The sequence below is a fragment of the Lathyrus oleraceus genome, chromosome 5 (genome assembly GCF_024323335.1).
Source record: "Lathyrus oleraceus cultivar Zhongwan6 chromosome 5, CAAS_Psat_ZW6_1.0, whole genome shotgun sequence".
Classification (NCBI taxonomy): domain Eukaryota; kingdom Viridiplantae; phylum Streptophyta; class Magnoliopsida; order Fabales; family Fabaceae; genus Lathyrus; species Lathyrus oleraceus.
In genome coordinates this window covers 478,386,600-478,458,688 of record NC_066583.1, presented here as the reverse complement: position 1 = coordinate 478,458,688, position 72,089 = coordinate 478,386,600, and the positions used below count along the sequence as shown (strand labels likewise).

The following is a 72,089-nucleotide window of genomic DNA, read 5'->3' as shown; positions in this document are numbered from 1 at the left end:
ATCTCGTTGGAAAATAGGTCAATCTGGTTGTAATTACTGATTGAATGTGCGTTTAATCATCTCTTCAATCATACAAGATTAGCATAGAAAACGCAATCACACAATACATAACGTTCAGATTGAATGTTCTGTATACAGATGTCATGACATCGGGTTTGACATCTCAGTAAAATCCTGCATATTCACATTTTAAACATCCTGCAAGTACATGTTATCTTATGTCAAGACAACACTTGTGACAACTTGTGAACACTCTAGGTTTTACCAAAATTGCTTCCAACACATAGAACCAACAAACTCCCCCTTTGGCAAATTTTGTCTAAAACATACATTAGTCCATTTGTTCACAAGAGTACAATAAAACATATCAGTAGTTTAGCAGCAGAAGTAATAAACCACACATTTACTAGTTATAATAGCAACTAGTAAACACACATTAAACACATATATGTGCTTCTTCTCCCCCTAAGTCTGTTCAACACAGACATCTCCTTCAACAACACCTGTAACATCCATCACCCCATCTGACATCACAAAACATCCTTTTCAACATCATTTGTCATCTGTTTAGCATAGCTACTTCATAGCACATATTAATGCTACTTCATAGCACATATTAACTACAGCTCTCCTTTAGCTATTTCTCCCCCTTTTTAGTCAAAATAGACCAAAGAGACCAATGAGACAAAATAAATGTCTATTAGTCAAAGAGGTTGTCACATAGAATGTTAAAACATATTGTCAGGTGTTACAGAACCACAAATATACACAGCTATATAAGCTGAGATAAAAAGAATCCAGAGAAATCACAAAGAACCCAAGAAATTACATCAAGGCATCAAAATAAGACTGCAAAAAAAAACTTCAAACATCAAGGCATCTAGAACAGCACATCATCATAACAGGGGAACAATCTTCACAAACACTCAGTCAGAGGAGCTAGCATCTTCATCAGCTTCAGACCCAGAACTACCACTTGATTTATCTTGAGATTCAGACCTCTCACTAGAGGTGTGGGCTTTTGTTTCCTTGGCTTGACCAACATTATCTCTATCTCCTTGCTCCAAGCTATTAATCAGAATCTCCAAAGCTTCTTTCCTAGATTTAGCCGCCCTTATCCCAGTCTCCAATTCCTTATAGGTCTCTTTCAGTTCAGCAATCAGTCCACCTTGAGAGGGTGGCTTCTTCACAGCAGATGTCATGACAATGTCATTGACATGACTGCCTTCAAATAATTTGTAATAAACTGACAAGGGAGGTTTTCTTCTACTAGGGATATCACTTGTTCTCAGAATTCCAGGTTGCTGGCTCAGGATTATCCCACAAATTATTGAGGGAAAAGCTATGGGCAGCTTCACTGCATTTGTGGAAGCATGTTTGACAATTTGTTCAAACATGAATCTTCCATAATCAAAATTAAGCTTGGTTCCAATAGCAAATATGAGCCTTCCAAGAGCATTTGAGATTGTAGAGAGGTGATTTGTTGGTACCCAGTTTGCTGACCCTATCTTGTGCAAGATAGCATATTTCACAGTTAGTTTTCCAGCAGAGAGATGCTTCTTGCTTGGCCACTCCTTGACCTGTCCAACAGTTATTTCCCTACAGACCTTATTGTCTGTGGCCTCTAGTTCACCAGCACCTTCTGTTCCTCTTCCTAGGAACTTATTAATCACAGTAGGAGAAAACTTCACACACTTTCCTCTAACAAACACCTTACAAAACTCTTTGATGTTCTTGTCAGCAATGTCCTCAGGGATGTTCACCACAAATTCTTTAACAAGACCTTCAAAACACTGAGATAACCCACTAACAGTTTTCATTAATCCAGCAGACTTAATCAGGTCCATTACCTCCTTAACCTCCACAACATCCTTTCCCAGTTCTCTTTCCACAACCACTCTCCTTTGGATTACAAATTTCCACTTGTTGCACCATCTTCAAGATGGAAGGAAATGTTATCCAAGTGTACAGCAGCAACCTTAGCAGGGGATTTTCTAACAGTTGACTTTTTGACAGGAGAGATGTCAGGGGCATTGTCTTCAACATCTTCCTCTGAATCAGAACTTTCTCTTACTTTTCTCTTCTTTACCTCCACTTTACTCCAAGACTTTGAAGGACCTACAGCAGTAACCTTCTTACCAGTTTTGGTTGTCATCATCTCAGCCACAGACCTACCCTTTTTGGTCTTCATCCTCTTAGCAACACTTGGCTTCAAGTGATGAAGCAAGCTATCATCTTCATCATTTGAGCTCTCATATTCCAAGTTGATCACCTTCTTAGTAGAGTCATACTTCTTAGATTGAGAAGCATCTACAGATTTCTTACTAGGCAAGGTTTTCCCTAAAGAGCATAGTCCCTCAGCAGCTATATCTTTTTCAGACCTAGATGACTCATCATCTTTCTCATTGTGAGCTTCAACCTTAGGAGAGGGGTCCCTTCTTGATAGAGGATTAGAAACTCCCTTTACTAAGTGTCCTTCATTAAGGATCCTCGTGACAAGATTTCTAATGACACGATCAGTATGATGCATGTCATCCTTAGAGGTAGGGTTATCAGAACTGTTACCTTGAGTATGTCCTGCAGTGGAGGATGGACCAGGAGCATCACCTGGGATGACTGATAGGGGAATCATTTGCAAAATGTCTTCATTAAGAAAATCCATAGAGGGTGTTCTAGCTTTGTACGCAGGTTTGGTGTTTTTAGAACTAGAAGGTGAAGGATGTTGTGACATCTTATTGAGTTTGTGAAAGGATTTTTGTTTCCCTAGCAGAGAAGGTCGATGAAGTTTGAGGAAGGTGGAAATGTTTGAGCTGAGGTTGCGTGTGAAAATGCTATAGATGGAAGTTCCAATACTAGGTAATGATTTACCATAAATGAGGCACTCAGGTTGTCACAGTACAATGTCATGACATCTTGCATGACATTATATTCAGTTAGCATCTGTTTCATCCAAACCAGTTGAGAACAACTACTTCCAGCTGCTATGTATTCAGCTTCAGCAGTGGACAAGGACACACAATTTTGTTTCTTACTAAACCATGATATTAAGTTGTTCCCCAAGAAGAAACATCCTCCTGATGTACTTTTCCTATCATCAGCACTTCCAGCCCAATCAGCATCATAGTATCCAGTCAGCATAGATCCAGATCCATGAGTATACAACATCCCATAGTCACTGGTGCCATTGACATATTTCAGTATCCTTTTCACTTGGTTTATGTGACTGACTTTTGGTTCATCTTGATATCTAGCATAAACACCTACATCAAAAGCAATGTCAGGTATGCTTGTTGTGAGATATAGCAGACTTCCTATCATGCTTCTGTAGAGACTTTGATCTACACTAACACCATTTTCATCTTTGGAGACTTTCAGATGTGTAGGAGCAGGTGTCCTTTTATGACTTGCATTCTCCATGCCAAACTTCTTAACAATGTTTTTGGCATATTTGCTTTGATATAGAAAGATAGAATCTTCCATCTGCTTGACTTGTAGCCCAAGAAAATATGTCAGCTCTCCAACAAGGCACATTTCAAATCCAGACTGGATTTGTTTAACAAAATGTTCGACCATCTGATCTGACATCCCACCAAACACAATATCATCCACATATAATTGAGCCACCATGAGTTTTCCTCCTTCATTCTTAACAAATAGGGTCTTGTCAATGCCTCCCTTCATGTATCCATTGTTAGTGAGGAACATTGTGAGTCTATCATACCAAGCCATAGGAGCTTGTTTCAAACCATAAAGGGCTTTCCTCAACTTGTACACATGCTTTGGAAGATTTGGATCTGTAAATCCTTTAGGTTGTTCAACATATACTTCCTCATTTAAGTAGCCATTCAAGAAGGCACTTTTAACATCCATTTGGAACAGTTTAAACTTCAGAATACATGCCACTCCAAGCAATAGTCTAATGGACTCAAGGCGAGCTACATGGGCAAATGTTTCATCAAAGTCAACTCCTTCAACTTGAGTGTATCCTTGTGCTACTAATCTTGCTTTATTTTTAGTAACCACCCCTTGTTCATCCGATTTATTCTTGTACACCCACTTTGTTCCAATGACATTTATTCCTTCAGGTCTTGGAACCAGTTCCCATACTTCATTTCTCTTGAATTGGCCTAACTCTTCCTGCATGGCATTGATCTAGAACTCATTAGTCAAGGCTTCCTTGACATTCCTAGACTCAATCTTGGACACAAAACAGCCATGTGAGATCACTTCCTTTGATCTAGTTGTGACCCCTTTATCTGGGTCTCCTATAATGAGATCTTTAGGATGATCTTTCTGAATTCTGATAGAGGGTCCCTTACTAATTTTGTCAGCTTCAGGTTCAGCTTGAGTGGGTTCACTCTCATTACTTTTGTCTGGGAAATCAGCAGGGATGTCTCAACATCGTCTGTGACATCAGTCTGCTGATCATCAACCACAACATTGATAGATTCCATCATTAATTTTGTTCTGGAATTAAAGACTCTAAATGCTCTGCTGTTTGTTGAGTAGCCCAGAAATATTCCTTCATCACTCTTGGGATCCATCTTCCTTATTTGTTCACGATCAGACAAGATATAACATTTACTACCAAACACATAGAAGTATTTGACTGTAGGTCTCCTCCCTTTCCAGACTTCATATAAAGTAGTAGGAGTCCCTTTCTTCAAGGTTACTCTGTTGTGAACATAACAGGTTGTGCTCATAGCTTCAGCCCAGAAGTGGTAGGGCAATTTCTTAGCATGAATCATAGCTCTGGCTGATTCTTGGAGAGTTCTATTTTTCCTTTCTACCACACCATTTTGCTGAGGAGTAATGGGAGATGAAAACTCATGACTAATTCCTTCTGATGCACAGAATCCAACAAATTTGCTGTTCTCAAATTCCTTCCCATGATCACTTCTGATTTTGATAACCTGACTTTCTTTTTCTCTTTGAAGTCTTAGACAAAGATCTTTGAAGACTTCAAATACATCAGATTTTTCTCTTATAAAATTGACCCAGGTGTATCTGGAGAAGTCATCCACCACTACATAAGCATACTTCTTCCCACCAAGACTTCCCACCTGCATGGGTCCCATCAAGTCATATGGAGAAGTTCCAGCACTCTGGAAGTGGTGTCATGTCTAAGCTTCTGATGTGACATCTTTGTCTGTTTTCAATCTGACACTCCCCATAAACTCTTCCTTCATCAATCTTCAAGTTGGGAATTCCTCTAACATCTTCAACAAATATAATCCTCTTCATTACTTTAAGATGCAGATGCCTCAATCTTTGATGCCATATCTTCACTTCTTCTTCTTTGGCTAGAGTACACATTGACGAATAACCAGTTTCTTGAGAACTCCACATATAGCAGTTGTCCTTAGACCTGACTCCTTTCATGATCACTTCAATTTCTTTATTAGTAATCAGACATTTAGTTTTTGTGAAGTTTACAGTTAGACCTTGGTCACATAGTTGACTGATGCTTATTAGGTTTGCAGTCAGTCCCTTAACAAGTAGGACATTGTCAAGGTTAGGGACTCCAGGGAAGTTAAGCTTACCAATCCCCTTGATTTCACCCTTTGCTCCATCACAAAAGGTTACATAGCTGGTAGCATGAGGATGCAGGCCAGTTAGCAGGTTTTTGTTTCCAGTCATGTGTCTGGAGCACCCACTGTCGAAATACCAGTCTTCTTTGGCTGAAACTCTAAAGGAAGTGTGAGCTATCAGGTTTGTAACACTAGTCCTAGGAACCCATTGTTTTCTGTTGACAGGTATGTGATGTTTGGGTCTAGGTTGATGATGAGAAGGACTAGGATAGCCATACAACTTATAGCATAATGGTTTTATGTGGCCAAATTTTCCACAGTAATGACATCTCCATCTTTGATGTTTCCCTTTTTGTTGTCTTCCTTTATGATGTTGAGACATATGATGTGACATCTTTGGTTTTCTACCAGAGTGACTGCACTCAAGTTTGGATTTTGGTTTGCTACCAGTGTGACTGCACTCAGGTTTGGATTCATTGAACCCAATGCCAGACTTGTCTCCTGCCATTTGTCCAGTCTGGAGAATTTTGTCTAAGGTGTCAGATCCTTTGTTTAGCATTCTGACATACTTTGTCATCTCATCCAGTTTGGAATTCAAGAACACTGCTTCAGTCTTTAACTTAGAGATGGTTTCCAAGTGTTCTACCTTCTCATTCTCCAGTTGTGTTATCACTTTCTTCTGACTTTCAAATTGTTGACACACTTTTTCACTTCTGTGACATAACTTTCTGTAGGTAGTGGCTAACTCATCAAAGGTTACTTCATCATCACTTGAGTCTTCATCAGAACCCCATCTTCCAGTCAAGGAAGTCACAAGATTTGCAGACTCTTCTATTTCACTTTCATGAGACCAAGTAGCAGCAAGACTCTTCTTCTGTTTCTTGAGGTAGGTTCCACGTTCAGCTCTAATGTGTCCATACCCATCACATTCATGGCACTGGACTCCTTTTCCTTCTTTGGACTTTTCATCAGATCTTGTTCTTCATCCAGCATTATTAGACTTACTGATGTCATATGAGATGTTCTTGACATTAGACTTGGACCTTACATCCATCTTTTTCAGAAATTTGTTGAACTGTCTTCCTAGTAATGCTACATCATTTGCCAGATCTTCATCAGTATCTTGACCACTTTCTTCCTCTTTCTCTTCAGTGTTTGACATGAAGGCTATGCTTTTGACTTTATTTTTAGATCCATCACACATTCCCATCTCAAATGTTTGGAGGGATCCAATTATCTCATCAACTCTCATATTGGAAATGTATTGAGACTCTTCTATGGTTGTCACTTTCATGGCAAATCTCTTAGGAAGTGACCTGAGTATTTTCCTCACTAGTTTTTCATCTGACATCTTCTCACCCAAGGCTCCTGAGGCATTAGCAATTTCAAGGATATTCATATGAAATTCATGAATATTTTTATCTTCTTTCATCCTTAAATTTTCAAACTTTGTAGTGAGCAGCTGCAGTCTAGACATCTTCACTCTAGAGGTGTCTTCATGAGTGGTTTTGAGAATGTTCCAAGCATCTTTAGCCACCTCACAGTTGTTTACCAATCTGAAGATGTTCTTATCTACTCCATTGAATATAGCATTCAATGCTTTAGAGTTCCCAAGGGCTAAATCGTCCTCCTCCTTGGTTCATTGTTCCTCAGCCTTCTTATCAGTTGTAGCTTCTCCTTCCTTAGTAATAACTGGATGTTCCCAGCCTGTTAAAATAGCCTTCCAAGCCTTATTATCTAAAGATTTTAGGAAGGCTACCATTCGAGGTTTCCAGTAGTCATAGTTGGATCCATCCAGAATAGGTGGTCTGTGAACAGATCCTCCGTCTCTATCCATAGTACCAGAAAGTAACGTCCCTAGATCTCACCCAGAACCAGAGCAGGATGTCTGCTCTGATACCAATTGAAATTCTGGCATCAGATATGAGACGTCGAAGGTAATGTCACGACACTAATATCTGAACAATACAAACAAGATAAAAGATAAAGAACAGTAATGCAAGAGACACAAGCAATTGTTAACCCAGTTCGGTGCAAACTCACCTACGTCTGAGGGCTACCAAGCCAGGAAAGAAATCCACTAAACAGAATCAGTTCAAAGACTCTCAGTAAACAACTTCAAGTTACAGTCTTTTCACCTAATCTCTACCCGTGTGACTTCTACCTAAGAACTCTTAGATATGAGATCCTACTCACTCCCCCTCAATCACAGCAGTGATATAAAATAAGAATTACAATGAAAAGAAGACATTCTTCAAAGACACATACTTGATCTTGCTTAAAAGCTTCAATCAAGTAAACACACACTCATGCTTCAAAGCTTTGAGTGGACAAATTACAACTCAAAAATCAGTCCAATTCAATCATCTATGGATGAATGAATGGCTTACAATACATACAACCATATAAGACTCAAACCCTTATTCTCTCTCAATATTTCATTCGTTATTTCTTGTGTATAAACCCAGGTTTTCCATGTCCTTTATATAGAAGCATTTGGCTGGGCTTGGACATCATAAAACCCTAAAACTATTTTCCATTCATATCTTTTCATGACAGTTGATTATATCTCGTTGGAAAATAGGTCAATCTTGTTGCAATTACTGATTGAATGCGCGTTTAATCATCTCTTCAATCATACATAGATTAGCATAAAAAACGCAATCACACAATATATAACATTCAAACTGAATGTTCTGTATACAGATGTCATGACATCGAGTCTGACATCTCAATAAAATCCTGCATATTCACATTTTAAACATCCTGCAGGTACATGTTATCTTATGTCAAGACAACACTTATGACAACTTGTGAACACTCTAGGTTTTACCAAAATTGCTGCCAACACATATAACCAACATGTCCCAAATATCGTGTCTGACACCTGTCCTAAGAATATGTCATCTGTCATAAATCAGTTGTACATGTTCCCATACATTTGATCAAATGTTTGTCCCTTCCCGAACATAATTTCAAAGTTGTTATGCTTCGGAGATCAAGATTTCAAATTCAACCTCTTAAGGACAAGAAATTGTGTCAAGTAACATTTAGTGGAATCGCTAATGTTCTCAGTCAAACAAATCTCTTCGATTATGGTGTTTATCATGAAGCCTTATCAAGCCTCATCACATAGAAGAATTTAAGTCATAGATGAACTTTTAAATCAATTATGAATCAAGGGATCATGAAGCTTCAGAGTTTGTGAAAGAGAGTAATTTTTAAAGCTTTAAAGATTCATATCTAAGTGATCAGAGCCTTTTTTTGTTGTTGTTTGTTCACCAGTTTGGCACTTTCATTTATATCTTAAAGCATAGAGTTTGGTTTATTAGTGGAGTTGTAATTCAACATTCAATATTTTGTTTATTGAGTTGATCACTTGGGACTAGTGATTGAGAGAAATTGTTTATTAAAGTATGTCACTTGGGATTAGTGATTAAAAGAAAGTGAGAGAGATTCTCATATTTAGGGGAAATTCTAAATAGAAATTCATTAGGATTAGGAAGAGTCATTGAACAACATGGGTTGTTGTTTCTATAAGAATAATTATACTAATTTAAAATAATGGATTTTCTTTCTTAGGTTGGAAGCCCCCTAGACGTAGGTGAGATTGAACCAAACTGGGTTAATAATTATGTATGTTATTTATTTCTTTAATTGTTATTTGTTCTCTATCTTGTAAACTGGTTTTTTTGTATATAATGTCCCAGACATCGTGTCTGATACCTATCCCTAGAATATGTCATTTGTCATAAACTAGTTGTACATGTTGTCCCAAACATTTGTCCCTGCCTAAACAGAATTTCAAAGTTGTTATGCTTTGGAGATCAAGATGTCAAATTCAATATCTTAAGGATAATAACTGATGTCAAGTAATATTAGGTAGAATCTCTAATGATCTTAGTCCAGCAAATCTCTCTGATTAAAGTGTTTATCATGAAGTCTTAGCAAGCCTCATAACATAGAAGAAGTCAAGTCCTATATGAAGTTTTGAATCAATGATAAATTAGAGGATCATGAAACTTTAGAGTTTATGAAAGAGAGTAAGTGTAAATGCTTTCTTGGTCCATGTCTAAGTGATTAAAGTGTTGTAAAAGATATTATAGTAGTTATTAAACTACTAAAGCAATACACACACTCACCTTAAAGTGCTTTTAACCTCTCTATTTAATGAAACTCCTTAAAAAACTTAGAGGTGGAATTTATAAAGGGTGTTCCTAAACATTCAAGAGGCTTATATACATTGCCTAATCAATTAAGGCACTTAGTCAATTGATTAGAGCAAAGTTTAAAGCTTCCTACCTAATTAAGAACTTTTATAATCGATAAGAATACTAGTTGTTGTAAGGTTTCCATTTTGGGAATTAGGGTTTCCAATTTTATAAAGCCTATAATTGATTATGCTAGGCATAATTGATTATGAGCATTAAGAAACCCATGGACAATTTTCCTTTGTTAGCCTAATTTATCTTCTATAAATAGAGGGATCACCTCACTTTCGAACTACAGTAGAAAATGTGTTTTTACACTCTTTGTTACATTCTACTCCTTTTCTTCTCATATCTTTCATTTCACTAATATTGCCTTAGTGATTTAAGTGTGAAAATATCAGTGAGGTTTTTAGTTTGTATTTTCGTGCAAGGATAGTATTGTAATTTGCATAGGATATTTTTTATCTCTTGTAAAATATTTTTTGTGAGAAGTCGTTGTTTGGTTTGTGAGCTTAGCCAGTAAAAGCTCTCGTTTTGTTTGAAAGATTGTTTGTTAAAATATTTGTTTGGTTTGTGAGTTTTTCTGATATAAAAGCTCTTATTTGGTTTGTGAGATTGTCCATTAAAATCTTCATTTGGTTCATGAGTTTCGCCTGGTATAAAAACTCTTATTTGATTTTTGATATTGTCCATTAAAACCTCTATTTGGTTCATGAATTGCGCCTAGTGTAAAAGATCTCATTAGGTTTGAGATTAGCCTGGTATAAAATCTCGTATTTGGTGTGGATGTAACTAGCATAAACTCCAAGTTTGAGTGTAAAAGGTTAGTAAGCATGACCTGTGAAAAACTCACACATTTTGTAGAAAATCTCAAGAAGAAATTATTTGAGAGATGATTAGGTCAAGTGGTTAGGTCAAACCTCTATAAATCGTTGGTGCAGTCTTCTTATCCCTTATCTCTATTTATTTCCGTTGTTTTCTTATTTCCAATGAACTCAAATATGTTTTTTTCTTATTTTAATATATTTATTAATTATGTTGCTTACTCTTTACAAAAAAATTGTTTTATCAAAGATTTTTTAATTGAACATTATTTTTCGAAGCAACACATGATGAAAATTAATAAAGTTATAAATAAATCTAATTTTCTTAAAGCAAATGATTTTTAAATTGAAATTTTTATTAAAGCGAATGATTTTTAAATGTGGGATTTTATAATCAAATGTATGTTTATTCCTAATTTTTTTTTATAATAAAGTAGTAAATAAATCTAATTTTCTTTGAACTAAATAGGATAGAAGAAAATTAAAAATCGGTGTTAAAGCCTAAAGAGTACCTTTATGTTTTGAATTGTATTTCTACCAAGGATTTATGACACTCGATTCATGGTGATTTTTCTAAAATTGATGAAGAGAGAATGAGCATATGATTTCTGGAAGATGAAACAGCTCATGAACATGAAATTCATATTAATAGATTATGTTCAAGCATTAGGATCCTTGGAAGTTATGTTAAAAGTTTTTTAAACAAAATATATTACGTTTTCGTCTCCATGCAGTCTTTGTCTTCGACATGCTTCCACATGTCCTCAAATAACTTATCTTATCCACTTACACCTCATTCAACTGTTTGAAAAATAAACATTTTGGATAATTATAAATTTCACTAAGTTCCAAAACTAATAAACTCTTTGATCTCTAACAGATTGTAATTCGACTAAAGGTCATATTAGTTCTCAACAAATCAAATTCGTCGAAATCTTCGTGATCGTAAAAAATAAATCAATTATCACATGAAACCTATAACATCTTTATAATTAATGTTTGTATCAAAAATCTATAGTAACAATTATACACACTAAAAAAAAAGTTAAGAGAGAATGAAAAACATTGAAAATTCCAGTGGATACGGTTTATTCAGCTTATGACTAATTAAATCAATGTTGTATAAACTCTTACAACTTGTTTTATACATTTTATTAATTTTATACTCTCTCCATTTTTTTATAAATTGTTTTAGAAAAAAAATAATATTTATTTAATTTTAATGATTGTTTAGGTAAATAATAACTAAAAATATTATTGTAAAAGTTATAATTAAAGCTCTTTCATTATTAAAAAATATGAAGTAAATAGATAAAACAATTCTGAAAATGCAAAGTAAATAGGAAAGTAATAATACTAATAATTATAAACAACAATAAATATCCTGTTTTATTTTTCAGTAACATCTACAATGAATAATTAAATACACAAATAAACACTGTAAAAATCTCTCTCACTAAATATTAATAAGAATCGTGTGTCGAGAAAATAAAATAGTGTTTCTCTCAGTTCTTGAAGATGGCTAGTATTGACAGCACAATTGAAGCTCCGATCATAGCCACAGAATTTGTAACAGTTCCGGCAGCTCCGACATCAGGGCCGGGTGCTGGAGCCAACGCGGGACTGAGATCTTGAGCGGAGGCAACGGCGGCGAAAACAACGACGAAAAGGATGGAAAAGATGTTGACAGTGGTAGCTGATGATGCCATTGTAGAATTTCTTAACAGAGAAGAAGAAAAAGCGGAATTGAAAAAACAGTGGAAATGTGAATTTAGGAGAAGTTTCTGTGTTGAAGAGAATGTGATTTATGGTGATGGAAGAGAGTGGAAAGTATTTATAGCTGGATTGGGGAAGGAGCGTGGGATCCACAAAAACGTGGACAGCTGGAAATGAGAAACAGCTGTGTAGGTGTTGTTAACGTATGAATGGTTGTCTTGTCTGGTTGGTGCCGTTACTTAGTTGTTTCTTTACGTTACTTAGTTGTGTACTATGCTTTTCGGTGTTGTTAGGTAAACAACTCATGTTGATGGGTAAAGTAAAGGTATTTTAATCGCTTTTTCCTTGAAGAATTCAAGTTGTCAACATGACACATGTGAGTCACACAATAAAAACAAGACCTACATTACATTCAGTCTCGAAGTTTATTTAACAGTTCAAAGTTTGTCGATTTTTTTAGTGGGATACAAAAAGTTTGATGATATTTCTTTGAAAATTGACCATAACCAATGATGCTGATTATTTAATTTTACTTTCCTAATATTAATGTTAAATAGTAATATTAATGTTATAAAGTGTGTGTCAAAATAGAGGATGCCCCCACAAGGTCCAAAAGATTTCATGTGATTAGGGGTGACAAAATTAGTGTGATAAAATGGATCCGGTTTGAAGGGAATATTCTATTTTGCCAACATTTTTTTACGAAATAATTCAAGATTATTTTCTTATTCTAAAGGAGTGAGGAAAGGAGATCCTTTATCTTGCTTATTCTTTTGTATTTTTGAAAAGACACGTCGGCAATTATCTATGTTGACTAATTAGGGTAAGTTAACATGCATATCTGTTAGTAAGACAATCAATTCTAGCCACATTTTTTAGATGACCTTATGATATTTTACAAAGCTATCAGGAAAAATACTCAAGTCATTAACCATCTCCTTTCAAGAATATGGTCAGAATTCTGGTCAACACACCAGTCCAACTAAATATAAGCTTTACGGTGGAATTACTTATGGATCTAGGATGAGGCACATTGTAGATATGTTAGGATTCACTATGGGACAAACACCATTTAACTATCTTGGAGTTCCTATATTCAAAGGAAAATATTAAACTCATCATCTCCAAATCATAATAGATAGAGTATTGGTCAAGGTAGCTATATGGAAGGGACACCTTCTTTCTATGCTAGGTGGGGTTCAATTGGTCCAATCATACAAGACACAATAGTCTTGGGTTTTATGAAGGACCGATAAATCTTCTTAACAAACTAGACTCTTTCATTACAAAAATTGTGTGGTAGGTATCATAGACAGTAGAAAGTTGATTACTACATTTTAGAAGAAAACATGATCCTTTCCACCTGATATGCCATTAGTGACTAGGAAATTAATGCATCATGGTATTGCAACAGAAGAAAACCTGAACAAAAGGGAACGCATATAATTTTAAGGTGCTCTCTATGCAATCATAATGTAGAAATTGCATACCACTTATTTCTTATATGCAGATACACTTTACTTTTTTGGCATTAGATAAAGTGATTTTTTTGGCATGAACACTGATAGAACTAATTATGAAAGCTTATTCAAACTTGTTGGTAGAAGTTAGAGCACTCAAATTTAGAATCTGCTCATGACTCTCATCATGATAATTCTTTAGAAAACTTGACACACAAGAAATGATATCATGCTTCAAAATGGTAACATTGACTTTGATAGAGACAATGTTAAATAGTTGGTATATATGATATCTACTTCTTTTAAGGGGCACATTTACTCTTCAATTCAAGAGTTTACAATTATTAAATGCTATGACATCAAATATCGACCTCCTCCCACACCTAGAATCATACAAGTTAATTAGTATTTTCCTAGTCATAATTGGATTAAGTATAATATGGATGGAGCTTCAAGAGGAATCCTGCAATATCAACTTCTGGTGGCATATTTAGAAATAACTTAGGAACATTCTTGAGAGCTTTCTCGGTTGGAGTTTCCACCTCCTTTCTAACTGAGTTGCATGGAATCATGTTTGCTATCAAATATACTAAAAGAAAGAATTGGAGAAATCTTTAGCTTGAAACTAACTCGGTGTTGGTCATTCATGCATTTTCTAATTTGAATATTTTCCCTTGGAATCTTTTAAGTAAATGGAAGAATACTTTACGCAAAATACGCTTCTTTAAATTCAATATATCTCACATTTTCAAAGAGGAAAATACATGTGGAGATAGATTAGTCAATGCCAATTTTTTCTCTTATTTTACTCTATTATGCTTTAACTCATTAACACTATGAACATTACTAAAAACAAATTATACTTTCTCTTATTTAGGAATAAATTAGGTTATTTTATTGCTTCATGATGTTGACATACGATAAAGTAAGATTACTTGCATGAACAATTAGGGCATGTGTGTATTTTAGAAACCTATAGGTATTGAATATGATTGTTGACATATGCATGCAACTTACTCGAGAAAATAGTGCACCTAGATGCTAATTTGTATCAATGTTACAACATATAAATGGATTTTTCAAATGTATGAATTTTGTCATATTATCTAACATAGTGCATTTCATATATCTTTTTTGATGAATGTTTCAAATGGCTTTAGAAAGATCAACAATCGGAAGAAAATGACAAAGCTCAGGCATCAGATTATCGTCATACCATACGATGAGCATATGTTCAAAAGCTACATCCATGAGAAAATCTATACATACTTGGAAGGAAGAAATATGATACAAGAAAGAAAATTGAGTTGGAGGATTCAATAGAATATTTCAATGTGGTACAAGAAATAAACACACGAGGTTTGGGTGTTTTGGAAACACCTAATGAAGTTGTCAACCTTTACATGGTGAGATAATTTTATACAAACGCCAAACCTAGAGAAGAAATACCATTGGAGAAGGTTTCTTGGGTACGGAGTCAGCGTGACACATTCGGCAGAGATGTCATTCATTCTTATATAGAAGATAAATATGTGGAACACTTAATAAGGTTGGACCCATTTGTAGTGTATCTAGCAAAAGGAAATTGGGATTAGGATGAGATAGTTGATACAAGATGGAATTTCTATCTATTTCAAGAAACCTGATATGACCATCCAAGCTCAAATATGGATGGCCTTCCTTCTTCACAATGTTACTTCTTTTAGCGATACCTCCTCTACAGTGTTGAAAATTGCGCAATTGTTATGGTACATCGTGAAAGGCAAGTAAGTGGACATAGAAAAGGTATTCTCAAACAAAATTTGGGAGATTGTAGATTCATCGAAAAAGACATGCCATTGTGCAGACACTTTGGTGTATATATCCTTGATAACCATCATATTCAAAAAATATCAAAACTTGATAGTACTTTTATTGCACGATATTTTACAGGCCATGGAGAGAAGATGCCTCCATCGGCACCAGAACCCTTTGTTGCACCTACTAAGCACCGATATAGAGCAACTGATTTTTATAGCATGAATCTTTCTATGACAGATTATTTCTCATATTGTTGGGATATTAATGAGGCATACCACAGAGGTATGTTATCTATTAATGATTCATTGAACAATTTGCATTTGTGAATGCAAGAACCACAAGTTCCATTTACGCCATTAGCTATTCAAGATTAATTCATCAACTACAATGGACTACTAATAGGTCATTCGATTATGAGTGGGGAAATGGTGATTCAATTGGGAGTGGAATAACAGGTAAGTATGCATAAGCTAATGATAATGAAGAAGAAGAGGAAGGTGATGAAGAAAGGGATAATTAAGTGACAAGTGGTGAGAGTGATGACTAGACCAGTGATGCATATGTTAAATCATTATGAACTTTTTATTGTTCTGTCATTTTAATTTCATTATTTGCTGAACAATTTATGTTAATTTATGTTGTTTTTTTATTTAGTATGATTACTAACAATGTCCATGCACAGTGGACTTGGGTGTCTTGTTCATTTCGTACTAATTACACGAGCACACCCAAGTTTCCAACCTATTTTGAATATTTTAATGATAATTAAATGTCTCCCTTGAAATTTGATGTGTATATGATAAGAAAACTGAACAATAAAAAAGGTACGGGTGTTGTAGCAAAGAGCTCGCTGGGAGAGCCACATAGTGCACCTAGCGCATTCTGGAGCAAAATGGGGCTAAGTAAAAAATCCCTGAGGATTTTGCGCTAAACGATAAATCCTTACATAACCACTCCTTGTCTATTTCATCACGATAATCATTTGTTGCATGAGGTTGAAAGCAATGGATATTTTAAAACATATACTTAAAACATATACTTGTGAAATTTTCATGATTTATACTTTGTTCAAAAATAAATAAATTTTTGAAAAATTACCTTTCAAAAAGGTTTGTATACAGATCGTTCAAATGATGATCTAAACAAAAAAAATGCATGGAATCACAAAAAGGTTAATAACAAAATTTCAAAGAATAGAAGGCATGAAAAATATTTTATTCTCTTTAAATGTTTCATTCATGATTAATGTTCTGACAATCTGTGAAATACAACATGATTATGAATTATTTTCTTTATTCAAAGTTTGATTTTTTTACTGTCTAGAAAAAACATCTTGATATAAGTCAAGAATCATAAGCCCAGGGACGAAGCCAGAAATTTTGAGTAGTGGGGTCAATATAAATATAACATTTCATTTTCAAAAATATAAATACAAATTATAATTGTTCTCTACGATTTTTCATGTTCTGAAAATGTTGAATGATTTTCTCATTTCAACATCAACAAAAATATCTATCTCAATGTAAGTAACTAAGCAATCATTTAACCAATCATCACCCATGCGATTTCGCATTCGATTCTTGATAATATTTATAGCAGAGAAAGTTATTTCAACTGTTGTAGTTGTCACAAGTAATATCATAGATAACTTTAAAAGCAAATATACCAACGGGTACACAACATGTTTTTTGGTCTCTACAAGCTTGATAGAAAGATCACTAATCCCCTCTAATTCTGAAAATTCACTGTCAGAGCATACATCTAAGAAATAGTTTTCAAGCTGACAATCTAGTGTCAATAATTCAACTTGAGAAAACTCTGAAGGATAAAATTGAGCTAAACGAATCAACCTTTACTCATCAAATGCAGAAAATGAATCTCTTGGACTTAAACAAGCTACACAAAGGAGCAACTTGGTATTCACTTCTGTAAAACGATTGTCCAACTCTTGAAGTTGTCGATCAATCACTTCATAAAACAATCCAACATGAAAATGGTGTAAACTAGATACTTTCTCCATTTTTTTCTTTGAATTTTTTTGTGCCGGTTGAAAAGTGTCATCCATATTTGAAATGTCAATATCATTATGCTCACAAAATAATGAAACATCATTCAACAAAGAATCTTAACCATTATCTCTTAAGCTTGTAGCCTTATTTTGGACACTTTTACTAACTTCATAGCATTTACAATATCTTGATCACTTCTTTGTAATGCTTGAGATAAATCATGTGTAATTCCTAAAACTATTTTCATCAAGTGCGAGATGAAAATAAATTCAAAATATTGCATATAATTCATCAACATTAGTGTTTCACCTTTTTTATCTAAATCTGTTCCATATTCCTTAACCATTTCTAGCACATCAATCATAGAAGAGAATAGAGAAACTATACTAAGTAATGTACCATAATTTGAGCTCCATCTTATTTCACTCGCCTTCTTAATTGTCATTTCTTGATTCAAGCCACGCCCACTAGATATTTCTCCATGTTCCAATGCTTGTTTCACCTTTGTAGCTTGACTTTCACGAAGAATATATCTGCGCTTACATGATGCTCCAACAACATTATACAAATTAGCAACCAAATTAAAAAATAAAGCAATTTTAGAATGTTTTTTTGCCAATGTCACAAGAGCTAATTGGAATTGATGGGCAAAACAATGAATAAAAAATGCAGAATAATTCTCTTTTAAAATCAAGCTTTTTAGACCATTGTATTCATCCTGCATATTACTTGCTCCGTCATAGCCTTGTCCACGTATCCTTGACAAACTTAATCCATATTTTGCAAATAATGACTCAAAACCCGGTTTCAATGTTAGAACACTAGTATTTGAAACATGAACAACACTAAGAAAACGCTCAATACTTTTCCTTCATTATTTACATAACAAATAACCACAACCATTTCCTCTTTCACTAATATATCGTGAGATTCATCAATTAAAATAGCAAATAAATCATCTCCAAGATCATCAAGTATAACTTGAGTAGTGATCGTTGCAGCAACTTTAACAATATCCTTTTGAATATCAAGAGATGTTAACTTAAGATTTCCACGACAATTTTTCCAAACTTTATAAATATCTTCATTATGGTTAACAAGAAAATTCATAAGTTCAAGAAAATTCCCCTTATTTATTGATGAAATTGACTCATCACTACCATGAAAAGCTAAACCTTGTGCCAATACATTTCGAATGCAATCAATTATACATGTCAAATGACTTCGATAATCCTCATTAACTTGATTGGATTGTTTATACAAGACACCTTCAATGTGTTGCTTTTGTTTCGTTAGAGTTTGATAATTTCTCCATGTTTGATTATGAGAGTTATTTACATCTCCAAGATGAACTCGAAACCTTTCACTTTTTTTCTAATTTGTAAAGCCTTATGTAATAAAGGCATCACCGCAACTGTTAGACGGTGTGGCTAGTGATCGAGAGGGGGGGTGAATAGATCACCTCTTTGAAAATAAACGGATTTAAAATGTTATCAGAGTTATTGAAACTTAGCGGAAAATTCCAGTCCCGAATCGACTTCCGTCTATTCTGAACCGCTACTAGAAAACCGGACACGCGAATTTATTGCTGGATTTGAATTAGAACGACAGAGATTATTAACACCAGAATCTTATCAAATTGAATGCTCTTATCACTAAATCCTAATTCCAATGAATAAAACTCAGCAGACAGTTTTGTCAAACAATTGGTGTGTATGTGATCAATGATGAACAATGGTGGACTTTAGTTAAAGAAGTTTTCTTGCCACTATTGTATCGCGAAAAATACAGCCACAACACACTAACTGAAATTACAAAACTGTTGAAAACGTAAAGAGAGATAAGGAAAGAATACGATACGCAGAGATTTGGTAAGGAAGTTCCCCACTGTCGTCCTCGCGTGTGGGTATGTCTCCCTCTCAATTTCAAATGAAATTGAGAACTGTAATTATCAATAATGTCGAATTCGTTGATACAAGGTTACAATACACAGACAAAATTCTAAACCCCAGGAACTTCTTCTTGTATCAAACCTCCACTTGATCTGAGCTCGATCAAGAATTTTCTGCAAGAAATTGCAAACAATTCACCGGTTCCACGACCTGTTTGCGAAATCACCCGATTTCCAAACCCTACGCTACGGCTGAATCTGTTCTGCAAACGTGACTAACAAACCCGCAAGAACACTCCAGTTCTTGAAGGACAAACTGTTTGGCTTTTCCTCGAAACCCCCTTCAACCTTCAACTCAGCTAGATCCTCGATCGTTCCACTGAACACCTCAGCTAGATCCTTGATCGTACCACTGAACGTTATCTCGTTGATCCTTTAATCCAAAGAACAAGAATGATTATGTGTTGATGTTCTTGAAGAAAAGAGATTGAGAAGATGAAGAAGATGAAGTCTCTTTCAGGTTTCTAACTGCTCAAAAACAATTGCTGCTACACACTCCTTTGATCTTGTGTTCAACTGTTTTTCTGTTCTGAATTCGTACCTTGCACTGCTGTCACAATACTTCTTATATATGAAAGACAGAAGTTGTTAGTAGACAAAGCAGACTTATGCATTGATACAAAAGGTTATGCATCGATGCATACTGTAACTTTGATTAATTTTAGAGAATTAATGTAAGCATGTATCGATGCAAAGCTCGTATGTATCGATACATAGAGCATTTTAACTAAGCATGTATCGATACAAGACTCGTATGGATCGCTACATAGAGCATTTTAACTGGCCATGTATCGATACAAGACTCGTATGGATCGATACATACTGAAGCAAAAACGTTTTGTAATTTACAACAAATTTATGGATCGATGCATATGAACATGTATTGATACATACTGACACAAAATAGTTTTTATGAGTTCTTTTAAGAGATGTATCAATGTGGATCTTTATGTATAGACATGAAACAATAGTATAGGCTAAAAACACAAATGAATCATGTAAAATAATGCACAACCAACAATTAGACAATGATCACACAATTTGCTATCATTCAAAACTTATTCAAAGTAAAGAATTTGCTCACAGCAACCTTTATGTTCTTTAATATGTGACCTCATAAGATAACAACATAAATAATATGTAGTATCCTCACTTTGACTATATTCCAACTAACTATCATATTTTAAATACCAATCCGAATTAAACTTACGAAAGGTATCTCCAAATTTTCTTTGTGGAAAAATACTTTCTTTTGGTTGACAAAGACCCTTTTGCAAATAATATATTCTAATTTCATCTTTATCACTTGGATGATAATCTGACATTTTTGGCCTTAAACCGGGATCGTTAGGAAGTTTTTCCAATTCAAACTCCAAAAATCTTTTTTTCATGGGAGGACCCAGTTTAGGGTTGCGACGTTCATTAGGTGTTTGAGGATTAGGAGTTGATGATTGCTCCGTTGATTTTCGTTTGAAATATTTTTCCATTGCTTATTACTAAAAACAAAACAAAAAATCACAATTAAAATCATATTGAGAAAATTCGTAATAATACTATAAAATTGATACAAACACAACAATTTCAAACAAACACTACAAAACTCTAAAAATAATTTTTCTACCATTAACACAATCTCAAACTCAATAAGGTAATAATATATTTTTTTTACTCTTATTACAATAATAAAAATAAATTATAAAGATTAAAGATTAAAATTAAAAAATTTACCTTTTAAAAGGTCAACAATGGAGAAGAAGCTAGTAATAGAGAGACACTTTGTATAGAGAGAAAAATGAGTGAGAGAAAGAGGAATACGAAAAGTGGTTTGTTTTTATTTGGAAAGAGTAAAAGAAAATTAATAGGAATATGAAAAGAAATAGGAGTTAAATTTTTTAATTTTATTTAAAAAATTTATTTTATTTTAAATGCAGATGGATGTGTGATACTCCGTATCATTTTATTAAATGGGGTCATTATTAAGTTTCTTCATAATTTTTAGTATATTAAATATATTAATGAATGATGAATGTGGTGGGGGCATGGGCCCACCCTTTCTTACTAATACATATGTCCCTGCATAAGCCTACCCAAGCAAGATGTGTGAAACCTCATGTTTTACATAAATAATGAGAGTAGACATGCATAATAACTGTGTAGATTTTACATCAGTCTTGCTATTACTTGATATGTTTCAAAGTCATGGATATGTTCAATGATATAAAAAGTCTACCTTGTGAGGGTGTGAATCCTTTGACAAACCTCTTTGAGCCTTAAAATATTTTTTTTTCTTTTCAAGTGTTATAATCCTTAGCCGACTTAAAAGAAAAACAATGTTCTCCATCTTATCTTAAGGATATGAGAGCGCGTAAAAGCAAAGGTATTTTAGAATCAAAAGTTGGGGAGAAAAAGAAAAAGGACATGTTTGGAAAAAGAAAATTTTAGTATTAATGTGATGAAAGAAAAAGAAAATGCTTTCTGCCATAAACAATTCAAAAATCAAAATTCAAGCATACAAAAGAAAAAAAACACCAAAAGAAAATGGTTGTAAGAAAGTGAACGTAAAAAAGGAGAAATTTGGAAAGAAATGATTTTCTCTCTCTTATATTTAGCCTTTTGAATCCAAAGAAAAATCAACAATTTTGTAAGCCCGGCCACATTACAACCAAAAGAAAGACCTTAGTGATCCATGACTAATGATATAGTTAGTGATACTACTTAGATGAAATGTATAATATTTTTATAGTTCATGCATTGTTGATCGGAAAAATAGCAAGTGTACTATTTTCACCGATGTAGTAATAGGGAGTTTATTTCCCAGTATCGATCTCGAGGATTGCGTAGGAATTACTTATTTCAATTCGATTCTATTCAAACAAAAAGATAATGGTTGGTTTGTTTTGGAATTGCGAATAGTGACACGAAGATAGTAAAAATAACTGATTAAGATAAAAGATGCTAGGGTAAGTGGTTGAGTTAGCCCGTTATGAATTTATCCCGATTTCCTTAATGCCTATGATACATTCAATCACCTAACCTCAGAATGTTCTTACTTAAGTCCTTAAGTGAGAAACTATTAAACTACCAATTCTTACTCAAATGTCCATTCAATTAATCATTGGTTTTAATCATACAATATATCAAGGTTTACGGTAATTTATGAAAGTTACTAGTCCTAGATGATGCATTCATAAACCCAATTGTGTGAAAACCCTACCAATCACAGTCCTGTAATTGGAAGTCATAGATTAATTTGTATTTGTCCGATACAAAAGCATAATAACATCACACAATTAAATTGAAAGACATAACATAGTAATCAAGGAATCATTGGTTCACATTCATAACATACGATAACATCAGGACCACCCCCTAGCATCAGGGGGTTTAGCCTCTCATAGTACTTAAAGAATTCATAAAGTAAAGATTAGACATTACAAAGAATTAGGAGAATTTGATCTTCAATGGTGGCTACCGTTGAATCTCGCCGTCTTCGAATCCGTTGTATTCGCTATCTTCTCCACTGTAATGCTTTCGTTCGTCTGTCAAAAGGTCCCTTTTTTCTTCTCTTCCAAGCCTTCTTATAGTTTCATATGCCTCCTCTCTAAGCAAAAGGTCCATACTGCCCTTAATGATCAGAATCGGTTCACAAGGAAAAATTAGGTTTTCCAAGCTGCGTGCAATCAACACGGCTGTGTGTGTACACACGGGCGCCCGTGTTTTTTCTCCTGCATTAATTAATTTCAGCATTTGTTACAGTAGCAACAACACGGGCCGTGTCCCTACACACGGGTGCCCGTGTAGATGCACTGTTTTAATCAACACGGCTGTGTGTGTACACACGGGTGCCCGTGTTGATCCCTGTTTTCTGCTTCATCTTTTTCTCTGCTTGACCAACAACACGGCCGTGTGGTGGCACACGGGTGGCCGTGTTGACCTGCTGTTCTGTCATATTTTCGTCCTTCAGAGTGTCCCGAACTTCACCATTCTTGCTTTTTAAACCTGGAACAATGACACTACCCAAACGAAGCATAAACAAGGTCTTTTTGACTTAAACTCGTAATCGAATGTAATGTAATACCAAACCAACAAAACTTGATACTTGACTCAAATGCAACTAAAAACAAACATAAATCTTACCAAGGTGATGAAAATATGTCGGATTACCGTCGGGAATTCAATGGAAATGGTGAGCAATCACAACCCCAAACTTGTCTCATTGCTTGTCCTCAAGTGATGTATTGAGTCCAAACAAAGGTCACCCTCGAATTTGCTTTCCACAATGCAACCTAGTCTTTCACCATTCGTGTTCCACTTTTCCAATCGAGTTTCAGGTCTCTCCGATTCAGGAAGTTTACCACATTCCATATCCGAAACCTCTTCACCTGCAAGCTTTTCACACACTCACAATATCTCTCGGGGTTAGGTGTGTACACTCACAGCACAGTATACAGTATCAGACTCTTAACTTTGAACACATTCTAATGTCATTACCACAGCAGATTTCACACACTTTTTGAGGTCTTTTTAGGTTGTAACGGGGCTTGGGTACGGTGGGATAAACAAAAAAAATTGGGTAACAAAGGGTTTTGAACTCGGTAATCATATTGTGCACTTTTTCTTTTCTTTTTTTTTTCTTTTTTTTTTTTTCTCGAGCCTTTCATATCTCTAAGGTCTCGGCAAGTGCATTTTTCTTTCCTTATTATTTTTTTTATTTATTTATTTATAAATGACATACATACTGTTTTTCTTTTTGTATGATCTCATTTTATGCACTTGCCTTCCCTTTCAAAATTTCCACCCCAAACTTATTTTCATTGCACATCTTGCAATTCACACAATCATACCGAGTTATGACACAAAAGGGAATGGATAATAAAAAGTTAACATGGATTTATGAGGAATAATGCTTGACGTTAGCATGGGGTTTACAATGAACAAATGGCTAAGGCTCAACGGGGTTTTACGAAGGGAAACATGCATATAGGGATGGCTAGAAAGGCCCTGGCTACACAAACAACTTGCCTCAGTGTGTGTTATCATGCTGTGACGTGTCAACAGAACATACGCAAAATCAGAGTGATAAAGTTATACCTGGCTGACCTCTCATGTTGATGTTTCGTGTTTGGCTTTTTGTGACCTCACCATGTTGGTTAGCTTGCAAGCTCTGAAGTCTCTTCGTGTTATGTGGTTCTTTCCTGACTTGGTCTTTCCATACCGCTCTCTTGGTCTAGTGTCACCAAATTGTGTCCGACTTTACCTTCTCATGGTTGCATCAACTTCCGGGGTGCCATATCAGAATAAGTATGAGGGGTGTCATTCATCCACTACCATTGATCCCGGATTCGTCCAACCATTTCTCATCACTCTGTACACACAAGTAAACAACGAAAACAAACAAAAACAAAAGCGATGGAAATAAAACATGAAAGGAAAACCCTCCCACACCTGAACTAAACATTGACCTCAATGTTTAAATCCAGATACTAAGGGGACTCACAGCGACTACTGTTGGTTTAATGCACTTGTGTAAGTTCCTTCCACTTGGAGGTGTTTGTGACTTTGCCCTTTTAATTCTCCTCCTCCCCTACACAAAATTTTAGCACACCAAAAATAAAAACGAAATAAATTAGAAATCAAACGCGTGGGTTGCCTCCCACGAAGCGCTTCGTTTAACGTCGCATGGCTCGACGGTTCATTTCCCTTATCATGGGGGGTATTTCAGGTTCAAAACCTTGTTGCACCTCTTGTCCACAACACGGAAATTGTCTCTTTTATCAGTATGGACTCCTTTGTACCACGATTCCTTTTTAACTATCCTTCCAGTGTTAGGAATCTTTCCATTTCGGGTGGCTACTGGCAGTGGTGAGCCTTTGATAGTATTCAATGTCTTGATTAAGCCTACTTGATACTGAGATTTTGTATTTTCTTCCATCTCCTGATTTTCAATAGCATTCAATGTTATTTCCTTGTTGTGAACTTTCAAGGTTAGCGTGCACTCATCCATGTCGAGCTTGCATCGACTCGTCTTCATGAAAGGTCGACCCAGAATAATGGTTGCCTCATTGTCTTCAGGTATGTCTAGGATTACAAAATCAACTGGGAAAGTCAAGTCCGCTATTGTTACCAGCACATCTGCAGCTATACCATATGCATCTTTCCTTGAGTGATCCGCAAACTTCAGATTGGTCTTTATATCACTAATATTTTTAATACCCAACCTGTGATAGACCGATAATGGCATCAGATTCACACTGGCTCCCGAATCTATTAGTACCTTTTTGAAGGTTCTTTCTTTGATTGTGCACGGTACTGTGACGGTTCCTGGATCCTTTTGTTTGTTAGGAATGTTCTGCTCCAGGGAGTTTGCATTATATTGTTCCTTACCAGATACCTGTTCTTCAGTGGTTGGTTTCTTTTCAGCCATTACCTCTTCCACGAATTTCTTGTACATGGGCATCCTTTCAAGTGCTTCAAACAAAGTCATATGACCCTCAATCCTTTTAAACATTTTTATGAATTTCTCGAAGTCTGACTCACTAGGTTCCTTCTTTGTCACTCTCTGAGGGTAGGGCAACTTAATCACCGGTTTAGTTCCTTTTGTAGTTTCTTCTTTAGTCGGCTCGCTCGGTGATATAATTTTTTTCTTCTTAGCAACCTCTTTCTCTGTCGTCGTGACAATGTTAACATTCTCCTGACCTCTTGGATTTTGAACTGTTTCACTAGGTAGGGAACCTGGTGTTCTAGAACTTGACAGTTGTTGTGCTATCTGCCCCAGCTGAACTTCGAGATTCCTTAGGGAGGCGGTGGTGTTTTTCTGATTGTTTCTAGTCTCTTCTTCAAATTGCATATTTTGAGCTGCCATCTTTTCAATTGCAATCTCCCAATCTGCCTTCTGAGGTACCTGTTGTTGCTGCTGCTGATATTGATTTTGATATTGACCTTGTGCCTGCTGTTGCACGTTCCCTCTTTGATCTTTCCATGCAAAGTTGGGATGATTTTTCCACCCCGGATTGTATGTGTTGGAGTAGGGATTGTTCTGCTTTAAAAATTTTATTTCTTCAATCTGTTGCGGTGTTGCAAAACAATGAACAGTATTGTGTGGTCCACTACAAATTTCACAAATCATGGTCGGAACCGGCTGAACTTGAGCAACAGTCTGGGTACCTAAATTCATAGCTTTTAATCTCCTTTCAACCTCAGCAGCAATCTGGTCTTCCATTTTCACTACCTGATTTGCTAATTTCAAGTCAATTTTTCCCTCCGGCTGATTTACAGTACGGTCATACAATTCCAAATGCTCATTTGCTGCAATAGCTTCGATGATTTTTTTGATACCGGTTGCTGTAGAAAAATTAGACGAGCCACCAGCAGCTGTATCAATGAGTTGTTTAGTTTTCATCTTCAGCCCATTTACAAAATTCTGCATTTGTTCAGTTTCATCCAGATTATGTGTAGGACATGCAACTAAACATCTTTTGAATCTTTTGTAGGCATCTCCAAGTGTCTCTCCTTCTTTCTGTTTAAAATTCACAATGTCATACCTCTTACGGATATACACAGAAGCAGGAAAATACTCATTCAAGAATGCTGTTTCCATTTGTTGCCATGTAGTAATGCTTCCTGCAGGTAGGGCATAGAACCATTCCTCGGCGTCCTCAGATAACGTGAAGGGAAACATGACCAATCTCTTTGCCTCTTCAGAATGCCCATCAATTTTCAGTGATGTAGTCATAGTCAGAAACCTCTGCAGATGCTTGTTTGCATCCTCATTGATCTTTCCTGCAAAAGGTTTGCTTTCTAACTGGCGGATAGTAGACGGGTGTAACTGGAAGTGAGCAACATTAACAGGTTGATTCACAATGGTCAACCGCACTGCTGGATTATTCTGTCTGCCATAGTCACCTAAAAGTCTCTCCGGTGGAGGTGGGTCTGCAGCCATGTTTACAGTGTCTGGATGGGAATCTGTGTTTGACTCAGATTTTTCGGAGTGAACGGAAGCTGGTGTTCTCGGTGTGGCCGGTTCTTCGCTGTCAGAGTTTGCCAGTTTCTTTCTTCTAGCTTCTCTGAGCTTTGCCCGCAATGTTCTCTCTGGTTCTGCGTCAAAATGAAAATCAGCTGAGGACTTACCTCGCATAAACAAGTTAGACAAAGATTAAAATTGAATAACAAAATTGTCACAGATAAAATTTTGGTTGGCGAGCAACAAAATTTCGATAGAATAAAAATTAAAATATGTAGTTTGGCAATCCCCGGCAACGGCGCCAAAAACTTGATCGGAAAAATAGCAAGTGTACTATTTTCACCGATGTAGTAATAGGGAGTTTATTTCCCAGTATCGATCTCGAGGATTGCGTAGGAATTACTTATTTCAATTCGATTCTATTCAAACAAAAAGATAATGGTTGGTTTGTTTTGGAATTGCGAATAGTGACACGAAGATAGTAAAAATAACTGATTAAGATAAAAGATGCTAGGGTAAGTGGTTGAGTTAGCCCGTTATGAATTTATCCCGATTTCCTTAATGCCTATGATACATTCAATCACCTAACCTCAGAATGTTCTTACTTAAGTCCTTAAGTGAGAAACTATTAAACTACCAATTCTTACTCAAATGTCCATTCAATTAATCATTGGTTTTAATCATACAATATATCAAGGTTTACGGTAATTTATGAAAGTTACTAGTCCTAGATGATGCATTCATAAACCCAATTGTGTGAAAACCCTACCAATCACAGTCCTGTAATTGGAAGTCATAGATTAATTTGTATTTGTCCGATACAAAAGCATAATAACATCACACAATTAAATTGAAAGACATAACATAGTAATCAAGGAATCATTGGTTCACATTCATAACATACGATAACATCAGGACCACCCCCTAGCATCAGGGGGTTTAGCCTCTCATAGTACTTAAAGAATTCATAAAGTAAAGATTAGACATTACAAAGAATTAGGAGAATTTGATCTTCAATGGTGGCTACCGTTGAATCTCGCCGTCTTCGAATCCGTTGTATTCGCTATCTTCTCCACTGTAATGCTTTCGTTCGTCTGTCAAAAGGTCCCTTTTTTCTTCTCTTCCAAGCCTTCTTATAGTTTCATATGCCTCCTCTCTAAGCAAAAGGTCCATACTGCCCTTAATGATCAGAATCGGTTCACAAGGAAAAATTAGGTTTTCCAAGCTGCGTGCAATCAACACGGCCGTGTGTGTACACACGGGCGCCCGTGTTTTTTCTCCTGCATTAATTAATTTCAGCATTTGTTACAGTAGCAACAACACGGGCCGTGTCCCTACACACGGGTGCCCGTGTAGATGCACTGTTTTAATCAACACGGCCGTGTGTGTACACACGGGTGCCCGTGTTGATCCCTGTTTTCTGCTTCATCTTTTTCTCTGCTTGACCAACAACACGGCCGTGTGGTGGCACACGGGTGGCCGTGTTGACCTGCTGTTCTGTCATATTTTCGTCCTTCAGAGTGTCCCGAACTTCACCATTCTTGCTTTTTAAACCTGGAACAATGACACTACCCAAACGAAGCATAAACAAGGTCTTTTTGACTTAAACTCGTAATCGAATGTAATGTAATACCAAACCAACAAAACTTGATACTTGACTCAAATGCAACTAAAAACAAACATAAATCTTACCAAGGTGATGAAAATATGTCGGATTACCGTCGGGAATTCAATGGAAATGGTGAGCGATCAATTGTCTAAGTATGAGGGAAACACTAACCATTGAGAGATACTCAGTGAGACCATGATTCTGATAAATGATTAACTGTTAATTTATACATGTTTTAAGATATTATTTTGGTCTAGTCAATTATTATCTTTATACTATGATTTATGGATAGTCATGATAATGATTATGAACTTGAAGTTAAAAGAATAAAATGCCATAAAAACAATTTCAAAATTCTTGACCTGAGTTAGTAAGCCTTTCAGAAAAACATGCATTCAAAAGATTTATAAACCATTTTAAATGAGTTTTTTAGGACAAACAAAAAGATAAGTTTGAGAGAGTTGTTAAGTGTTAAATTTACGTAAAATAGGTAGCAACGTATTAACTTTTTTTTGAGAAATCAATATAAAAACCTTGATTTATCTATAAAAAGTAATATAACATTTGTTTTAACTTTCCTAGCATGTATTAATTAAAAAAGAGTAAAAAGGAATGGAAAACCACAATTCAATACAAAAGGACCAAGCTAGAGCAAGTCCCTGCAAATCAAGGCTCTTTGGCCAGGATCATAGGTGTGTCCCAGAAAGTGCAGGAGGCTAGATGGCACTTCAAGGCTAAAGAACTTCATGGTAAAGAAAGAGTTTGTGTGTTAAGCGCAAGGGAGGTGCATAAAGCGAAGCAAGGCGACTAGGGCCACATGTCATCATTTCTTAACTTAGAAGAAAGAAGGCACGCTAAGCAAAAGGTTATGTGTCCAATGAAGCATGGCAGTTAGGGCAATCTAGCATTGCTTAACATGAAAGATAGCAGACTCACTAGTCAAAGGGATGGCGGGCCTAGGGAAGGCTCTGATACGCATCTATAAATAAAAGTCTCCAGTTCATTGAAAAAGGAGTTTCAATGGCGTGATGTAGTAGAAAATTAGAGTAGTTTCACCTTGGTCTACAATAGGATAATAAGAGAGGGAGATTGAAGGTGGAAGCGTTGCTCAAGTGACAGAGCAGATAAACTTCCAAACTCGTCTTTGTAGTATTACTAGTATAACTATGATGAGTAAGCGTGTCTAAAAATCTCTTTGTTGGGGGGTTAGATGTAGTCATTATATTCATGTATTAAATAGATTGTGTTGTTTTATGTTAGTTTACTCACGCTTTAATATTGACGACTCTTTAGTTTTAATGTTTGTTTTAGATTTGCTACCTAAAACTTGTTTTTATGGTGTGACTTGACATTCTAAAGGTGGTTGTCATTACTACATTTAATTTATCATCTATTGGATACTAATGCCTAGACATAAGATTATGTTCAATATTCGCACGTACTGTAGTACGGTTGGTGTAGAGTTTTGTTCCTTTATAATTGTTGGAAGTTAATGCTTTGTGTTGGTTAATAGACTGAGATATTGGGTATTAGGTAATGCCCTGATTTCATGGTGCTGAGACCGATAAGAGATATGAATGAGAGCAACAGGTGGTAATACTAATAGCTAAGTATAGGATCATATTACTAACCTATGGTTATGCATGATAAATACGTAATGACAAAACCTACCCCTAACAAGTTTTCCTAGTGTTAACACTAAAATCTCCATTTTACTTTCTGTCATTTATTTTATGTCATTTACTTTCATGCATCAAAACAACTATAAAATCCTTCTCTACTTAACCTCTTAAATTTTTTTAAATGGTCTTTAAAACTACCGGTCTCAATGCATATGATAATTAGACTCTTGTGCTCGCAAGAGCTACCCCATGTAATTTTTTTTCTAGAAAATTTGGGATATTGTTCTTTATTTAGTGTATCATTGTCAAAACCATCTTTTACTTATTTCTTCTAATTATAATACTTTACTTTTTCCGATTATTAAATTTGAAAAATAAGATTTGACATCTCAATTCTTCCATATTGATGTATATAGGATAGCAGCTATGTGGCGAAAAGGATGAATGACAATTCTTCCATATTAAGAAAAAATACATGAAACTTTAAGTTTCTTTGATGCGATGTTCTATTTTCTTGATTTTGTGTTTAAATTTAAGATTTCATAATGGGACTCTTTGAGAACCAACAACATCAGCGTCAACAAACTCTTAAAAGAAAATTGAGGGCTTCTTAGTCAAAACCTTCAACAATAATCATATTGAGCAATGAAAAAAATTTCAAAATCAAGAGAACCTCATGGCTGGCTACTAGAAAGTATAATCATTTAGAAACTCGTCACTAGCTAAAGAGATTGCTAAGGTATTTACGACCTCTTCTGTATAGGCGATTCTAACTTGATGATATGAACATTACCAAAGTTTCTTAGTAAGGACCTCGTTAAGATCGCAATCATGTTCACCACCACAAAGGTAGCTTGGGGAGGACCAGCAGGTGGCAATGTGACTTGGGAACTGGAGAGCCAGATGAGGGAGTCTTATCCGGAGTTGTTCGCTTGAGGTATGTTTTCGAGGACGAAAACTCTTTTAGTGGGGGAGAGTTGTAACACCCCGATGATAATATGTATTTATTTAAATTAAATTAATAATATGTTTATTAATTTAATTAGAATATTTGAATTATTATTATTATTATTTTGGAATAATAATTATTGGGATAATTATTTAGTGGAATAATATTATTGGAGTATATAAGTTGGAATAATAAAAAGTCCCAATTTTTTTGGAAAAAGGTTTTCACGTGAAAAGGAAAAAGAGACAGAACGTGGAAAAGGGCAAAAAGAGAACCAGAGAACAAGGGTTGAAGGGAGGAGAAGCTTGGAGCTCGGAAGCTGCCGGATTAACTCAGGTAAGGGGGGGTTTATCATCAACTAACGGGTATTATGGGATGATATGTACTGGGTAGTAATAGACCATTTGTTTTACCTCTGATTGGATGATATATGCTGAATTGTGAAACTTTTGAGATGAACGAAAATTTGATCATAATTGACGAAATTCGTAGGAATTTGAGATGGAGAGGTTAGCAAATTGTGAAAATCGAAAGTGTATGATTAGTGATAGATGATAGGAATGCATTGTGTGTAAAATTTGGACTGTAGAAGGTTGAATTGGGTAGATCTCGTAGCAGAGAAAGCCATTGCAGATCTGTGAGCTCTGGTTTCTGGTCATACGCGTATGGCACTAGGCAATACGCGTATGAGATGTTGGTACGCGTATGGGGGGAAGCCTTACGCGTATGGGAGAGAAAGATGACATTTTGAACGTAAATTGGTCTCTGGTGGTACGCGTAATGGGGTATTGTTACGCGTAGCATACGCGTATGAGACAGGTGATACGCGTATGAGTTGGGCGAGGAAATGCGCCATACGCGTATGAGAGTGGGCATTACGCGTATGGGATTGGCCAGTTTTGGGCAATACGCGTATGGAAGAGGCAATACGCGTATGGGCAGAATGGAGATTTTCTGTGTTGTTGTTGTGCAGTTTTTGACTGTTTAGACTGAGTGATGTGACTTAGCTGAGATATGATGTTGTAGGGATCATTTCCCATTGTTTTGAGTAGCATAGGTATTAGTAGAGTGTGCTAATACTATGATTGATTTTATGGCATGATATGATATGCTTTCGTGATAAATGTGTTGATGATATGTGATGGTATGCATGATGCTGTGAATGTATCAGTTATGTATGCATTGTGAATAGACTGTTTTGTGGCTTAGAGTGTGAGCATGTGTCTATTCTTGAATTGTTGTTGATGTTGCATTTGCTAGGTGATTAGCTTGCACATTGTGGCCCATTTGGGGTGGTAGCTAATTCCCATGGTGAGGAATTAGTGAGTTAGTCATTATTGGACTGTTGTTGATTGTTTGCATGCTAGGTGATTAGCGTGCATTTCATGGCCCATTTGGGGTGGTAGCTAATTCCCATGGTGAGGAATTAGTGAGTGAGTCACTATGTCTCAAATGAGTGGGACTAGTGAGCTTGGTAGCCGTGCCTGGATTTGGACGGTGAGGTTGAACTATATGTTCACAAATAGTCGGTACCGCATGCATAGAGTCTCATTGCATAATGAATGTGTGGCATATGATATGATTGGATGTATTCCAGTATCATATGTGTGTTGTGTGTTGTGTTGTTAATGATTGAATATGATGGAGAATTGTACTGTTGAGTATGATGTTTGAATGGATATTACTGTTGCTGAATGCGTAGTCTAATTAGGGTGAATTAATGTGTTAATTACTTGGCATTACATGTTGTTCTATAATGCTTATTATATTGATTGAGGAACTCACCCTTACGCCTATTTTTCAGGTAACGAGAAATGAGTTGAGTAGAAGCTTATGCTTGGAGTCTAGAGTAGTTTCTTATGGGTCATGCTCTGATAGATGTAACATCGGGGAGGGGATGTTTTAATTAAATTGATATTGGTTGTTGAATGATTTACATGTATTGTGTTACATGTTTTACATTGAGTTGAATTATTCCGCTGCGAATTATGCAAAAGAATCTTATTTTGATTTAAATAAATGAGCATGACAGGATATTTTGATAAATGAAGTGAAATGATTGTGTGACACCCTTCGGGGCATAATTACTCTGATGAATATATGTGTATTTTAATTATAATAATTTGGGGTATTTAGAAGGGTGTTACATTAGTGGTATCAGAGCATAGTCGGTCGTGTTGAGTCGTAGTTATTCTGTTCCCCTGTACGGGATAGGTGTTGTGTAACCCTATCAGTACTTATTTGTTTTAGTTGTTTGGGTTTTCAGAATAGAGATGGCTGGAAGGGGTAGAGATGATGCTGCGATTGCTGAGGCTCTGGGTATGCTAGCTGGAGTACTTGGAGGAAATCCGAATGTTATGGGAATGGGAGCTGCTCGTCAGTTGAGTGAGTTCCAGAAGAACAATCCTCCAATGTTCAAGGGAGCATACGATCCAGATGGTGCTCAGAAGTGGTTGAAGGAGATTGAGAGGATCTTCAGAGTAACTGAGTGTGCTGATAACCAGAAGGTCAGGTTCGGTACACATATGCTGTCAGAGGAAGCTGATGATTGGTGGGTTGCTACCCGCACTGAGTTGGAAACTGCTGGAGATGCTGAGATTTCTTGGGCTGTGTTCAGAGAGAGATTTCTGAGGAAGTATTTTCCCGAGGATGTCAGAGGGAAGAAGGAGATAGAGTTCTTGGAATTGAAGCAGGGTAACAGGTCCGTTACGGAGTATGCTGCTAAGTTCACAGAACTGTCGAAGTATTATACTCCCTATGCTGAGGCTGCTGGGGAATTTTCAAAGTGTGTGAAGTTTGAGAACGGGTTGCGTCCCGAGATCAAGCAGGCTATTGGATATCAAAGGATTAGAGTGTTTTCTGATTTGGTTGACTGTTGCAGGATTTTTGAACAGGATTCCAAAGCCAGAGCAGAGAGCTATCAGCAGAGGGTTGATAGGAAGGGTAAGAATCAGGTTGATCGTGGGAAACCGTATGCAGCTGGCAAAGGTTTCCAGAGGCAGAGTGGGATGAAGAGGCCTAGTGGGGGAGACTCTAGTGCTCCTGTTAAGTGTTACAGATGTGGTCAGGCTGGACACCGTATCCATGAGTGTACCAGTAATGAGAAGAAGTGTTTCAAATGTGGAAAAGGTGGTCATTTGGCTGCAGATTGCCGGTTGAAGACTGTGACTTGCTTCAACTGTGGAGAGGCGGGTCATATCAGTCCACAGTGCCCTAAGCCGAAGAAAGAGAATCAGTCAGGAGGCAAGGTTTTTGCTTTATCAGGTTCTGAGACTTTTGCAGATGATCGTTTGATCCGAGGTACGTGTTATATTAATGGCTTTCCTCTTGTAGCTATTATTGACACAGGTGCGACTCATTCTTTTATATCCTTGGATTGTGCTGTGAAACTTAAGTTAGAGATATCTGAGATGCTTGGTAGTATGGTGATTGATACTCCTGCGAAGGGTTCAGTGACTACTACTTCTGTTTGTCTAAGTTGTCCCTTGAGTATTTTTGGTAGAGACTTTGGGATAGACCTTGTGTGTCTTCCATTAGTGCAGATTGATGTTATCTTGGGAATGAACTGGTTGGTGTTTAACCGAGTTTCTATTAACTGTTTTGATAAGACTGTGATTTTTCCTGAGATTGAGGAAGGAAAGAGTTTATTTCTATCTGCAAGACAGGTGAATGAGGAAGTGGCAGATGGGGCAGAGTTGTTTATGCTGTTAGCGACTTTGGAGGCTAAAGATAAACTGGTGATTGGTGATCTAGCAGTGGTGTGTGATTTTCCTGATGTGTTTCCGGAAGAGGTGAATGAATTGCCACCAGAGCGTGAAGTTGAGTTCTCGATTGATTTGGTACCTGGTACTAGACCGATATCGATGGCTCCGTACCGTATGTCTGCTGTTGAGTTAACTGAATTGAAGAGTCAGTTGGAAGATCTGTTGGATAAGAAGTTTATTCGTCCGAGTGTGTCACCGTGGGGTGCACCAGTGTTGTTGGTTAAAAAGAAAGAAGGTACTATGAGGTTGTGTGTGGACTACAGGCAACTGAATAAAGTGACGATCAAGAATCGGTATCCTTTACCGAGGATTGATGATTTGATGGATCAGTTGGTTGGTGCAAGTGTGTTCAGCAAGATAGACTTGAGATCTGGGTATCATCAGATACGTGTGAAAACTGAGGATATTCAGAAGACTGCTTTCTGAACAAGGTATGGACATTATGAGTATTCTGTAATGCCTTTCGGTGTGACTAATGCACCTGGAGTATTTATGGAGTATATGAATAGGATTTTCCATCCGTACCTAGATCAGTTTGTGGTGGTGTTTATTGATGACATTTTGGTGTATTCGAAATCTGAAGAAGAGCATGCTGAGCATTTGAGAGTGGTTTTAGGAGTTTTACGAGAAAAGAAGTTATTTGCTAAACTGTCAAAGTGTGAATTTTGGTTAGAAGAGGTTAGTTTTCTTGGTCATGTGATTTCAAGAGGTGGTGTTGCTGTTGATCCTTCTAAGATAGAAGCGGTATCTAAGTGGGAAGCCCCGAAGTCAGTTTCTGAGATAAGAAGTTTTCTTGGACTTGCAGGTTACTATAGGAAGTTTATTGAGGGATTCTCTAAGTTGGCGTTACCGTTGACAATGTTGACCAGAAAGGGGCAAGCGTTTGTTTGGGACTCAAAATGTGAAGAAGGTTTCCAAGAGTTAAAGAGAAGGTTGACTACTGCTCCTATTCTGATATTACCGAGTTCGTCGGAACCATTTGAGGTTTACTGTGATGCTTCATTGTTGGGTTTAGGTGGTGTGTTGATGCAGAATAAGCAGGTTATAGCTTATGCTTCGAGACAACTAAGGGTTCATGAGAGGAACTATCCGACGCATGATTTGGAGTTGACAGCTGTGGTATTTGTTCTGAAGTTGTGGAGGCATTATTTGTATGGATCAAGATTTGAAGTTTTCAGTGACCATAAGAGTTTAAAGTATTTGTTTGATCAGAAAGAGCTGAATATGAGACAGAGGAGATGGTTAGAGTTTCTGAAGGATTATGATTTTGGTTTGAATTACCATCCGGGTAAAGCAAACGTGGTGGCTGATGCATTGAGTCGAAAATCATTGCATATGTCTATGTTAATGGTTAAGGAATTGGATTTAATTGAGCAGTTTAGAGACTTGAGTTTGGTGTGTGAGAGTACTCACAATAGTGTTAAATTGGGAATGTTGAGATTAACAAGTGGCATTCTGGAGGAGATCAGAGAAGGTCAGAGATCTGATATGCTTTTGGTTGATAAGTTGACTTTAGTGAATCAAAGTCAAGGTGGTGAATTCAGAGTTGATGAGAATGGTGTTTTGAGATTTGGTGACCGGGTGTGTATTCCGGATGTTGCCGAGCTTAAGAAGAGTATTCTTGAAGAAGGACATCGTAGTGGCTTGAGTATTCATCCTGGAGCTACGAAGATGTATCAGGATTTGAAAAGGTTATTTTGGTGGCCGGGAATGAAAAGAGAAATTGCAAGTTTTGTGTATTCCTGTTTGACTTGTCAGAAGTCGAAGATTGAGCATCAGAAGCCGTCTGGGCTAATGCAACCGTTGGCTATTCCAGAGTGGAAGTGGGATAGTATCAGTATGGATTTTGTTTCTGGTTTGCCGAGGACCAGTAAGAATTTTGAGGCTATTTGGGTGATTGTTGATAGATTGACGAAGTCGGCTCATTTCATTCCGATCAGAATGGATTATCCGTTAGAGAGGCTAGCCGAGTTGTATATTGAGAAGATTGTAAGTTTGCATGGTATTCCGTCGAGTATTGTTTCGGACAGAGATCCTAGATTTACATCGAAGTTTTGGGAAGGTTTGCAGAAGGCTTTGGGAACTAAGCTGAGATTGAGTTCTGCATATCATCCGCAGACTGATGGTCAGACGGAGAGGACGATTCAGTCATTAGAGGATCTTTTGAGAGCGTGTGTTTTGGAAAAGGGAGGTGCTTGGGATGGTTATTTGCCTTTGATTGAGTTTACCTACAACAATAGTTTTCATTCGAGTATTGGTATGGCACCGTTTGAAGCTTTGTATGGTAGGAGATGTCGGACACCTTTATGTTGGCATGAGTCCGGTGAGAGTGCTGTGGTTGGACCGGAGATTGTTCAACAAACTACGGAAAAGATTAAGATGATTCAGGAGAAGATGAGGATTGCTCAGAGTCGTCAGAAAAGTTATCATGACAAGAGAAGGAAGTCACTTGAGTTTCAAGAGGGAGACCATGTGTTTCTTCGTGTTACTCCGATAACTGGTGTTGGTCGGGCTTTGAAGTCGAAGAAGTTGACACCTCGATTTATTGGTCCTTATCAGATTTTGGAGAGGATAGGAGAGGTAGCCTATCGTATCGCTTTACCGCCGTCGCTTGCGAATTTGCATGATGTCTTTCATGTGTCTCAGTTGAGGAGGTACATTCATGATCCGTCGCATGTGGTCCAAGTAGATGATGTACAGGTGAGAGATAACCTGACTGTTGAAACATCACCTATGAGGATCGAGGATCGAGAGTTGAAGCAATTGCGGGGTAAAGAGATTGCCTTGGTGAAGGTAGCTTGGGGAGGACCAGCAGGTGGCAATGTGACTTGGGAACTGGAGAGCCAGATGAGGGAGTCTTATCCGGAGTTGTTCGCTTGAGGTATGTTTTCGAGGACGAAAACTCTTTTAGTGGGGGAGAGTTGTAACACCCCGATGATAATATGTATTTATTTAAATTAAATTAATAATATGTTTATTAATTTAATTAGAATATTTGAATTATTATTATTATTATTTTGGAATAATAATTATTGGGATAATTATTTAGTGGAATAATATTATTGGAGTATATAAGTTGGAATAATAAAAAGTCCCAATTTTTTTGGAAAAAGGTTTTCACGTGAAAAGGAAAAAGAGACAGAACGTGGAAAAGGGCAAAAAGAGAACCAGAGAACAAGGGTTGAAGGGAGGAGAAGCTTGGAGCTCGGAAGCTGCCGGATTAACTCAGGTAAGGGGGGGTTTATCATCAACTAACGGGTATTATGGGATGATATGTACTGGGTAGTAATAGACCATTTGTTTTACCTCTGATTGGATGATATATGCTGAATTGTGAAACTTTTGAGATGAACGAAAATTTGATCATAATTGACGAAATTCGTAGGAATTTGAGATGGAGAGGTTAGCAAATTGTGAAAATCGAAAGTGTATGATTAGTGATAGATGATAGGAATGCATTGTGTGTAAAATTTGGACTGTAGAAGGTTGAATTGGGTAGATCTCGTAGCAGAGAAAGCCATTGCAGATCTGTGAGCTCTGGTTTCTGGTCATACGCGTATGGCACTAGGCAATACGCGTATGAGATGTTGGTACGCGTATGGGGGGAAGCCTTACGCGTATGGGAGAGAAAGATGACATTTTGAACGTAAATTGGTCTCTGGTGGTACGCGTAATGGGGTATTGTTACGCGTAGCATACGCGTATGAGACAGGTGATACGCGTATGAGTTGGGCGAGGAAATGCGCCATACGCGTATGAGAGTGGGCATTACGCGTATGGGATTGGCCAGTTTTGGGCAATACGCGTATGGAAGAGGCAATACGCGTATGGGCAGAATGGAGATTTTCTGTGTTGTTGTTGTGCAGTTTTTGACTGTTTAGACTGAGTGATGTGACTTAGCTGAGATATGATGTTGTAGGGATCATTTCCCATTGTTTTGAGTAGCATAGGTATTAGTAGAGTGTGCTAATACTATGATTGATTTTATGGCATGATATGATATGCTTTCGTGATAAATGTGTTGATGATATGTGATGGTATGCATGATGCTGTGAATGTATCAGTTATGTATGCATTGTGAATAGACTGTTTTGTGGCTTAGAGTGTGAGCATGTGTCTATTCTTGAATTGTTGTTGATGTTGCATTTGCTAGGTGATTAGCTTGCACATTGTGGCCCATTTGGGGTGGTAGCTAATTCCCATGGTGAGGAATTAGTGAGTTAGTCATTATTGGACTGTTGTTGATTGTTTGCATGCTAGGTGATTAGCGTGCATTTCATGGCCCATTTGGGGTGGTAGCTAATTCCCATGGTGAGGAATTAGTGAGTGAGTCACTATGTCTCAAATGAGTGGGACTAGTGAGCTTGGTAGCCGTGCCTGGATTTGGACGGTGAGGTTGAACTATATGTTCACAAATAGTCGGTACCGCATGCATAGAGTCTCATTGCATAATGAATGTGTGGCATATGATATGATTGGATGTATTCCAGTATCATATGTGTGTTGTGTGTTGTGTTGTTAATGATTGAATATGATGGAGAATTGTACTGTTGAGTATGATGTTTGAATGGATATTACTGTTGCTGAATGCGTAGTCTAATTAGGGTGAATTAATGTGTTAATTACTTGGCATTACATGTTGTTCTATAATGCTTATTATATTGATTGAGGAACTCACCCTTACGCCTATTTTTCAGGTAACGAGAAATGAGTTGAGTAGAAGCTTATGCTTGGAGTCTAGAGTAGTTTCTTATGGGTCATGCTCTGATAGATGTAACATCGGGGAGGGGATGTTTTAATTAAATTGATATTGGTTGTTGAATGATTTACATGTATTGTGTTACATGTTTTACATTGAGTTGAATTATTCCGCTGCGAATTATGCAAAAGAATCTTATTTTGATTTAAATAAATGAGCATGACAGGATATTTTGATAAATGAAGTGAAATGATTGTGTGACACCCTTCGGGGCATAATTACTCTGATGAATATATGTGTATTTTAATTATAATAATTTGGGGTATTTAGAAGGGTGTTACAGACAGCGCTTTTGCCTAAAGCGCTGTCTAAGCCCCCCCCTTAGACAGCGCTTTTGCCTAAAGCGCTTTCTAATCCCCCCCTTAGACAGCGCTTTTTACAAAAGCGCTGTCTAAGGTATACGAAATTTTTTGAAGCTTTTGTTTTAAACCACATTTTTTCCAGGTTTATAAACCAGAATTTCTACCTGTTTTCAACCAGATTTTGACAGACAATTATCACATTTTATATATGCCATTTTGGCCTTTTTTCTACCAATTTTTGGCTAACAAATATATATATATATACCAATTCAAACCAATTTTGCCTTAAATGTATCAAAATATATACAAATTTATGTACACATTTACAAGTCATAACATATACTACAAATGTACACATTAATTACACAAATTTATGAACAAACATTAAGCTTTATCATGAATTGACACCACTCCTCTTTGATTTCGTCCACTTGATCCTTTGTATAAAATGCACACTTGAATTCCATCATCAGTCCAGTACTTCCATACATCACCGAAGTGCCCTGGTCTCTCCTCCCAAGGTCCAACTGAAGCTTTCCATCGAAATGCATTTCTTAAAGCCTCGCCTTCGACAAAACAACCACCTGATGCAATGTAGTGTAAATCAGCATTGCAAAAAGTTATTTGATCGGTAATTCGATTGCTTATACACAAATGAGAAGAGTGAACTGGAATACAAGATTACTAAATAATGCTTATTTTAAACTACGATATATACCGAAGAATTAAAGGTACAAATCATAGATTTTTTTTTAATTCTTTATGCTTCATTAATAAATAAATATAAGAAACATGCCAAATCACAGTTCCAAACACATAGAAAGTAATTTGATGAAGATCATTTTATGCATACCTGGAAATCTGATAAAACTTGGTTTCATATCTAGCAGCATTTGAAAAAGATCACTTCGGAAACCATGTCCCTGCGCCAAGTCAATGACAAATATCTCATTAATAGGGTGAGAGGAGAAAAATACAGTATTACTAACATTGGCATCAGATATCAAAATTTATATAAATGTTATCGCAATTTCAGGATGTAGGCTAAATTGAAGTTGGTCCAACCATATCAGACACTTGGTCCAACCTTATATGTGTCCACTGGCATAGCAGACACTTGGTCCAACCATATTACACCCTTTGCAGTTGTCGTTAATTGAAGTCTCGAGTTTCGACTCGTTGCCTTGGCCTCCAATACAGCCTCAACCTTGGTCCAGTTTGAAAAATCAGATGCAGAACCCCTGCAAGGTTAAGATATCAGTATCATTAATAGATGGAAAAAATGATCTTCGGGATTAAAACTTTTATTCGTCAAGTCTCTACAGCACATAAAAATAGAGCTCACGTGATCACGGTTGAAGCGAGGTTTCCCACGCCGTTAGGTCCAGTGAACGAAACTGCTAGATTAAGTGGCCCAGTTGAACGAGCATAGAAAACAACTTTATATTTCTTCCCTTGCTCAATATTCTGAAAATAGTACTAGCTGAATCAGCCACTAAGGAATAAAAATAACTCGTAATGAAAGTAATCATATAAGGATCTGATTTAACATCAAATTGATGCAAGGGCATGAACTAGTCTTACCATGCCCCAGAAGCCAGGGTTATAAACGCCAACACCATCAGCGGGGCAGGTATTGTCGCATAACACCTCTAATCGGAGTGCAATCTTGTTACGTTCAAAGATAGACGTACGATCCGTTTCAACATTAATATTCGTTTCATTTCCAATAATTGACCAAGGATCTCCACTGACTAAAAGTGAATTTACATGAATAAGAATCTCCACTGAATAAAAGTGAACTTACATGAATAACACAATGTGGTACTTACCGTTCACTGCACTGTTATGACGGAAAAGGTTGGTGACAATTGTTCCTGGATGAAGAGAATTTGCAGTAATATTCACACCATCTTCCTGATCATGATGCAGACATAATAAGCAATATTTTACAATTCAAAATAAAATCAAGACTTTGTTTGGTTAAACAACTTACTTGAGTGAGTTTATAGCACAAGCGCAGCGCTTCTCATACAAGTGCTTATGCATATGCTATTTCTATAACGAAAGATAAAATAAAAGCTATCTTGGAGAGCTTATGAAAATAAGCTGAAAACAACTTATGGACATGTCATAAGTTGTTTTCAGAAACTCTCTCAAACAGTCTCACACATGCTTATGTTAGTAGTTAAGCTCAAATATCAGTTTCTTAGTCAACTCATAAAAAGCTAATGAGACAATGAAAAGAACACCGACCTAAGGACATCCTCTTTTTAATTAAAGTGAGACACAATAAGTTATATTGAACTATGGTAAAAACACACCAATTATGAACTACTAAACCATATGGCATGTAAATAACACCACTATACAGTAGAAGTAAGTGCACCTTGAGATGTTTTGTAAGTTGGTTGGCATGTAAAACGTTAGCAAGCTTGGATTGCCCATATGCACGCCAGTTGTTATAACTGTACAAAGGGATAACATTTTCAAGTTTAATTCTTCATGCAACTAAGGCGAGCCAACTGTTTTAACTCTAATCAAGGAAGTCAACATAAGCACGTGGTATTACCTTGATTGGTCATTGATTTTGTCAAAACGGATTCCTTCGGGATATGCAAACCTGTGAGCCTCTGAGGCAACATTAACAATTCTTCCTTCTTTTTTACTTTCACGTGTTGTTTTCTTCATAGTATCCAACAAAAGATTTGTCAAAAGAAAATGCCCTGCGTAGTTAAAATAACTCATAATTACAATCAAAAGGATTGCTTCTTCTCAGGAAATGGATTTAAAGAAACAGTAAAATCTCACAAAAAAGAAGAAAATAAAAAGTAAAATAATTACTTGATGTTTTATATAAATTGATTAAGACAGATCATAAGTGTAAATTGCACATAAATTTCATCTTTCAATGATTTACAAACCACTTCTCCAATGTAGAAAGAGAGGTTTCAAATTTGCATGTTGTATATAAACTATTAGTTTGTGTAAAACACATGGCCCACACTCTGTATAAACTAATGTGAGTGAGTGGCAAAGTGCTCTATCCCTTCCCCACTTTAATGCTGGAAAGTTCTTGAATAATTCATATTATAAGAAGAATAAAACACTAGTAAATTGAATTCATGTTACTGCTACTCATGAAAAGAATTTCCAAAAGGAAAAACTTACAGTTGATTGGATCTTACTTGTGAGCAATGTTGTCAGAATCGACATCTTACATAAGATTTACCACATACCTATGTGATTGGTGGCAAACTGTAGTTCAATGTTGTCTTTGGACAGCTTGAAAGGGCATGCCATAATTCCTGCATTATTTCTTACAATTATAAACAAACAAACAAGAAAATATTAGTACTAATGTTTTACTAGGAGCCTATAAAAATACAAAACAAACATCCAAGCGTCCTATTGCACACCAACACACCAACACAAACATAAACATACAAAACCAAGCTCCTTCATTCTTTATGGACCCACCTTCAAAATTCATTCAATGCAATACACTAGGCCAAATGCAGAACCCTTCTTTCTGAACGCACAAGTGAAACTCTATTACAACGGTGCACCTGTATCATTTCAACATGGCAAAAACAGTTCAATTCATGCATAACATAGCAAATCTGATCAATAACCAAATGCATTTTAACCTTCACATCCCACTTATATTCATTTCACCAAGCATTAACTCCATTCTTTATAACAGGGTCCATAAGCCAATTTTCTTTTAACTTTAACCTACAAAACCAATTATCAGAGCGGAGTTAACAAAACCTTCGAACTAATCATTAACTTCATATCAGGAAATTGCTAGCAGAGCATATGTTATCATACTGCATTAACAGTCCATAACAGAAAATAGTTCATTACCATTCATATCTAATATAACTAACTATAACCGAAATTCACATTTAAATGCTAACAGAAATCCAAACTAAACAGATTTTTCTACAATTTCATCTCTAACTAATTCCCAAACTTCCCAACACTAACGGAGTAACTAACATTTAACAAGATTGCTTTGATTGAATCTCACAGAGTTAACCTCTGTTAAAATTCCTATCTATAAATCCCTCACCATTACAATCTTCATTCATCGAACTTCCCCAGAATCACACATTCTCCGATTCATTCATTGGTCCAGAAACTCATTCATACGCACACTTCTCGATTCAATCTCCATTCAGCTCTATTTGAATCCCTCAACCTCTCAAAACCACTCTCATAGAACTCTCTCAATTCAATCATTCACCTTCTCTACACAACCCTCATAACTCACGTGTGCACGATAGAAGCAGAAGAAGGTTGAAGAAGAAGTAGAAGAAAAAGTGTTTGAACGGAACTTAGAGAAAGGAGAGCTTACTGGAAGTTCGTCGTCGTCTTCGTCTTCTCCATAGGTAAGTCGATTTCTTCCTTGTTTCACTTTGAATCGGATACAAGATGTAGCTCGAAGCTTGGGGAATCAAAACCCCAACCTATTGGGTTTTGATTCCATCGTTTTAGAGTTTAATTTTACCATTTGTATTTAGGGTTCATGTACAGCACCACTCCAGTTTGGATGTATAATCAGGAATTGTGAAATTTAATGGCAGATTTAGGTTAAGGTTGTGTAGACGAAGGATTTGGGGTGGAAATTTAGTAGTTTAGGTCTCCGCTGCCGCCGGTGGCGAATTCTGGCGCGACGGAGGAAGGTTCTCCAGTAAGGAGGGAAGCTGAAGCTTTAATTCTCCTCTCAAGGTGTTGTTTGCGTTTGGGCTTTGGGTCATCCGTTGATCCTATGGGATGGCGTTTTAATTTTTTTTTTAATTGAAAGACTTTAAACAGCGCTTTCTCAAAAGCGCTGACTAAGGTCTATATTTAAAAGAGCTTTTTAAAAGCGCTGTCTAAGACCCCCCCTTAGACAGCGCTTTCATTATTTTTTTAGAATATTTGCCGTGTTTTATTTTTATTTTAACCTTAGACAGCGCTTTCTTTTAAAAGCGCTGTCTAAGATGCGCTGTTAAAAAACCTTTTTGGCGTAGTGAATTATAATTGAGAGAGAGTTTGCAATTTTTCAGTTCAAAAATTGCAGTTTGGAGGATTTGCAATTTTCTCCTTAAAAATTATAATTTAATGATAGAATTTATAATTTTATTTTCTAAAGATTTGAAGTTAAATAATGAGTTTGTGAGTTTTGTTTTTAATTTTTTTTACTATTTTTCTTTTAATGAGTATGCTTTTGCGAGCATAAAAATTTGTTATTTTTTTGTTCTTTTCTCAACAATTGGTATCAGAAGGAAGAGTAACAGTTGTTCTGATCAATGGAGGAAGAAGATAAAAAGATTCAAAAATAATAATTTTACAAATATGACTAATCATAATAATTATAATGATCGATTTGAAGATGAAGTTGAAGACAAAGTGAAGATATATGAGACTTTGGATAAATGGGGATTTGTTGGATTAAATAGTATATTCATCCAAATCTCACATCAGATAAAAATAGAATTTGAGTATTAATATAAATAATGATAGTTAGTTTTAATTTTCTACACAACAACAAAGAGATAATTAGTTTTAGTTTTCTGCACAACAACAAAATATAGTCTTTTGTGTGTATTGTGGATTTGGATACTGTGTTTAGAGATGATTTTCTATTTTTCTATCAAAATAATAATTTGTTAAGAGAGTTTACTATTTTTCCGTTCAAAAATACTTTGTTGAAAGGATTTTTTCAATTTTTGAGTTTTTTTAATTTTTCCGTCCAAATATTGTAGTTGAGAGAGAGTTTACAATTTTTCCGTCCAAAAATTGTAATTGAAAGAGGGTTTACAGTTTTTTCATTCTAAAATTATAATTGAAATAGGATTTGCAATTTTTCCGTTTAAAAAATTGTAGTTTGAAGTGTTTGCAGTTTTCTATTTAAAAATTGTAATTTAACGAGAGAGTTTGTAATTTTGTTTACTAAAGATTTAAAGTTGAATAATGAAATTTATGAATTTTGTTTTTGAATTATTTTTGCACTTTTTTTTATTATACTTTCGCGTGTGTAGATTTTTTTTAAAATTATTTTTTTAAGCCATAGTTCTTCTCAAAATCTATGGGAGGCATGATGATCTTAATGGCAATTGCAACTCTCAACTTTATGATTCTTTTTTTTTGTAAAAAGCTTTAGTGAGAATATGAAATGATTTCCATCATGCTGTGGTGTGGAAAATTGGTCATGGTAGTAAGACAAATTTATGGTTAGATAAATATGTCCATAATGTTGGTGATTTGTTTTCCTCAGCATCACAAAGTTGCATGACATTATTATTTTTGTGCATGATGTCGGGAATTAAGATGGTGATTGGAACATGAGCTTCCAATGTACTAATTTATCGATAAATAGGATGAAAACGATGATCTTATTAACGACCTCATCTTTTTTGGATGAATGTGATAGTACGGGATTCATAGGTAATTACAGTTTAAAATACTTATAAACTATAATCATGGATTATTCAAGCGATAAAGGGTGATTGGAATTTTGAACTATAAAATATAATTGATATTTTATAAGTGTCTTCTCACAAACTTTTGAAAGAGCAAATGAGGAGTAATAATTTCCCACAAAAAAACATAAGGATAAAATATTTTTGTATACCTAATGAATGTAAAATCAAGACTCAAAAGAACCATCTTATTTAGAATTCTTCTTCTTTAGCATCCAAGAACTACTCAGTAATACCACAACCATATTTTTGTTCACTAAGAAGAAGTGCCCAAGCTCTTTCACGAACTTGCTAGTATTTTTTTTCCTTGAATCTAGTAATTTGTATTTGAACTTCCGTCTCATTCACTTTCTGCATCATAACAAATGGAATATGGCAAGAAGGTGAAAAATCATAGCGTTGCATTCAAAGGAAATTGCCACTACGCCAAAAACTGGAATAGACAGCGCCCCTTAGAGGGCGCTTTATTACAAAAGCGCACTCTAAAGTGAAGAGAAAAAATAAGGAGCGAACAACTTGAATAGACAGCGCACTTTAGAGGGCGTTTTTGTAACAAAGCGCCCTCTAAAGTGAAGCGAAAAAATAATGAGGAAATGAAGGGACACCAATAGAGGACGCTTTATTGAAAGCGCCCTCTAAGGGTAACCTTAGAGGGCGCTTCTAAAAAAGCGCTCTCTATGTCCATGTACATTTCCAGTTTATAAGGCGCTTTTTGGAAAGCCTTAGAGAGCGCTTTTAGAAGCGCCCTCTTAGGCCCCCTTTAGAGGGCGCTTTTGTCACTAATCGCCCTCTAAAGTGAAGCCAAAAAAAAATGGAGGGACAACAATAGAGGGCGCTTTTGTGAAAGCGACCTCTAAGGTTACCCTTAGAGGGCGCTTTTGAAAAAGCGCTCTCTAAGTCCATGTACATTTCCAGTTTAGAAGGCGCTTTTGAAAAGCCTTAGAGAGCGCTTTCAGAAGCGCCCTCTTAGGCACCCTTTAGAGGGCGCTTTTTTTAAAAAAGCGCCCTCTAAGGTCCCATTTAGTAAACATTAAAATTATAACATATACTGCATGTCTCTTTATTTTCCCTCTCTATAAGCTATTTCGTTTACGTAACTGGGTTTTCTCTCAACTGCGATTACTCTCTACTGCGATTACTCTCGTCCTCCATTCGTTCTCCCTCCCTCACCGTCATCGTCGCCGTTCGTTCTCCCTCCCTCACCGTTCACGTTCACTGCGTTAACCTCTTCCACCGTCACTGTTCACTTTCTTCTCCATCGTTACCGTCACCTTTAAGGTATTTCTCTTCTCCATCGTTACCGTTCACTTTCTTCATGTGTTTGATTAGGGCATTTTCTAAACTTAGTTTTTCATTTTGTGCATTATGTTGATTAATGTTGTTTAGGGCAAACTGAGTTTTTTATTTCTGATTGAAAACTGATATATTTGAAGTGTGTTTGAGCTTGTGCTTGGAAGTTTGATGATTATGGATGCAAGTTTGTTCATGTTCCAAACACCATAAGTTTGCATTGGTCTTTTGCATGCAGTAGGTGTGTGTGAGTAAATGTGTATGCAGTAAGTTTGTGCATGCAGTAAATGTGTTCACGTATTGAATCATTGTCTTACTTGGGTCTTATTGAATCATTTCTATATTACAGATAAAATGGCTAACCAAGACGATACCCATGCCGCGAATGAATCACGTAATAATGTTGAAAAAGAAATCAAACGAGGATTGACTGTTATGAAGTCAATCATTCGTGCAAGAGACAAGGGTGTAAAATTTGAAGTACATTGGAGTGCTGAAGACCAACTAATTGAGCCTAACGGTTCAATGTTGGCAAGTTACATTGGTTTCCTTGTTCGCCAACATATTCCGATTACATGTGATAATTGGAGAAGTCCGGACTTGAAGGTTGGCAAGGAAAAAATATGGTCGGAGTGTCGCATCCTGCGAAAAATCAACCGGCGAGGCTCGAAAGAAAACACACAGAGAGCCGCCACTGCGCGTTATTTATCCCAAGATAGGGAAAGGAAACGCTCAGAGAAACCTGGAAAGACATGGTCTCGCGACCAGAGGGAAAAGGTTCGGGAGTCGGTTACGCGAGGGGAAGGTATTAGCACCCCTCACGTCCTAGGTACTCCTAGGGATCCACGTCCTAGAATAAAGAAAAGGTTGCTAAACATCACACACACACGCGGGGAACGCAGGTGGGGTTAAGAGGAACGAGCTCGATAAGGTATCGCACCTTATGCCTACATATCTTGTCTGGAACAAGAATCAGAGCCACTGTAGTTCGGCTTACGCACGCCAAACAACACAAAACAGTTAAACACACAAGGGTGGCAAACATGGAGCCCGACTGCCAATCACTGGGCTTACGTCGGCATCCGAACCAAAACACAATCAAAACGGCAAACGTGGAGCCCGACAGCCAATCACTGGGCTTACGTCGGCATCCGAACCAAAACACGCAGTCAGATAACTAGTAAACACACGCAAAAAAGAAAAAGGTTGCCCGGAGTGGTCTCGCACGACCACCTGCCTACATACCTTGTCTGGAACAAGGATCAGGGCGATGTAGTTCCCCTGAAAGGGACTAAATTGCTAACCAGAAACCGGGGAAAGATACACGACTAGGGAGCTGAGACTCGAGCCTAATGTTATCATGCATCGTTAACCCTAAGTTTGGTTTTCTATCCTACTTGCATAAGCAAACTAACCTAACCAGGAAAGAAGCTAGCACACAAGCATACAATCATATATCATCGAATGAGAACAGGTATCTCAAACAAGCATGTCAATCAGATATCCACATAACACGCACTATAGCCAAACAAGGGGGCTCAATCAATCAGGTTTGACTGCCTAAGCAATCGTCTGTACAGGCTGTGTTTGCTCTTAACCTTGCCATTACGGGGCTAAGGTGAAGCAGATTATGGGTGAAGTGAGGATCAGACCTCACAGCTCTTATCCCTAACCAGGGAGAGCTGACAAATGAGCATGGGTCCAGAATAGGGGAACCCTTCTATACTCGATGACTCTGACTCAATGTGCACTGCACAAGATCTTGGGCTTTTGATCTCAATGCTACAACCATGTAATGGGAGCAAGGAGAAGACTCACTGAATAGTGGGGGACAGATTGCTTGTCCCTACCTTCCACCAATTGCCTTACTTGAAGGACTTTTCCTGCTTGGGCTTGAAAAATAAACATACACAATCATTGCCTCTTAAGGAGGACTTCAGACAATTTGCCCGGCCCGGTAACAGCCGGGTCTCCAGACTACATGAAGTTAGGAAGTTACCTCGATGCAAGTTGCTTATGCAAAGCAAAGCAAAGCAATAGTTCACAAGGAACTGAGCAACTAAAGTACCTGGCAATGGCAGTCGTGATAGAGCTGTTCTTTACGCGAATTAATCCAAAACAGATGCGCAAGGACGATTAGGAAGGAGATAGGTGCGTTCAGCTTCAATTGACGTTGCTTCTAGAGCATGAAATCCGCATTTGCCATGAATGAGGTAGTTATGAACAGTCATGATTCAGCGCCTAATTCCTCTCAATCTCCCAAAACAGATGTGCAAGATGATGATTATGAGCGAATGCAACAAGAATTTCGTGTTTTGGTTCAAGATTGAGGAAGAAATTTGGATTTGAAGGTTGTTGTGTTCTTGAGGGTTTTGAGAGAATGTGGAAGTTTCAGATCTGGTTCTTGGAGATTGTGAATTCTTTTATGATTAGGAGATGTTTTAGAATTTATATGGATGCTTAATCCTCCACTAATCCACTTAATTAACCAAATTAGCATGTTAAGTGAAATTGGTTATTTTGCAAATAAGGGCAAAAATGTAATTTCCATGTACAGCTCATTGCCAGCTGTTTTGACAGCTCATGCAAACTCCAAATGTCATATGTGAACCATAGAAACTTGTCCCATGCTCATTGGTGTTGTATTTCTCAAATTCACATATGTGTGGTAATTGTCCAATTTTCCCCATTTCACTTTTCAAGCCAAATCTCAATTTAAAAGGCCTAGGCATGAAATGAATATTCAAACACACTCCAAATGCCATTCCTGAGGTGTTGGAAAAAGTCTCATTCAAAAATTCCAATTATTTTGAGAGTTGGACAATTTTGCCCCTGGTCCAATTCAGCTGTCCAGTTGAAAAGTGACTTTTTGCCTTGGCCATTTTTGGGAAAATCCAATGATGCACCCTCAAAGTACATGTCAAATGGAGTTTGTGCATATAAAGAACTTGCAATTTGGACAAAGTATGTGGTAGTTATGGCCTCCTGATTACGGGTCTTTTCTGAAATTCCCTGAGCCATATCTTGCAAACCATACATTGGATTTTCAAGTTCTTGGACTTTTTGGAAAGGTGAGAACAAGATCTACAACTTTCATGTTGAACAATTTTTCATTTGAAGCTTCCTTGGACACGTGGCTTTGAGGCCCAAAACTTTCCATTTTTGGAAACTTCAGTTACAAGTCACTTTCTATTTTTGGCAGTTTTTGTCCTGACTTGATTTTCTTCATTCTTAAGCCTTGAGACGTCATTTAACACTTGTTCCAACACGAATGAAGTGTCTCCAACTCATTTCCACCTCCAAATCCATCAGATCATGTACAGTTGACCACAGTTGACTTTTTTCATCTGATAGATGAAATTGGCAATGCATAGATCAAATTAAGCCCCACTCTTCAACTGAAATGGCTCAAGGGTGAAACCCTAACCTCAATAAGCACCATGTAATCACCAAATGAACCCCATAACCATCAGAAACCTCATCTCCTGATCCAGCCCTGATTGGCCCAATGCAACTGATTAGGGTTGACCAGTGGTCAAAACCCTAATCTCAAGGAATCTTCTTCAATCTCCTGATGACATCCAACCATGATGATGATGATGTATCAATTCAAACAAGATGAAGACCAATATCCATTGAGAATCACAAAACCCTAATCCACAGCCCAATCCTCAGATGGCCAATGATCAGTCAATAAACCCTAGGCTTGCACCTTTGAACTTCCTCATCTCCTGATCAAGACTTGGGAAGATGGCTTGCACTATGTAACCACATGCTATGCAATATGAGATGCCTAATGTCCTAAAATGATATGCAAATATGTTAATGCTAGTCCCAAGAGAGGAGGGCAAATTTTGAGGTGTTAGAGCTGCCCCTATTCAATCCACTGTGAACCTGTCGATACGAATAGCCTCGGCTTTCGGATGATCAGGATGAAGAGTGATTGAATACCAAGAACAGACGAACAATTTGCACTCTGATGGGATAATAATTAACAACGCCTGTCAGCATCGGCGAAGAAACAAACTCTGAACTTGTCGACCTGGATACCAAAATAAACGGTAACACAGGGATAACCATGGTCTGAACACCACATCCACTCGGGATTCTCATTCCTTTTTTGCTTTTCTTGAACCCCGAAAATTTTCTCTTCTTCTACCTGGTCCGAAAACCACTTCGGTCTGAACTCCGAAAAACTGGCCTGAATACCATAAGTGCTTCAACCTGATAGTCGGAAACTTCACTAATCACCACTCTAAGGGCAACACGTCAGAGGGTACACCTTCAACCAGACACTGACTGATGACTGGGAAGAAACTCGACGTTTACTGAACATCGGACGATGATGTTTACTGACACCAAAAAAAGCTCGACCAGACATTAACCAATGACCGGGAGGAAACTCGATGTTTACAGGCACCGAACAATGATGTTGACATGACATCAAACAATGATGCGGACAGACATCAAACAATGATGCGGACAGACATCAAACAATGATGCGGACAGACATCAAACAATGATGCGGACAGACATCAAACAATGATGCGGACAGACATCAAACAATGATGCGGACAGACATCAAACAATGATGCAGACAGACATCAAACAATGATGCGGACAGACATCAAACAATGATGCGGACAGACATCAAACAATGATGCGGACAGACATCGAACAATGATGCGGACAGACATCAAACAATGATCGACCAAACACTTACTGATGTCTGGGAAATAACTCGACGTTTACTGGACATCGAATGATGATGTTTACTGACACCAAAGAAAGCTCGACCAGACACTTACTGATGACTGGGAAATACTGTTGTTCCAAACTCACAATGCTGAACTCCTCGGAGTATCGTCTTCATTGTCCGGCAAAACCAATCCTCAAGCGGTAACCACGGCTTGAATCGCGCTGATCGCGTAACATTCTCCAATCTTCATTCCCATCTCGGCCCGACGGAAAAGCTTCCTCCAGTATCGCACTACTGGGGTACATCTCTGATCCAATCATGAGGCTAAACTCTTCGGAGTAACACCTTCACTGTCTGACACAACCACTTCTCAAACGGTAACCACGACTTGAGACTAGCTCTATGCTTGCAACAATGATGCATGATTTTTTTCTGCGTAATGCTCCATAATTATGGAAATGCTACGCGATTTATCTTTTCTATGCAATATGCTATGCTTATTTACATGATGAATGCATAAAAAGTATCCCTCTCAGGGACTCTTCTGAAGAGCACGAGACACTCTGCTGAGGAACTCGTCAATACTCCGATTCCACCCTGCTGGGGATAACACTGCTGCTAGGAAATAGACAACCCTTGCTGGGGATACAGATCCTTTGCACCCAACCCTCTCGAGGACATGCTGGGGAATACCTCCTTTGCACCCCACCCTCTCGAGGACATGCTGGGGATACAGATCCTTCACTGCACTCTGTGGGAATACCACAGTCTTTGACTTGCTGGGGATATAGATCCCAACTCTGCTTTGGGAACCCTCACAGATACTCCCGCTGGGGAAAAGAGCAATCTTCAACCTGCTGGGGGAATACCATCCAGACCCTGCTAGGGGAACGACAACTACTCCGCTGGGGAGGACCCAATCAATCCACATGTAGGATACCCTCGGCTGGGGATACAGATATCCGTCTGCTACGGAAACTTGTCCAATCCACTGGTAGGATGGACACTGCTGGAGAAATATGTCATTGAAAAAACCCGCTCCACTCGGGGATTAGCAACTTTCAGACCTGGCTGCTGAGGAAACACCGTTGTAAACCGGCCGGGGACAACCATCCTGACTCGGCTGGAGAAGTCACAGATCTGGAATCTGCTGGGGAGCTAGCCCTATGATCCTGCTCGGGGACTTAGCTGGGAAATGAGAAAAGTTGGCACCGAACACCCGTCGACTCATCAAACCACGGTATCCACCTCCCAATCTCGTATCAGCTTTCCACTTTTGAGAATTTCCAGACTCGTCTGGACCTTTTCTGCTCCATCATCTTATATTCCAAGTCGCTCCGCGCTCGACGAGAGACGTACTCCTGGGATTTATACAGAAATTTCAATTTTCCGACTTTGAAGAGTCTTCTTGGTTAATTCCAAAGGTCGTCGAACGTCTCGTCGTCTCTCCGTCCTTTCTTCATGCACTCGTTCCTGATCGAACTCTGCGAGGAATTACATACTTTCCAATCTTCCGACTTTGAAGATACTTCTTGATTATCATCAAGGACCATCGTACGTCTCAACGTCTTCGTCATCCTTTCATATTCATTCGTCCCTGAGCGAACTCTCTAGGGATCTGTTTTCAAAAGCTTCCACCTCACAACCTGCAAGTGAGTGAAGAATATCTAACAGTTCCTGCAAAACAGATCGTTAGATAAAACCGTGCCCCAGGCGTGTCAAGATTTCACCACTTGGGTCACCCAACCTTCCAAATAAGATTTCAAGCCTTCAATCTTATAAACATGCATTGGAAGGAACCTGTATGTCTTAAAATGCAAGATTCTTTATCAAAAATATCTGGATGTTTTTGCAATCAAAGCGGTAATGAAAGACAAAAACAAAATTATTTGACTGAATATGCATTTTATTGATTGGAAAAAGTGTGTGGCTCAAATGAGCAATACAAAGGAAGCAATTCCTGAAAAGAGGTAATTGCGCTCAAAAGGAAAAATCTATCCTAATGGCAATGTGAAACCCGTGATCTCATCGAGTTCCAACTCAGTTACACCCCATATGTCCTCAGACTCTCCTTGCTTTCTGCCTTCTGAACAAGACGATTCCAACCGATCCCTACCGGGTATTATCCATGATGCTTCAACCAAAGCGCAAACGATCATGCCAGACGCAGTTGTTCGTTTCAATCCCTCTTTTGCCTGGACCGCCCTTTCGGGTTTTCAGTCCACCGGGATACCCTTTTTTGCCCAAGTCGCCTTCTCAGGTTTTCGACTTGCTGGGTGTACAGTTTTTTTTCATCTTTATCCCTAATTTTTGCCCGAACCTTTCTTCTGTTTTTGGTTCGCCGGGATGCCCATTTTTGCCTGGACTATTTTATTCTTTTTGTCCAGCGGGTCTCTTTACACGAAGTATTTTTTAACTGCGTCCGCATTCACAGGGGATGGAAAATCCTCGCCATCCATGGTCGTCAACAACAAGGCTCCGCCAGAGAAAACCTTCTTGACCATGCTGGGGATTCATAATTGGGTGTCCATTTGCCCCTTCGATCGTTTTGAGGAGGAAGGATCCTTTTCATCACCATATCACCCACGTGATATATCCGAGGTCGCACCTTCTTGTCAAAAGCACGCTTCATCCGTTGCTGATACAACTGCCCATGACAGATGGCTGCTAGCCTCTTTTCCTCAATTAGGCTCAACTCTTCGTACCGGGTCCTTACCCATTCAGCCTCTTGCAATTTCACGTCCATCAGGACTCTCAAAGAGGGAATCTGAACCTCAACCGGTAATACAGCCTCCATTCCATATACCAATGAGAAAGGACTTGCCCCAGTAGGCGTACCGAAGATCAATACCCAGGATACCAGTTTCCTACTCAATCACACCGTCGTTGGTGTATTCAACGTTATCCAGGCAACAAAATCTTATTCTCCTTAACCTCCCCATCAGACATCAGAATCCGTTCGGATTTGGGGTCAGGCCCCTCCTCCGGGATCGGTCACTCTCAATCTTTCGATTTGAGTACCTCGAGATGTCCTCATCAGGGAACTCAAACTTCATCGGTTGATAATCCTCCACGGGTTGCTGGGCTATGTAATCAGACAATACACTCCCTTTGATTGCTTTCTGAGAGATATATCGAATATCGTATTCAATCAAAATCATTTGCCCTCTCGCAACCCGTCCGGTCATTGCTGGCTCTTTCAGAAATCTACCTGATCAGATCCATCTCGAAATCCACAAAGTGGTATGAACCAGCATAAACTGTCTCAGTCGGCGAGCAGCCTATGCCAAAGTACAGCAAGTTTTCTCGAACAGTGAATGTATTGTTTCACAGTCGGTAAACTTTTTGCTAAGGTAAATTGCATGCTCTTTTCGACAAGACGCGTCATGCTGACCCAATACACCTCGTAGACCCCTCGAAGGCTGTCAAGTACAGATTAACAGTCTCTCCTCCACAGGAGACATCAGAATCGGAGGCTCCTGCAAATACTCTTTTATTTCTTTCAATGCCCCTTGGCAATCATTATTTCACCTGACCGTTTGATCTTTTTTTTTTCAACATCTTGAACATGGGTTCGCACGTGGCTGTTAGATGAGATGTGAACCATGACAGGTAGTTCAATCTATCTATGAAACCACGAACCTCTCTTTTTCTTTCTCGGTTCAGGCGTTTTCTCTTATTGTTCTTTTTTTTTTTTTTTTTTTTTTTTTTTTTTTTTTAAAAGCAGGATGAACCTCGATTCCTCCCTTACAATGAACCCCAATCATCTTACCGGACCGCACTCTGATAGTGCGCTTATCTGAATTCAACCTCAGCTTGAATAGTCTCAACCCGTCAACCGACTTGCCCCCCAGTCTGCCAAATGCCCCTCTTCTGTCTGGGACTTTGCTATCATGTCATAGCATTCGATTTCATGATGAATCATATCATGAAACAAAGTCATCATGGCTTTTCTGATGTAGGCACTGGCATTCTGCTTTTCTAGAGGACTGTCTTCTCTCCATGGTAGCTTAGGCGTAATGACACCGGTGTTCAACCCTGGCATATTCTGACATGACCAGGCGAAAGTATCTACATACTCTTTCAACAAGGCTACCATTCTGTTCTCGATTCGCCTCTGAAGCGGCTCCAACTTTCACTTCCTGACCTCGGTGGTGCTTGGAATAACAACCTCAATCCGCTCTGCATGCGGCTGAATCACCTTCTCCTCTTGTTTTGACAACCTGGCTAATTCCAACAGATCACAATCTTCTTCGTCTTCTTCTTCAGCAAGATAGATCGGTTTGTCGAAGTCATATGAGGTGTAACCAAATTGTTATCAACGAGATCCGGAGAATTATTTTTGAAGTTGGGACGATACAAATCAAAAAAGAAAAATGAAAACAAACATTGCCATTTTTATTTGTTTTTAAACTGCAAAAATAAATGAAAAACAGGGAACACCGTTTTTTGACTGAAAAACATCCATTTATTAATGATGCAGAAATGTTGCAAATGTAAACATGAGGTGGCCCTTACAATGGACCATTACGTGTCGGGCAACACGTATGGCTTTCATGCAAATAAAATTGAAAACAGAAAATCATTACTCTTCAGGATGAGTGTCGGTGCTGATCTCTTTAAGCCTTCCAGTTCTGGATTTGCTGCCCTGGTACGCACGGCTTTATCCAACCATCAGACTTGCAGTTACCATCAGTCTCTTTACCCATCACACAGGCGTGATCCGAATCTTCAGCAATTGCACTCACCATCGCCTGACCATGTGCCGGCATGGGATTGGCATCAGCATTCAATGACAATGTAAAATTGAGGGCCTTGGAATCCACCAGGTCTTGGACTACGTGCTTAAAAGCTTTGCAGTCCTCTACACTGTGCCCGGGAGCACCCGAATGGAATTCACATTTGACATTTTCATCAAAATTGGTTGGCCTCTGATCAGGTCTCATAGGTGCCAAAGTCCTCAACTGTACCAGCCCCATATCTTTCAACTTCTTCAATAAGAAAGAGTATGTCACAGGCGGCCTGTCAAAATGCCGATCACTCATTCTCCTCCTGACTGGATATTCTACCCTCTGAGACCTTTGCTGGAATGGCTGACGCTGCTGTTGCTGTTGTGCAGGCTGATTGTCAGCAGGAATAGTTACCGCAGCGGTGTGCTGGAAGTAACGATCCCTACCGGGTCCTCTCTGAGCGTAGACCGCACTGGTATTACCCTCATTTTTACTTTGGCCATTTCCGAAGGGCTTCTTCGATCCTGATGACGAAGCATTACCTTGTATCTTCCCCATTTTCAGCCAACTTTCGATTCTCTCCCCTGCCACCACAATGTCAGCAAAGTTGGTTACCGGACAACCCACCATCCTTTCAGCAAAAACCCCTTGCAGGGTACCCATGAAGAGATCGGACATCTCTCTGTCCACTAGCGGAGGTTGAACTCGGGCAGCCAACTCCCTCCATCTCTGAGCATACTCTTTAAACCCCTCGTTGTTTTTCTGAGACATACCCTGCAGCTGGGTACGACTCGGAGCCATATCAGCATTGAACTGATACTGTTTAAAGAATGCATCTCCCAGATCCTGCCAACTCTTGATGTCAGCAGATTTCAACTTGGTGTACCACTCCAAGGATCCTCCAGACAGACTGTCCTGGAAAAAGTATATCCACAATTTCTGATCAGTCGTGTATGCAGAGATCTTGCGGACGAAAGCTTGAAGATGAGTCTCTGGGCAAGAACTCCCGTTGTACTTGTCAAATGCGGGCGCTTTGAATTTTTGTGGGATCACAATCCCCTCGACCAGCCCCATGTTGGACATGTTGACAAACCCCGGAGTAGCATGGCTTTCAAGCACTTTAATCTTCTCTGCCAGCAACTGGATCTCTTTGCTTTGTGGCTGGGTATTATACTGCCCCAACGGTTCGTTGTGCATTGAGAATTGATCAGCTTCTCGGTCTTCCTCTCTGTCTTCATCAAACCCGAAGAATGGAGACAACAGACCGTCTCTCGGATTTTGCCCCTGACCGGGCCCAGGTTGACCACCAGTACCACCGAATCCGCCAGCATTATTGTGCACCATACCCACAGTTTCTCTTTTTCCACCGTCTCTGGATCCGCCCAGCCCCTGGTTGGAGACACCATCCAGGTTAACACCGTTATTCGCCGCTGAAGCCCGCTCGAGCTTTTTAACTTTATCAGCCAGAGCTTTCTGACCAACTGCAAAACCCTGCATGATGTTGATCAGTTCGCTCATCTTGTCTTTCAGCTCGAGGATATCTGTGTTTGGGAGATCCATCAGTCGAGGAGTATTGCGTCTGGTGAAGTATCTGTGAGGTCGGGTTGAGTGCAAAGGTACAGTTCTACGAGCGCGAGCAATGATTCCTGCAAAACAGCAAACAGGTTAATATGCATGAATGCACCGTCTATCCATACGAGGAAGGTTCTGTCTCTTGATTCTGGTTTCATCGAGACAGATAATATTTCACCAATAACATTTTGACATCCAGATTCTGAAATTCATGATGTCTCTCAACCAGAATCTCAATCCATAATACTCCCCATATGGCTAGACGTGAGTTTGGTGCAGATGAATGCAAAATGAGAATGATGCAGATGTATGAATGCAATGCATTGCCATCCTCCAAGTCATCTGATCACTTGTTGCTCTGAATTACAGCTCTGATCTCTGAACCGATCACAACCATCTGAGGAATGTACCATCACAAATCTGACCCACGGGTTCCGAAATAAACGGAAGAAAGATACATCATCATCATCATCACTCTCTGAGCAGACATACCATCATCTGAATCGGCCCGGGGAATCCTGAAATAAACGGATCCCCACTGATAAATATCTCGGCCCGGGGAATCCTGAAATAAACGGATCCCCACTGATAAATATCTCGGACAGCACTCCAGCGTCACAGCAATAACTGACCATAAATCCGACTTATAAATAGGTCTCTGAATCACAGAACCAAAAGTCACCATCTGAGTCCATCTGATTATGCATCTGAATGAATCACCCTCCCCTCACAGGTAATTTCTAATCAAGTCATCCTAAGGCGGATAATAGTCTCGACAATCGGGCGGAGATACTCAATGGGTTTGCCCTTTCGGGTGTGCCATTGTAGCTCTCTTAAAATCGTCTGAACCAAAGATCCGGGAATGATCGGTCACCAGAGTCAATAGCTCAGAAGAAGTAACTAAGCCAAAGTGAAGTATCCCACAATGGAAAGCACTATCGACTGAACCTCGTCCGGCTTGTGGTATGTCACGTTGCAACATTATACTGAAATAGCAAATGAGGAACGTGAGACCCACACTAATCCTAGGTGTATACTCGGGCCTGGGTTTTAGCCCCACTCATAACACCCACCCCAAATAACAGAACCACCTGCAGAGGAAGATGGCAACATGACAGTAATGATGCATGCACATATTTAATGCAAATATAAACAATGGTTAGAATAACTAAATGCAATAAATAAACAACACAAGCAACCAAACCTATCCTAAAGCGCTAGGAGAGACTCGCTTAGGGACCATGGACCAGCATAGGTCAACATGTATTTAATTCCCCAGCAGAGTCGCCAGCTGTCGCATCCTGCGAAAAATCAACCGGCGAGGCTCGAAAGAAAACACACAGAGAGCCGCCACTGCGCGTTATTTATCCCAAGATAGGGAAAGGAAACGCTCAGAGAAACCTGGAAAGACATGGTCTCGCGACCAGAGGGAAAAGGTTCGGGAGTCGGTTACGCGAGGGGAAGGTATTAGCACCCCTCACGTCCTAGGTACTCCTAGGGATCCACGTCCTAGAATAAAGAAAAGGTTGCTAAACATCACACACACACGCGGGGAACGCAGGTGGGGTTAAGAGGAACGAGCTCGATAAGGTATCGCACCTTATGCCTACATATCTTGTCTGGAACAAGAATCAGAGCCACTGTAGTTCGGCTTACGCACGCCAAACAACACAAAACAGTTAAACACACAAGGGTGGCAAACATGGAGCCCGACTGCCAATCACTGGGCTTACGTCGGCATCCGAACCAAAACACAATCAAAACGGCAAACGTGGAGCCCGACAGCCAATCACTGGGCTTACGTCGGCATCCGAACCAAAACACGCAGTCAGATAACTAGTAAACACACGCAAAAAAGAAAAAGGTTGCCCGGAGTGGTCTCGCACGACCACCTGCCTACATACCTTGTCTGGAACAAGGATCAGGGCGATGTAGTTCCCCTGAAAGGGACTAAATTGCTAACCAGAAACCGGGGAAAGATACACGACTAGGGAGCTGAGACTCGAGCCTAATGTTGTCATGCATCGTTAACCCTAAGTTTGGTTTTCTATCCTACTTGCATAAGCAAACTAACCTAACCAGGAAAGAAGCTAGCACACAAGCATACAATCATATATCATCGAATGAGAACAGGTATCTCAAACAAGCATGTCAATCAGATATCCACATAACACGCACTATAGCCAAACAAGGGGGCTCAATCAATCAGGTTTGACTGCCTAAGCAATCGTCTGTACAGGCTGTGTTTGCTCTTAACCTTGCCATTACGGGGCTAAGGTGAAGCAGATGATGGGTGAAGTGAGGATCAGACCTCACAGCTCTTATCCCTAACCAGGGAGAGCTGACAAATGAGCATGGGTCCAGAATAGGGGAACCCTTCTATACTCGATGACTCTGACTCAATGTGCACTGCACAAGATCTTGGGCTTTTGATCTCAATGCTACAACCATGTAATGGGAGCAAGGAGAAGACTCACTGAATAGTGGGGGACAGATTGCTTGTCCCTACCTTCCACCAATTGCCTTACTTGAAGGACTTTTCCTGCTTGGGCTTGAAAAATAAACATACACAATCATTGCCTCTTAAGGAGGACTTCAGACAATTTGCCCGGCCCGGTAACAGCCGGGTCTCCAGACTACATGAAGTTAGGAAGTTACCTCGATGCAAGTTGCTTATGCAAAGCAAAGCAAAGCAATAGTTCACAAGGAACTGAGCAACTAAAGTACCTGGCAATGGCAGTCGTGATAGAGCTGTTCTTTACGCGAATTAATCCAAAACAGATGCGCAAGGACGATTAGGAAGGAGATAGGTGCGTTCAGCTTCAATTGACGTTGCTTCTAGAGCATGAAATCCGCATTTGCCATGAATGAGGTAGTTATGAACAGTCGTGATTCAGCGCCTAATTCCTCTCAATCTCCCAAAACAGATGTGCAAGATGATGATTATGAGCGAATGCAACAAGAATTTCGTGTTTTGGTTCAAGATTGAGGAAGAAATTTGGATTTGAAGGTTGTTGTGTTCTTGAGGGTTTTGAGAGAATGTGGAAGTTTCAGATCTGGTTCTTGGAGATTGTGAATTCTTTTATGATTAGGAGATGTTTTAGAATTTATATGGATGCTTAATCCTCCACTAATCCACTTAATTAACCAAATTAGCATGTTAAGTGAAATTGGTTATTTTGCAAATAAGGGCAAAAATGTAATTTCCATGTACAGCTCATTGCCAGCTGTTTTGACAGCTCATGCAAACTCCAAATGTCATATGTGAACCATAGAAACTTGTCCCATGCTCATTGGTGTTGTATTTCTCAAATTCACATATGTGTGGTAATTGTCCAATTTTCCCCATTTCACTTTTCAAGCCAAATCTCAATTTAAAAGGCCTAGGCATGAAATGAATATTCAAACACACTCCAAATGCCATTCCTGAGGTGTTGGAAAAAGTCCCATTCAAAAATTCCAATTATTTTGAGAGTTGGACAATTTTGCCCCTGGTCCAATTCAGCTGTCCAGTTGAAAAGTGACTTTTTGCCTTGGCCATTTTTGGGAAAATCCAATGATGCACCCTCAAAGTACATGTCAAATGGAGTTTGTGCATATAAAGAACTTGCAATTTGGACAAAGTATGTGGTAGTTATGGCCTCCTGATTACGGGTCTTTTCTGAAATTCCCTGAGCCATATCTTGCAAACCATACATTGGATTTTCAAGTTCTTGGACTTTTTGGAAAGGTGAGAACAAGATCTACAACTTTCATGTTGAACAATTTTTCATTTGAAGCTTCCTTGGACACGTGGCTTTGAGGCCCAAAACTTTCCATTTTTGGAAACTTCAGTTACAAGTCACTTTCTATTTTTGGCAGTTTTTGTCCTGACTTGATTTTCTTCATTCTTAAGCCTTGAGACGTCATTTAACACTTGTTCCAACACGAATGAAGTGTCTCCAACTCATTTCCACCTCCAAATCCATCAGATCATGTACAGTTGACCACAGTTGACTTTTTTCATCTGATAGATGAAATTGGCAATGCATAGATCAAATTAAGCCCCACTCTTCAACTGAAATGGCTCAAGGGTGAAACCCTAACCTCAATAAGCACCATGTAATCACCAAATGAACCCCATAACCATCAGAAACCTCATCTCCTGATCCAGCCCTGATTGGCCCAATGCAACTGATTAGGGTTGACCAGTGGTCAAAACCCTAATCTCAAAGAATCTTCTTCAATCTCCTGATGACATCCAACCATGATGATGATGATGTATCAATTCAAACAAGATGAAGACCAATATCCATTGAGAATCACAAAACCCTAATCCACAGCCCAATCCTCAGATGGCCAATGATCAGTCAATAAACCCTAGGCTTGCACCTTTGAACTTCCTCATCTCCTGATCAAGACTTGGGAAGATGGCTTGCACTATGTAACCACATGCTATGCAATATGAGATGCCTAATGTCCTAAAATGATATGCAAATATGTTAATGCTAGTCCCAAGAGAGGAGGGCAAATTTTGAGGTGTTACACGGAGATACAGGTACTTACCATATATTGTTATATGTTTTTTTTGTTGACTATTTGTTAACCATATATTGTTATAATATTACTTTATAATAACACACTCCATTTGTATGTTTTTTAGAGATCCTTTCACATCGATGAAAGCCGGCAAAAATATTGTATTCAATTGGCCGGAAAAAGACTCCGAGGATTTCGATCCTTTTTGTGCAACAAATTTCTCAAGGATGAGGAAGGAAAATTTGTTGAAGGAGAACGGCCAATGAAGTATGCCGAGATTATTTCAGCCGATGAATGGGATAACTTTGTCGCCAAACGAAGAAACGAAAAATTCCATGTAATGTCTATTAATTATGGTATTATACAATTGTTAAGTTACTTGGTTCTAATATGCCTTAAACTTTTTTATCCAGGAAATAAGCGACATAAATAGGAAAAGGGCATCAAAACCCGCGTATCCGTACAAAAAAGGGCGTACGGGTTATGCACGGTTACAACAAAGAATTGTGAGTATATTCAAATGCTATGAGCTTATACATTGTCACAATATGTTATAATTGATGATCTTATAATCTAATTCAATGTGTAGCTAGCCGAGGAGAAAAGTGACGCAACATCTCTTCCGGACCACGTATTATGGAAGGCTGCTCGGGTTGGGAAGGATGGGGCTGTCGTTGAAGCGGTCCAAAATGTTTATGACGAATGTGTAAGTATATGTAACATTATTTCTTTAATTATATCGAAAATTTTGTTAGACATATAATTCATTTTTAATCTCCTCTAATAATATTTCAGGAGACTTTATCCCAAACCCCTTCAACCGAGGTCCAGGATTGCAGGAGCGTACTTAGTCGAGTACTAAATGTTCCTGAGTATTCTGGTCGTGTGAGGGGTAAGGGTTTTGGTGTGACTCCGTCGTCATTTTATAAAAAAACAAAAACAAAAAATCCTACCAACAAAGAGGTGATGGAGACCTTGGCGGAGTTAAGGGCACAAGTACTCCAACTGCAAAACGAGAATGCAAGGTATAGAGAGGAAAGGTGCGCTTCCGAGGCAAAAGATACTAGTGACCGAGCTAGTATCAATCATCAACTGAAATTTCCCGAGGTAATTATATATGTTATTATGAAATTAAAATAGCACTTTTTTACTTGACACATATACAAGTTAACAATAACATTTATTATTGGTTTAGGGCATTTCACCTTGTCAGCTGTATCTATCGTCACCAACTTATCGCATGGTTGGCAAGGGAAAAGTGCACAATACTTCGGGTGAATTACTTCACCATAATCCCCTCCCGGTGGGATTTATGAAAGTTTCGGTTGACCTCGTATTAGATACGGACGCCCGTCTACCATTACCCGACGTTGTTTCAGAGACAACGTTGATGCGAGATGCAGTCGGATCCTTTGTTGGTTGGCCGTCAGATCTAATTTTCCCTGATGCCGAGGTATATATGTTCTAAATGATTATGAATATTTAGAATTCACATTTCAATTCAGCTACAATTATGATATTTAATCAATCCTTATTACATGGTAATGTTAGACTCCTACAAGACCCACCCCTAAAGCTGGTAAAGGGATTTCAAGACGCATCGAGTCGGTTGCATCTCAAAAAGAGGTACAAATATATATACCCATTGAATTATATACACAACGATTCTTTTGCATCACAAAAAGTAATGATTTATTTTATATGAATTTTTAGGTTCCCGGTCGAAAGTTGAAAAGCGATGGTAAGGATATTCCAACGAAGGATATTCCAACGAAGGATATTCCAACGAAGGATATTCCAACGAAGGCCGGGACAAAATCTCAAATTATGATGCGTCTTGAGAAAATGGTGGAAGAGTCCGATATTATGGACGGGTCCATTCGTAGTATAGATTTTGATGAAGGTGTTTTCGGAAAAGCTCATTTCGAAATAATTGGAAAGGAGGACATGCAACAACTTTTTGAGCACGACGAATTGGGCATCGGTATCATTCATACATACATATGGTACTCCGATCAATCTATAATTTACTTAGTTGAACAATTTATTTACACATTTCAATGAGTAGTCTAATATTTATTATGTTTCTATTTAAGGTATATGTATGACAAATTGATGCGGGGAACTGAATTGTGTAACCGTTTCAATTTTATTGCTGCTTCCCGTGTCAACGCAACGTTAATATCGAAAAATCCAACATCCGTAAAGAATGATCTAGTCGATAGATTCATGGCGGCCGGCGATAATACTACACGCAGTTTGTTTTTTTTACCGTTTAATTCTGGCAACGGGTTAGATTTTCTTTCTAATAATTTCATTCTAATCTATGTATATCTTTTACGTAGAAAATTTTCATTCATCTAAATTTTTGTTTTATTTTACAGTGGCCACTGGGTGTTGGTTGCTATGGATCTTTCGAGACTAATAGTGTATTATCTCGATTCGTTATCGGGTGATTGGAGTAAATATCCGGGTTTGAAGAAGACGGTTGACACGTAAGTGAAATTCCTCTAAATATTCGTGTGTATTTCTATATTTAATTATGTCTGTCAGATTGATCTCAATATACGTTTTTATTTTGTTAGGGCAATACTAAAATTTAGATCGAAAAAGAATTACCACATTAGGAAGGACATTACCTGGGTCAGAGTTCAGGTATATATTAAGTATCTTATTTTTGCTTATAATAGTGTTTGTTTTTTTGCTTATAATAGTGTTTGTAAGAAATTAACTATATATATATTGTTTGTTTTTCTGTGTAGTGTCCTCAGCAAAATAATTCGGTCGATTGCGGATTTTTTGTATTGAGATTTATGAGAGACATCATTGTGTTGAATCGTATAGACATCCCAAAAATGGTATGGAATAATAACTTAGGGTTTATTTTAATATTATCGAATATTTCATCTAATTTGTTACTAAATCATGAATATGTTTTATTCTCTTAATTGTAGTACTTTGAGGAATACAAAACTTACTCAAGAGCAAATTTGGATGAAATCAAGGATGAATTGTGTCAATTCATTGTTGATCAAAGAATCATATAGCTAGGTTGTATATTGTTGTACATATATGTATGGAATGTTGTTGTTGTATGTTGTTGTTGTATATATGTTGTATATTGTTGTTGTAATTTTACTAAATCATGAATATGTTGTATATATTAATGTTGTATATATGGAGGATTAATGTTGTATATAAATGGATTCATGTTGTATATATCAATGGATTAATGGTGTATAACATTGGATTAAAGGATGAAATCAATATGAATTTTACACTTTTGCAGCATGCGAACAGGTTACCAATTAAATATCCACTGTTTTTCAAACAAATTTTTTTAAAATAACTAACACTTTAGAGGGCGCTTTCTGTAGGAAGCGCCCTCTAAACACTTTACATTGAGAACTTTAGAGGGCGCTTTGTCCAGAAAGCGCCCTCTAAACACTTTACATTGACAACTTTAGAGGGCGCTTTCTGCAGAAAGCGCCCTCTAAAGTGTTAGTTATTTTAAAAAAATAAGCGCCCTCTAAACACTTTACATTGACAACTTTAGAGGGCGCTTTTTCCAGAAAGCGCCCTCTAAACACTTTACATTGACAACTTTAGAGGGCGCTTTTTCCAGAAAGCGCCCTCTAAGGTGTCCCTTTATGGACCACTCCAGAGGGCGCTTTTTTCATAAAGCGCACTATAATGTGGGCCTTTAGACAGCGCTTTCTCCAGGAAAACAAAGCGCTGTCTTTACCTATGCCAGCGCCAGATTAGAGGGCGCTTAAAAGCGCTGTTATAGGCCAAAATAAGCGTCCCCTTTTCCCTTATTTGGCGTAGTGTGCATACGAAAATCATAGCATTTGTTTAGTAATTGTTCTACGTTTTCAATAATTTGATACATTGTATTCACATGAAAATGATTTGCAAACAAAACCATCAATAATAAATGATACATACTTCATCACAGCTACATTAGAATAACTCTTCGACTTTCAATATGGTTTCTTCCTAGAAGCCTTACATTCTCTATGTCAAGATACTAAAAGAATCAATTTCTATCACACACAAAAAATGAAAACTATGAATGAGAATAAGTAGAATATCTCACACACAAAAACAGTTGAACCAATCAATGTTCCAAAAAGGCCACGTAACAAAATTCCAATTTCTTGAAGAAGGGAAAGAAAAAGAAAGAGTACTTAGGTGATTCTGAAAAGAGGAAAATGATAATGTGTTATATTACCATAATCAAGTCTGTAAATGAAAGCAAAAATCAGAATAAAGGGAATCATTTTCTTTCAACTCATAACAACAATTAGAATACAACTAAACCATAGCAGAATATAAATATTTTTAATAAGATATAAATATTTTACTTTTACTCCATTCAAATCAAAGAAAACTAAAAAAGAATAAGGAAACGGGATCTGAGCTTTCTTCATCTTTGAGATGGTGGTGGTCGTAGATAGAGTGGAAACAGTGGAAACAGGACGACGACAGTGGCGGAGTAGGATCTGACGGAAGAGAGAGAGTTCGCTTGTTTGTTTCAGGTATTCAATGGTTGATTGACATTTGTCATGTCAATAGAGGTTCGCTTTTGTAAGAACAAAATTAGTTCTACAATAGAATTCCAGGATTTTGATAATAACAAAGGATGAAACCAAAAATGGCACCCTAACGAAAATTCTCTAAGTGTGCAGGACTCTGAACAGCAACAAAGGAATCTGATCGTTTTATCAGATACAAAGTACTAGAAGATCAGAAGCATCTGAAGAAGAAGACTCTGAACAGCAACAAAGGAATCTGATCGTTTTATCAGATACAAAGTACTAGAAGATCAGAAGCATCTGAAGAAGAAGTACGCTCTAGAAGTTCTGATTCTGAGTAAAACAAGACAGTAGAAAGAACCAGAAGATCTAAACATTCGTTGGACTTAGTTCTGATGATCTAGAAGACCAGTACTTTTAGAAGCTCTGATGTAACCGCAATGCAATCTCCTTCTGACACAGAAACTCCGAGATAACACAGACTCTGATGAAGATTCTCCAAATCCAGAAAGAGTAAGGGAAAGAATTTCTTCAAATGGAAAGAAAGTATTTTTAGAAAGAAGTTATTCAGGGAGACAAATTGGTTATGGCAAGAAACACAGTAGTAATGACATTGAATGCTCATCAAAGGCCAATATTTTGTCATCACTCCAACGGTCCTTTCACCACTACATAAAGGACAGCCTACCTCATTGAGAGATACACAACAACACACAGAAAATTCTTTACATTCTCTCTTAAAGTTTTTCACTAGCTGCTGCTCATACGTGAAAACACTTGCTTGATTATTCTGCTGTAATATTTGTTTACTCTTAGAAGCCCTCTTTATTACATATTTATTTTGCTAAATTGTTTTTGTTCCTCAAGTGACTCTGCGTAGTCTGTATACTTGGGAGGACTAAGAGATCACTCTCTTAGACGTTTGGTTGTATTAATCTTTCAAGATTAGTGGATTAAGTCCTTTTTGAAGGCGAAATCATCTTGGCCGGGTGGACTGGAGTAGCTTTGTGTTATAAGCGAACCAGTATAAAATTCCGTGTGTTCTTACTTTTGAAGAAGCTTTTATTTTCTAAAACAATTCAAACCCCCCTTTCTTGTTTTTCTCACCTTCAGCTTTAGATTTATTTGGGATAATTGATTATTACTTATTTTCCAATTTTGATAGTGTAAATTAAAATTGATTATGACAGTGGAAACAATATTATATTTTGTTATATTAAATTTAATGCGACTGTGAAAAAAAAAAGAGTTAAGACAGAAAGAGAATCATTGAGAATTCACCAGAAACAACTTATTTAACTTAAGTGAAGCATTAGTGTAGAAGCTCTTTGTTTTATACAATTTATACATTTTAATATTAATAGTATAATTTTTATAATACATTAAAAAAATTGGTTATGAATTATAAATAAAAGGTGAGTTAAAAAATTGTTAGAGGTGACAAACACACATGTTCGTCCTATTTATATCTATTTTACAAAAAAACTAAAAAGAAAACGGATCAGGATAAAATAAACATAGCAAAAAAAAATGACGATTAGGGCGAACTTCTCAGTGCACTGATGGTGTTGAAAATACTTTAAATCTAAAAAACTAATAATTTATATTAAGGACCAAAAAAACTAAAAAAAAAGATTTTTTTTAAAAATAACCATATTTTTCAAAAAAAATACGAAAATAATCATCTTTTCAAATTTTTTTCCAAAATAATCAACTTTGGGAGAGGATGCGCCGGAGGAGTTGGCGATTTTTTTTTAAAATAACCATATTTTTCAAAAAAAAAACGAAAATAATCATCTTTTCAAATTTTTTTCCAAAATAATCAACTTTGGGAGAGGATGCGCCGGAGGAGTTGGCGCACCCCGCCAGATGCATTGGGCCTCATGAAGAGGCGTCCATGCACCTGGCGCCTGTGTGTGTTGCTTGTGAAAAGAAAATTTAATTTTGCAGCCAACAAGAATCAAACACAAAACCTTTTGTTTATGAGTCAAGCACATTACCACTGCACCACAGATCCTTCATGCTAATTAATTTCATCATATATTTAATATACAGTATATAATTACAGTAGATTAATAAATTCATTATAATAAAATTAAATAAAATATATATTATTGATATTATTGAATGGACACATTAATAACATTATCTTGAAAATATTTTTATTTTTCTACTATTATGAATGGACACATTAATAACTTGGCATATAATTTATAGTAGTTGTGAGACCTTGAAATTTTACAATTTCAAACTTTTAATCGTTTATTAATTAAAATATTTTATTATTAATATTATTGAAATTGTTCAAAAAATTATTTCCTCATTAAATAGTATAATCGAGAATGGTAAGAAAAAAAAATGCAAAAAATAATATAAAATCGATGAGTCAAATTTTTACACAATATTTCTATAACTTTTTTTCTATATATTTAATTTAATTTACAATTAAAATAAAATACAATGATTTTTTATTTTATATTATTTTCATTTATTAAGGGTCTAATTCTAAAATAAAACAAACCTTCAAATTATTTGAAACGACCCAATTAACGGGTTATAGCATTGGAATTCCTAAAATTATTTTTAACTAACGGGTTATAGCATTTGAATTCCTAATTTAAAATTAGTATATTTATTGTTCTGTTTATTAAAAATAATTTTAGGAATTCAAATGCTATAACCCGTTAATTGGGTCGTTTCAAATAATTTGAAGGTTTGTTTTATTTTAAAATTAGACCCTTAATAAATGAAAAAATTATAAAATAAAAAATCATTGTATTTTATTTTAATTGTAAATTAAATTAAATATATAGAAAAAAAGTTATAAAAATATTGTGTAAAAATTTGACTCATCGATTTTATATTATTTTTGCATTTTTTTTTCTTACCATTCTCGATTATACTATTTAATGAGGAAATAATTTTTTGAACAATTTCAATAATATTAATAATAAAATATTTTAATTAATAAATGATTAAAAGTTTGAAATTGTAAATTTTCAAGGTCTCACAACTACTATAAATTATATGCCAAGTTATTAATGTGTCCATTCATAATAGTAGAAAAATAAAAATATTTTCAAGATAATGTTATTAATGTGTCCATTCAATAATATTAATAATATATATTTTATTTAATTTTATTATAATAAATTTATTAATCTACTGTAATTATACACGGTATATTAAATACATGATGAAACACATTAATATGAAGTGTTTGTGGTGTAGTGGTAACGTGTTTGACTCCTAATCAAAAGGTTGTGTGTTTGATTTTCGTTGGCTGCAAAATTAAATTTTCTTTTCACAAGCAACACACCCAGACGCCAGATGCATTGACGCCTATTCATGAGGCCCACATCTGGTGCCTCTAACTTTTTGGGGGTGCGCCAAATCCCCCGGCGCATCTTCTCCCCAAATTGGTTATTTTGGAAAAAAAATTAAAAAGATGATTATTTTCGTATTTTTTTTGAAAAACATGATTATTTTAAAAAAAACAAAAAAAAACGGACCAAACAAATCTAAATTATTGATCCGTTTATTAATTTTCAGACAAGATAAATATTCCTAATGAGACGGTCCTTAGCCCCAGTAATAAGTGACTAAATATATTATGATAAATTTTATAATTAATGTTCATTAAACTTAAAAATAACTAAATATATTATTGTAAAATTTATAGTTAGTGTTCATTAAACTTAAAAATAAAGTAAATAGATAAAACAATTATGCAAATGCAAAAGTATAAATGTAGAGAGTATTTAGAATATTGGAGAGTAATGATAATAGAATAATAACAATA

At 37.4% G+C, this 72,089-nt stretch overlaps 1 protein-coding gene across 1 annotated transcript; it reads right to left on the bottom strand.

Moving 5' to 3' along the window:
* Positions 1–17,001: 17,001 nt before the first annotated feature.
* On the bottom strand, positions 17,002–43,975 carry LOC127081420 (uncharacterized). Its single transcript, XM_051021674.1, has 12 exons — positions 43,948–43,975; positions 43,707–43,775; positions 43,040–43,193; positions 42,857–42,935; positions 42,300–42,384; positions 42,052–42,221; positions 41,813–41,934; positions 41,555–41,708; positions 41,321–41,390; positions 40,922–41,051; positions 17,861–18,372; positions 17,002–17,303 (listed from the first exon to the last, which is right to left on the bottom strand). The coding sequence occupies exons 1-12, from the start codon at positions 43,958–43,960 to the stop codon at positions 17,002–17,004; spliced, it is 1,860 nt and encodes a 619-aa protein (XP_050877631.1). The 5' UTR covers positions 43,961–43,975.
* Positions 43,976–72,089: the final 28,114 nt, after the last annotated feature.

Excerpts from the sequence above, each read along its gene's own strand:
- LOC127081420 (XM_051021674.1), bottom strand. Across the intron at positions 43,194-43,706 it reads GTTTGCCACCAATCACATAG|GGCATTTTCTTTTGACAAAT; the intron begins GTATGTGGTAAA and ends TTAACTACGCAG. Across the intron at positions 42,385-42,856 it reads AACTTACAAAACATCTCAAG|GAAGATGGTGTGAATATTAC; the intron begins GTGCACTTACTT and ends CATCATGATCAG.